This window comes from Zootoca vivipara, chromosome 13 (assembly GCF_963506605.1).
Source record: "Zootoca vivipara chromosome 13, rZooViv1.1, whole genome shotgun sequence".
Taxonomy (NCBI): Eukaryota; Metazoa; Chordata; class Lepidosauria; order Squamata; family Lacertidae; genus Zootoca; species Zootoca vivipara.
Window position 1 is genome coordinate 54,118,751 of NC_083288.1, and position 56,143 is coordinate 54,174,893.

At 47.0% G+C, this 56,143-nt stretch overlaps 2 protein-coding genes across 2 annotated transcripts; both read left to right on the top strand.

Moving 5' to 3' along the window:
- The first annotated feature begins 7,668 nt into the window (after positions 1–7,668).
- On the top strand, positions 7,669–36,972 carry LOC132593077 (zinc finger protein 665-like). The gene is made up of 6 exons (XM_060282015.1): positions 7,669–8,487; positions 8,684–8,765; positions 8,990–9,072; positions 9,545–9,671; positions 11,199–12,110; positions 32,155–36,972. The coding sequence occupies exons 1-6, from the start codon at positions 8,086–8,088 to the stop codon at positions 33,156–33,158; spliced, it is 2,610 nt and encodes an 869-aa protein (XP_060137998.1). The 5' UTR covers positions 7,669–8,085; the 3' UTR covers positions 33,159–36,972.
- On the top strand, positions 34,225–47,907 carry LOC118094452 (zinc finger protein 557-like). Its single transcript, XM_060281409.1, has 5 exons — positions 34,225–34,241; positions 41,203–41,284; positions 41,511–41,596; positions 42,129–42,247; positions 44,652–47,907. The coding sequence occupies exons 1-5, from the start codon at positions 34,225–34,227 to the stop codon at positions 45,812–45,814; spliced, it is 1,467 nt and encodes a 488-aa protein (XP_060137392.1). The 3' UTR covers positions 45,815–47,907.
- The last annotated feature ends 8,236 nt before the right edge of the window (positions 47,908–56,143 follow it).

A 56,143-nucleotide genomic window follows, 5' to 3' on the forward strand; every position in this document is an offset into this window, starting at 1 on the left:
TCTCCCAGCTTGCTTTGCGGGGACTAGGTATAGAGATGCTTGTAATATCACGACAGTGGGCATCTGCAGGTGGAAGACTTCTTGCACTATTTACTATATTGCCCACTATACATTGGACCCAGCAGGCGATTTCTCACCTTACCGTCCATACAGGAAAGATGTCTCTCCCTGGCAGAGAAGGTCCTATGACTTCTTGGCGATGCAAACTTTTCAGTGACTCATAAAGTCGCCCTTTTTGCTTTGGCGGCCAAAAAGATTAGAAAGAAGGCCCTGGACAATATAGCAGTGAACTGTAAGGGAGGCAGAGAGATCTATAGAGACTGTTATTTGTGGTGCGACACCCCTTTTGGTTGTTTTTGTTTTTGATTCAGGTTTGTCATGGTCAATGACTAGTACAATAAAGTTATTTGGATTATAGGTAGGTAGCCGTGTTGGTCTGACGTAGTTGAAACAAAATAAAAAAAATCATTGGATTGGAGAACTGACAATGAGGAGAATCGTAGAATAGTAGCATTTAAATGGACCCTGCTTAAAAACCTCCAATGAAGAAAAGTCCACCACTACTTGAGGTAGTTTGTTCCTCTGTCGAACTTACTGTCAAAAGGGAAAAGAAGGCTAGAGGACCCTCAGGGTTCCTTCCAACTCTCTGATTCCATCATTCCATGATTCTATGTTGATGCAGTCTAAAATAGCTTTGTTGGTGCCATAATAAATAACAATATGAAAGAGGAAAAAAATCTTTTTTAATAAATCCAGTGGCACCTTTGTTGGTGCAACACACTGTTGACTCATAATAAGCTTGTGATCTACAATAAGCCGTAGATCCTTTTTACATGTACATGGGTACCTCAGGTTACAGACTCCAGTAACCCAGAAATAGTACCTCGGGTTAAGAACTTTGCTTCAGGATGAGAACAGAAATCGTGTGGCAGCAGCGGGAGGCCCCATTAGCTAACGTGGTGTCTCAGGTTAAGAACAGTTTCAGGTTAAGAACAGACCTCCAGAACGAATTAAGTTCTTAACCCGAGGTACCATTGTACTACTGGCAAGGCAGGTGTTCCGATATATATATATATATATATATATATATATATATATATATATATATATATATGTGTGTGTGTGTGTGTGTGTGTGTGTGTGTGTGTGTGTGTATGTGTATGTGTATGTATATATATTGGTACCTCTGGTTACGAACTTAATTCATTCCAGAGGTCAGTTCTTAACCTGAAACCATTCTTAACCTGAGGTACACTTTAGCTCAGGGGTCCCCAAACTACGGCCCGGGGGCTGGATGCGGCCCAATTGGCCTCCCAATCCGGCCCGCGGCGACCCCCACCGCTCGCTGCCGCTGCCCGCTCTTAACGGCGCACAGTGCGGCGGCGCTCTTCCAGGTCGGAAAAAAACGCCGAAAATCCTTTGTGCGCATGCGTATGGGCCTCTCCCGACCCAGAAGAGGTCATTTCTGGTGCACTTCCGGGTCGGGGGAGGCCCATACACATGCACACAAACGATTTCCGTCGCTTTTTCCGACCTGGAAGCGTGCCGCCGCGCCAGTAAGCACCCGTGCGCATGCGCACGGGCGCACACTCCCCCGCCCGCCGGGCGATCGGCGCGGTGGGAACCGGCCCAAAGCCCGGTAAGTCTGGGGGCCCCTGCTTTAGCTTAATGGGGCCTCCCGCTGCCGCCACGGCGCAATTTCTGTTCTGTTTGTAACCCGAGGTGTTTGTAACCCGAGGTACCACTGTATATATCAGGCATCCCCAAACTGCGGCCCTCCAGATGTTTTGGCCTACAACTCCCATGATCCCTAGCTAACAGGACCAGTGGTCAGGGATGATGGGAATTGTAGTCCAAAACATCTGGAGGGCCGAAGTTTGGGGATGCCTGGTATATATATATATGCAGGGTGATTGAGCGGGTGGTCACTAAACAACTGCAGGCATATCTGGAGGAAGCAGACCTGGATCTGTTCCAATCGTGATTAAGCCCCATCATGGAACTGAAACCGCTCTGGTTGCACTGCTCAATGATCTCCAATGGGCTATGGACAGAGGTGAGAACTCTTCTGGTTCTGCTGGATCATTCTGGACCATCTAGTGGGGTTGGGAGCTGGGAGCACTGTTATGCAGTGGTTCTGTTCCTTCCTCCTATGTCGTGTCTAGAACGTGCTGAGTGTTTGGACCCCTGAAGGCAGGCCTGTACCAAGAGGTTTCTAATGGTCAAGTGTTTTATTGTGTTTTTAATATCTACCCATCTTCTATATTTGCTGCTGATTATTCCTGCCTATATGCAGAACCTGACATTTGTCCTTACTGAAATTTCTTTATGGCATTAATATGCCATCTTTTTCTCCAGGGAGCTCCAGGTGGTGTCACATGGGTCTTGCCCTTCTCATTTAATCCTGATAATAACCCTGTGAGGTAGGTTAGGCTGCGAAGCTACGCCTGGCCCTCAAGGTCACCCAGTGGGCTTCATGACCAGGCGGGGATTTGAACCCACGTCTCCCAGGTTGTAGTTTGACACTCTAACCACTATTGGGTTGTTGGTTTTATTTTTATTATGCATTTTGTCATGTTATATCTTGATTTTATTCTGTGAACCGCCCTGAGACCCCCGAGTATAGGGTGGTATATATATCCAATAAATGAATGAATATACCACACGGACTCTTTAATGAGACTCTCAGGAAGTGTGCATACATGCATCTGCTTAAAGTTTCGGTGTGATGTTCTGGTATTTGTATTGAAAGTTGTATAGACATGTATCAAAATAATTATGGTAAAAGAGGTTTTAGCAACTAGATCATAATAACCAGGCCTTTAGTTAATTAAACCATCTATGTCCTTTTGGATGCGCTTGTGGGAATGGGGCTTTTTGTTTTATTTTGATTCTTTTATTTTGCATTTATATTTTGTATTTTTATGGTGTGAACTGCTCTGAGATCTTCAGATGAAGGGCCACGGTATACAAATTTAATAATAAAGAAATACTGAAGTATAGTAATAAGCGATAAAGAAAGCCTTAAAAAAGACACAACCAAACTAAAAAACTGGTGCTTAAATCACAAGATGTAAAATAAAGATACAAAAACGAACAGCCACAACCCCCGGAAAACCTGTTAAAGCCAATAGTTTGTTCAGCAGCCTCAGCCTTTCTAGCTGGAGTCTATGGGCCCCTTCAGTCAATCACTCCACGTGGGGAAAATCTTGCAAGTCATGGAGCTGGTCTTCCTGGACTCCCAGCTGTGGCAAGAGTTTGCTGCTAGACCACTGGTCCTTGTCCAGTGAAGAAACAAACCTTGGAATGAAAAGGCAGCTCAGCACATTGGCCAAGAAGGTGCCCAAATAAACCCGGGGTGTTGGTGTGTGTGTGACGCATGAGGCTCCTGCTGGGCTGCTTTGGAGAGGGAGAGAAGGCTTACTTGGTGCACTTGGCTTACCAAGGGTTAAAAGGAACAGAGCTGGATTCCTAGAGAGGACAGGAAATAAAGGTGGGGAAGGGGCAGGTCCTCCAGAGCAAAACCCCCACCCTCCCCAGTCCCTTTCTTGAACTACAAAACTGGGAATCAGGGGCAAAGCAACTGCTTATATACAGTGTTTCTCCTAAAATAAGACGGGCCTTAAAAATAAGCCATGACAGGCTTCTCATGAGTAGAATAAATATAAGACATACCCCAAAAATAAGCCAGGGGGGAGCAGGTCTGGCAAGGAAAGGAAGGCATTTAAGCGCCTTCGGAAGAGCCGGCAAGAGGCAACAGCGCGCTTGCTGGCGACCTTCTTTTCATGCCACTCGCAGTGGCCGTCTCCGCCGCCGCCGCTGTGCTTTGGGGCTTGGCGCGTGCCCACAGCCACCTCCGCAGCCCCTGGGATTACCGTCGCTGCAGCTGCGCTCCTGGGCGCTCTCGGCACTTCCCCCGCGGCCGCCTCACTGTGTTTTGCGGGGGTGGGAGCCGCTTGGGGGAGCACAGCGCAGCGCGAAGAGCCTAGTGAGAGGCAGCTACGGCTGCAGGTGAAGCCCGGGATCTGCGTGGGCGACTGGGGGCGAGCGCCCTGAGCGCTGCGGCGGTGGCGAAGAGGCGCCTGATCAGCTGAGAGGCGGGCTGATCGGGCGGCTCTTCGCTACCGCCACAGCGCTCAGGGCCCTCGCCCCCAGTCGCCCACGCAGGTCCCGGGCTTCACCTGCAGCCGCAGCTGCCTCTCACCAGGCTCTTCGCCCTGCGCTGTGCTCCCCTTAGCGGCTCCCGTGCAGCCGCCTCTTGCCACGGCGGAATCGGGCATCCCAAGGAGCAAACTCCCGAGCCGGAAGGAGCGGCTGGGGGAGTTGGTCCACTTTCCCCGCTCCGTTTGTCTTTTGGTGGCGCGCGCGCCCTTTTCCTCCCTCCTTGCCTTCCTCCGTCTTAGCCCCGCACCGGGTCCGCCTCTCGCCCATGCATACTCTCGCCTACTCATCCCTTGCACACACACACACACACCTGGCGGGAGCAGTCACCAGTCACCAGCCTGGTCCCAGGCCGAAAGGGGGCCGGGCTATAGGCAGGCAAGGGCAGATTTGCACACTGGCGTTTGAATGGAGGAATTGGCCCTCTGAGCCAAAACAAGTCCCAGCAGCCCCTCCGCCGGCTCAGGAATGCGCGCCGTGTGGATGCCATTCCCTAGGGAGAGACAGGCGCTCGCCCGGGGGCGGGGAGGATGGTGACGAAAGGGAGCAAAGGATCCCAAAGCCAAGAGCTTCCGGAGGGATTGGCCCACAAGATCCCTTGGGGAACACTGGGAGGGCACGTGTGCTTCCTCCCTGCTCGGCCGGTAGCGCGGTTGCCAGCTCCCGCTCGAAAAAATAAGACATCCCCTGAAAATAAGCCATGGTGTGTTTTTTGGGAGGAAAAATAAATATAAGACGTGTCTTATTTTAGGAGAAACACGGTACATTCCCATAGCTGCCAAGTTATCCCTTTTTTTAAAGGGAAATTCCCTTATGCTGAATAGGCTTCCTCGTGAGAAAAGGGAAAACTTGGCAGCTATGCATTCCTGAAAGCCTAGGCCACTCCCACTCCCAACATGATTGGCTGTCTAAACTTCCAAGCTGCAAATCATGATTCAGGGTTCAAGGGCCAATGGCAGAGGCCCAAATCCTGACATAGTCTGTGATTGGACATCATGTATTGAATCAGAACACAGGAGCTCAGAATCCTTAGTCCAGACTCAAGCTCAGGTAAGCACAGACCCACTGAATACATAAAAGGCTCCAGCCTCAAGATACACATAGGTAAAGGTAAACGGACCCCTGACTGTTATCGCGGACGACTCTGGGGTTGCAGCGCTCATCTCACTTTATTGGTCGAGGGGGCCAGCGTACAGCTTCTGGGTCGTGGCCAGCATGACCAAGCCGCTTCTGGTGAACCAGAGCAGCGCACGGAAACGCCGTTTACCTTCCCGCCGGAGCGGTACCTACCGTATTTATCTACTTGCACCTGATGTGCTTTTGAACTGCTACCGGTAGGTGGGCAAGAGCTGGGACCGAGCAACGGGAGCTCACCCCGTTGCAGGGATTCGAACCACTGACCTTCTGATTGCCAAGCCCTAGGCTCTGTGGTTTAGTCCACAGCGCCACCCGCACCCCCAATATACACATGACACCCCCCCAAAAAGCATCTTAGAACCTTCCAAGGAAGGAGAGGCCACCACCTCCTTCCAAGGGAGTCCGTTCCTCTTTCCAGCAGGGCTTCTCCTGCCTCGGATTCCTTGGATGGTGGGACCTCCAGGGCTTCTCAGCAGGGCTTTCTGTTCAGTCTCTAAAGATCCCCTGAACACCTGAGCAGCCTCATGTCTGAATGGGCAATCGTGTGCCAACCAGGAGTCTGGATCACACCCCTGTCTGATGGGTGGGTGGTGGGAAGAGCTTTGCTTCTAACTGAAGGACTATAGAGGACTTGCTTGCATCTTGATCTCAGCATCTGAGGAGGAGAGGAGCCCTGCAGGATCAGGCCAATGGGGTCCCCGTATTGAGTCCAGCCTCCTGTTCTTCTGGAAAGCCCACCAGCAGGAAGAGTTTTCACTCTGCACCGCAGGAAGAAGCACTTTCTCCTCTGCTCTCCATCTTCCAACAATCTGTGTCAGGGTTTCACTTTTATTCTTTGTTTATATTTTATGTCCAAATGCTTTCATCTGCTTAATAATTGGGAATTTGTGGGCTTTATGTTTTTGTAGTTATGGTTATCATTATTCCTGTTATTAGGATAGTGCTATTAGAATGCTGTTATAATAGAATCCAGTTCTCCAGAGCAAAGGTACCTCCTTCCAAGGGTTAAAATGAAGTGAGTCAGAGATTCCTAGAGAGGACCGGAAATAAATGCAGTGTGAGGGGGGGGGAGAGCAGGTCCTCCCAAGCAAAAGCCTTCATGTCCTATCCTGCAAGGGGGTGGGTTTTGTCTCCTCTGCAAGGAGAGGGGGGCTGTTTCCTCTGCTCTGGGATCTGGTGAGTCTCTTCTCTCTTCTTGCATAGGGTGCATTGGGGCAGGAGCTGCAGTGGAGGATGCATGCTCGGGTGGGGGGCTGTTCGGCTCATGCAGGGGGAGAACCCCCAAGTCAGGGAGCAGAGGGTCCTCCTCCTGCTAAGAGGTAAAGGACCCCTGGACGGTTAAGTCCAGTCAAAGGCAACTCTGGGGTGCAGCGCTCATCTCGCTTTTCAGGCCAAGGGAGCCGGTGTTTGTCCACAGTTTCCGGGTCATGTGGCCAGCAGGACTAAATAATAATAATAATAATAATAATAATAATAATAATAATAATAATAATAATAATAGCTTTTTTCTGGGGGGATGCATAGGTACACATACCCCTAAACATTTTCTGAATCTAAGTTTGGCCTCATTGAGGGGCAGTATTTCAATATGAGTAGGAAAATGAGAGTACCCCTAAACATTTTTTTTAGAAAAAAGCACTGATAAGAATAACAACTTATTACTTATACCCTGCCCATCTGGCTGGGCCTCCCCAGCCACTCTGGGTGATTCCCAATAGAATATTAAAAACAAAATAAAACACCAAACATTAAAATCTTCCCTATACAGGGCTGCCTTCAGATGTCTTCTGAAAGTCAAATAGTTCTTTATCTCATTGACATCTGAAGGGAGGGTGTTCCACAGGGCAGGCGCCACCACTGAGAAGGCCCTCTGCCTGGTTCCCTGTAACCTCACCTCTCACAGGGAGGGAACCGCTAAAAGGCCCTCAGAGGAGGACCTCAGTGTCCAGGCTGAATGATGGGGTTGGAGACGCTTTTTCTGGCGCTTCTGATGCAATAGGACACCATGACGGAAACCAGAGCACCCAGAAACACTGTTTACCTTCCCGCTGCAGCGGTACCTATTTATCTACTTGCACTGGCGTGCTTTGGAACTGCTAGGTTGCCAGAAGCTGGGACAGAGCAACGGGAGCTCCCTCCATTACGGAGATTCGAACTGCCAACCTTATGATCAGTAAGCTCAAGAGGTTCGGTAAAGCCAGAGCATGAGGCGAGTTCTCAGGAGGTCTGCAACTGTATTATTTATTTGGACCCATACACTTATTGCCACTTTAGGGAGGGGTCCCTGGGTCAGGGAAAAAGTGAGGAGTTTATGGATTATTTAATTTCTATACCTCATTTATATTAGAAATATCTCTAAGCAGTGCACAGGAAACGAAAGCAAGCACAGGCTACGTAAACAAAAATATTGCAAAAATACACAGTTGCATATAAAAATGTATCTATATGATACAAAGTTACTCATATAGATAGATAAATAATGCAAATCAATGAAATTAATAAACCCCATTTATTAACCAGATGGAAACATTGGGACATAAAATGTACACACACCCAAAAAATGAAAACCTGACCTATGCAAAAAAATGAATAAACACTATTAGAATATGGAGGGCAGAGACACATCCACACTTAATAGAGAACTTTCTTAATGCTCCTGACAGTGTGCAAATTTTATAACAGAACAATGAATTTGCTTTGTAGAATTTGCCAGCACCTCTCATTCAGAATTTGACAGGTGAAAAGGGGGATTCCTTACATTCTCTTGGAAGCTTCCCGAGAGCACAGATGGATGAGCAAGACTCAGCTGGCCTTGAAGCAGGAAGAGGCCAGGCCATGGAAACTGGGAGCAGTGGGGGATTCTGGGAAAGCTCCAGGCAGAAGATCCTGGGCGAGGAGGACACCCTTCGCTCAGAGGCGCAGAACCACCAGTTCAGGGAGTTCTGCTACCAGGAGGCCAAAGGACCCCGAGAGGTTTGCAGCCGACTCCACCACTTTTGCCACCAGTGGCTGAAGCCAGAAAGGCACACGAAAGCTGAGATGCTGGACCTGGTGATCTTGGAGCAGTTCCTGGCTGTCCTTCCACCGGAGATGGAGAGCTGGGTGAGGGAATGTGGAGCGGAGACCAGTTCCCAGGCAGTGGCCCTGGCCGAAGGTTTCCTCCTGAGTCAGGCAGAGGAGAGGAAGCAGGTGAGAGAGACTTTCCTCTGGATACTCCCAAGGGGTTCAATAGATAAAGGAGAGCATCCCAAATGCTCTACCAACGGCCCATCCTTTTTTTTTGGAAAAGCATCCAAGGAAGGATATCAGAAACCTCTAAAGTTTTTGCCTCTGCCATTCTTATTCTGATACTCTTCCCCATTCTCTGTTTGGAATCCTATTTCAGGAAAAGGATCTTTTTGCAGAAACGGGTCCTGATTCCTCTGAGGCAGAGAGGACTTCGCTGGACACCAGAGAGAGGCCGCTGGGTAAGGAGGAAGGAGTTTTTCCTCTGTGTGGTCACATTTTGGCGATTCTCAAACTACTCTGGGTTCTTTCAGTATTTTGGGGGAGACACTTGAGGCCAAGAGCCCAATGGAGAGGAGATGTATTTTAACATAACTAAAATATAAAATGAGGACAAACTCCCAAATGCACCTCTGAGAGAAGCATCTTGCTCTCCTGTCTCCCCACTTCCCTTTGTCTCTCGCAGGTGAAAGAAGGATGCTGGCAAGACCTCCTCATCTATCTCTTCATCCTGGTGGAGGGGAAGCAGCGGCTGAGGAACCGGATCAGGTAGGGGGAAGGAGCCTGGGGGGGGGATAGGCTGAGGGGTGGGGCACTAAAATGCACAATTTAAAAATTCCATTTAGACATTATAATAAGCATCCATAGTTAAAATGCGCAGTGAAATAAACCCAATAAAACACCACCACAACAAACAGGCAGAAAACAGCAAAACAATGTGTAGTAAAGGTAAAGGGCCCCTGACCATTAGGTCCAGTCGTGACCGACTCTGGGATTGCAGCGCTCATCTCGCATTATTAGCTGAGGGAGCCGGCGTACAGCTTCCAGGTCATGTGGCCAGCATGACAAAGCCGCTTCTGGCGAACCAGAGCAGTGCACGGAAATGCCGTTTACCTTCCCGTCGGAGCGGTACCTATTTATCTACTTGCACTTTGACGTGCTTTCAAACTGCCAAGTTGGCAGGAGCTGGGACCGAATATTTATGCTGTCTAAGATGACGACCTTTTTACTCTTCTTTCAGGGCTCAGTTTCGTTTGAAGATGTCGCTGTTTGTTTCACGGCTGAGGAGTGGACATTGCTGGATCCTGACCAGAGAGCTCTGCATAAGGAAGTCATGGAGGACAATTGTGGGATCTTGACCTCTCTAGGTATGGTTCCCTCTTGAATCATAATATTTGTTTTGAAATTCCATAAATATATCTATGTGCCAAGCCTCCCATATTTTGATTGATCTCAACAGCACCACCTAGAGCACCTGGGATTCTCACACCCCCACAGCTCCCCTTGAATGGAGGGCTAGGGACTCTTTTGCCTGTGAATATTATATATTTCTCCATTCATGCCTTTTTAAACCATGGTCTGGCTGGTTTGAACTACCATGGACTTTTAAAAATATAGACTTCAGAGTGGTTAGGGAATCATAGAATCATAGAATTGTAGAGTTGGAACTGACCCCAAGGGTCATCTAGCTCAACCCCCTGCAATGCAGGAATCTCATCTAAAGCATCCATGACAGATGGTCTTCCAACCTCTTCTTAAAAACCTCCAAGGAAAGAAAGTCCACAACATCCCGACGGAGACAGTCCCACTGTTCAACAGCTCTTACCCTCAGAAAGTTGTTTCTGATATTTAGTCAGAATCTAATTTCTTGTAACTTCAAGCCATTGGTTTGGATCCTGCCATCCAGAGCAGGAGAAAACAAGCTTGTTCCCTCTTCCATGTGGCAGCCCTTGAGATATCTGAAGATGGCTATCATATCTCAGTCTCCTGTTTTGCAGGCTAAACATATCCAGCTCCTGCAACCGTTCCCCATAAGGCTTGGTTTCTAGACCTTGGATCATCTTGGCTGCCCTCCTCTGCACACATTTCAGCTTGTCAACATCCTTCTAAAATTGTGATGCCCAGAACTGGAAACCCTATTACAGATGTGGTCTGACCAAGCCAGAATAGAGTGGTACTATTACTACCCTTGATCTGGACACTAGGCTTCTGTTGATGCTGCCTAGAAGATCATTTGCCTTTTTTGCTGCTGCATCACACTATTGTCTCATATTAAGCTTGTGGTCAACTAAGATCTCTAGATACTTTTCACATGTACTACCGTAAAGCCAGGTGCCCCCATCTTATATTTGTGCATCTTGTTCTTCCTGACATTTGTCCGTATTGAAATTCATTTTGTTATCTGGGGCCCAGTTCTCCAATCTGTTAAGGTCATTTTGAATTCTGGTTCTGTCTTCTGTCTGGTTCTGTGACATTAACTACCCTTCCCAGTTTGGTGTCATCTGAAAATTGGATGAGCATCTCCTAAATTTCTTCATCCACGTCGTTTTATAAAGGCATTGTACAACAGATTCCAACAATTTTTTTGTTTTTGCTTTTGTCTGCTCTGGTCTGGTTTTTTTGTTGAACAAAGAGATGACAGACAATAGAGATGGCCCAGATACCATGATTGAGTCAAACAAAATAGAAAAGAGACAGTCTTGCCAAATCTCAGGTTTCCATAAATATTGTCCATGCATGCCAGTCAACAAAGGCAGTGAACCCTGAAGAAAGTCCTTCCATCTCACTCCCTTCCGTTCCTCCTCTCTCAAAAGTGTTGATGAACATTGTTCAATAAGGGGGGGAGGGGCTCCATTTCTTCCTATGGCTCTAATCCATTTCTCTCTTCATTGCAGGTGGTGATGGACTGGAAATTAAGAACAAGGGAAACCATGACAAAATCCACACAGAGAAGCCATATCAATATTCGGAGTCTGGAAAGAACTTCAATCAGAGCTCCCGTTCAATTTCCCATGAAAGAAATCTCATTGGGAAGGAACCCTATCAGTGCTTGGAGTCTGTTAAGGGCTTTCATATAAGCACAAGTGTCTGTCGACATCAGAAAATTCACAGTGGGGAGAAACCATATCAGTGCTTGGAATGTGGGAAGGGCTTTGTCTGGAAGATAAGTTTGACTTCCCATCAAAGAATTCATAGAGGGGAGAAACCATATCCGTGCTTGGAATGTGGGAAGAGGTTCAACCAGAGAGCCCATCTCACTTCCCATCAAAAAATTCACACAGGGGAGAAACCGTATGAGTGCCTAGAATGTGGGAAGAGGTTCAGTCAGAGGACCCACCTCAGTTCCCATCAAAGAATCCATACAGGGGAGAAACCGTATCAGTGTCTGGAATGTGGAAAGGGCTTCAGTCAAAGGGCCCACCTCACTATCCATGAAAGAATTCATACAGGGGAGAAACCATATCAGTGTACGGAATGTGGGAAGAGCTTCAGTAAGAGTTCCGTTCTCACTAACCATCAAAGAATCCATACGGGGGAGAAACCATATCATTGTTTGGAATGTGGGAAGTGCTTCAATGAGAAAACTAATCTAATTTCCCATCAAAGAATCCATACAGGAGAGAAACCCTATCAGTGCTTGGAATGTGGGAAGAGCTTCCGTAAGAGTACTTTTCTCACTTCCCATCAAAGAATCCATACGGGGGAGAAACCATATCAGTGTTCGGAATGTGGTAGGAAGTTCAGTCAGAAGGCCCACCTCACTTCACATCGGAGAACTCATCCAGGTGAGAAACCCTATCAGTGCATGGAATATGGGAAGAGCTTCAGTCACAGCATCTCTCTCACTTCCCACAAAGAATTCATACAAGGGAGAAACTATAACTGTCCTTGGAATGTGGAAATACCTTTGAAAGATCAAGCTCACTCCCCATCAAAGAAGTCACAGCGGGGAGAATCATAGGAGGATGGAATCCTAGAGTTGGAAGGGATTCTGATGGTTATCTAGCCGAACCATCTGCAAAGCAGGAATCTCAACTCAAGCATCCACGAAAGATGACCATCCAACCTCTGCTTAAAAACTTTCAATGAAGAAGAGTCTGCCACCTTCTGATGGAATCTGTTCCTCCAGTCCAGGCATCCCCAAACTGCGGCCCTCCAGATGTTTTGGCCTACAACTCCCATGATCCCTAGCTAAGAGGACCAGTGGTCAGGGATGATGGGAATTGTAGTCCAAAACATCTGGAGGTTCAAAGTTTGGGGATGCCTGCTCCAGTCCAATAGATCTTCACTTCAGAAGTTCTGCCTGATGTTTAGTCTCAATCATCTTTCCTGTAACTTGGAGCCATTGGTTGGTGTTCTGTCCTCCGGAGCAGGAGAAATCACATCTTCCATGTGACATCCCTTTAGATATTAGAAGGTGCCTATCCTATCTCCACACACTCTTCTCTGTGATAAAACATCCCCAGCTCCCTCAAGCATTCCTCATGTCTCAGTATTCAAGACCTCCCTTTTTTGTGATAATACTGTGTTTTGTTTTATTTTCCATATAGAAAGTTACATTTTCCATATAGAAAGTTACATTTGTTAATCAACCATTATATTCCAATTCAATAAAACGAGCAACTTCCCGCTTAAGAGAATTGTTCATGCAGCTTCCCTTGTGATTTAAGGTTCAGGTTTCTTACTTCCCTGGGACAGCCCTTGAGATCTCTCAGGTATCATATCTCCTCTTAGGCACCCTGTGGCATTCGAAACCATGTGCTTATGTATACAAAGTTAATTTTTAAATAAATAAGTTGTGTTCCAACACACACTTCATTCTTCACTACTTTAGGGGTGATGTGTTCAGGGAAGAGTTCTCTGGGGTGCCACCAGGAATAAAGGGATAAAGGGGGTGTTTGTTGGAAGACCCAGTCAAGACCCAGCTCACAGCTGTGCCCCCTGAATGCAGTGGGGAGGTGGCGCAGGAGGGTTTGGGCGCTGCCAGAGCCCCTCTGAGCGAAGGCGGTGGCAGCACAACACAGGGAGATCAACTAGACTTCTGCATGAGCAGAGCTCATCTAGAGCTCTTCATCAGAGCAAACCTGGCTACTGTATACAGCAATGAGCGTCTCACCAGACACGGGAGGGCAATGAAAAGCATAATGAAGAAGAGAGACACCTTCCAAGACGCATGGACCTCTTTCTTTAACTTTGTTAATGACCAAAATCAATACCTTGTTATAACAACCGCTCAATATTCTCGGTGGAGAGGTTATGCTAACCCAGAGGTTTCCAGCCTTTTTGAGTCCACGGCTCCCTTGACTAACTACATTCTTTCTGCAGCTCCCCTGTGGGGCTCAGGAGCCGTTATGCCACCCCTTGCCTGCAGAGCTGGCAGCCCCTCACCTTTTCAAACACCCTCCCTTGGAGAGTGTTCCCTCAGCGGCCTCCTCTCCTCGGGAGTCCTCTGGGCAGCTGCTGCCACCCCCCCCCCGGTCTCTGAGCCGCCCCTCTGCCCCAAAGAGAGGTGCCTCCTCACCCTGCCCCACAGGGGCCTGGGGCTTGTCTGTCCATTTCCACCAGCAAGGGCTGGCAGACTGGCTGGCTGGGCTCCCTCGCCCGCTTGAGTGCTTACTCCAAACCTCCTTCAACTCCTGGTAAGGAACCAGCACCCCCTGGCCAGCCCCAGAGGCACCATTCGCCAGGGGAGCTTGTAACCTAGGCTGCTGCAACAAACAGCAGTGCCAGCGACATGAGAGGGAATCGTAGGAGGAAGGGAGGAAGGAAGGAAGGAAGGAAGGAAGGAAGGAAGGAAGGAAGGAAGGCCAGAGTTGCCCGCAGCACCCCTGAGCATCACTCAAGGCACCCCAAGGTGCCACAGCATATGGGTTGAAAACCACTGTGTTAAGTAATATGTTTGAATGTTGAAGGTGTGTGTCTAGAGACAATGGATAAGAGAAACACCGTTAGATGTACTGCTGGACAAGCGTCACGAGTCCAGAGTCCCTCAGCATGCCCCTAGTCATCTCCACAAGAGATCGAAACTTTCCCTCCATGCTTGAGTTTTGTTGCATGGTGTGGCTCGCACACCTCCCCTTCCTCTTCCAGGAGGGTTCTCATGTGGCTCGAGGTAAACTCACCTCCGTTGTCGCCGACTAGAGTTGTAGGTTTCCTCTGAAACTTGTTGCTCTCTGTGGCAAGGTATTTTATAAACATCTCCACTGCTTCACTTTTCTCTTTTAGAAGATACACAACACAGTACCTTGAGGAAACATCCAGAAAAATTAGAATGTACTTATTCTTCCCTAAGGCGGGAACATTAAGCATGCCACACCCATCTGCGCACACTACACTCTGGTGCTTTTCTGTTATACATGAAGGAAAAGAAGCCTTAACACTTTTCTCAGTGACGCAACTGACACACTTTGTTGTGGCTGATGCATTTTGGATTGCCTTCGTCCCTGTAGCAAGCTGCTTGCATTGCAATTCCACAGGGACTTTGATGTCTCTGTGGCCAAACCTTCTGTGCCAGAGTTCTGGATCTGCTTCATCTTTGACAAGCTGAAACATTTGCAGAGCAGGGCGACCAAGATGACCAAGGGTTTGTGCGCTTGTGTGTGCCACATTTGCTGTCTGGGGTTCTGAAAGATTTGCCTCGTAGACTGTTAATCAAATGTGCTTCTGCATACACCTGGCCATCTTTGGTCGCTTGTCATTTCCCCATTCAAAAATGTATAAGGAAACCTTTCCAGCCAAGGTGGACACCCTGGGAATGTTGCAATTCAATTGTGGGACATACAGGGCATAATTCTCCCTTAATTGGGACTTACAGGGGAGAAACATGGCAAACTGAACGCCTTTCTGTCAGCAAGTTGCTTTCAGAAATAATAATGTGGTGATTGATGATAGCCAAGATATTGGCTACTGCATTCAATCTGGATCTAAGAGTGAATCAGAATTGTAGAGTTGGAAGGGACCCCCAGGGATCCTCTAGTCCAGGGGTCAGCAACCTTTTCCAGCCATGGGCCAGTCCACTGTCCCTCAGACCATGATTGGGAGGGGTGGCTAATACCCCAGAGGACAGAATCACACTTCAGAATGACCTTAACAGATTAGACAACTGGGCCAAAGCAAACAAGATGAATTTTAACATGGAGAAATGTAAAGTACTACACTTGGGCAAAAAAAAATTGAAAGGTACAAATACAGGATGGGAGACACCAGGCTTGAGAGCAGTACATGTGAAAAGGATCTAGGAGTCCTGGTAGACCACAAACTTGACATGAGTCAACAGTGTGATGCAGCAGCTAAAAAAGCCAATGCAATTCTGGGCTGCATCAAGTGGAGTATAGCGTCTAGATCAAGGGAAGTAATAGTACCACTGTATTCTGCTCTGGTCAGACCTCACCTGGAGTACTGTGTCCAGTTTTGGGCACCACAGTTCCAGAAGGATACTGACAAGCTGGAACGTGTCCAGAAGAGGGCAACGAAAATGGTCAAAGGCCTGGAAACGATGCCTTATGAGGAACGGTTTCGGGAGCTGGGTATGTTTAGCCTGGAGAAGAGAAGGTTAAGGGGTGATATGATAGCCATGTTCAAATATATAAAAGGATGTCATATAGATGAGGGTGAAAGGTGGTTTTCTGCTGCTCCAGCGAAGCGGACACGGAGCAATGGATTCAAACTACAAGAAAGAAGATTCCACCTAAACATTAGGAAGAACTTCCTGACAGTAAGAACTGTTCGGCAGTGGAATTTGCTACCAAGGAGTGTGGTGGAGTCTCCATCTTTGGAGGTCTTTAAGCAGAGGCTTGACAGGCATATGTCAAGAATGCTTTGATGGTGTTTCCTGTTAGGCAGGGGGTTGGACTGGATGGCCCTTGTGGTCTCTTCCAACTCTATGATTCTATGGACCAGGGGCGAGACCTTGGGGGTCATAGGAGGCAGCTGGATGAAGATGTAGACCCAGTGTGTGGTGGCTGTGAAAAAGGCAAACTTCACGCCAGCGATCGTTAGGAAAGGAGTTGAAAATAAAACTGTAAATACCATGATGCCATCATAGAAATCTACGGTGCGACTGCATTTGGGGCACAGTCTCCAGTTCGGCTCGCCTCTCCTCAAAAATGTTATTTGTAGAGTTGGAAATAGTTTCAGCAAAGAGCCAACGAAATGTCCAAGGGGGGTGGGGGGGGGTGGCCGACTTTCCTATGTAGCGTTTGGGGATGTCTAGTAGAGGAAAGCCGAGTGAGAGGCAACTTGCTGGAATTTGACAGATTTAAGCCTTTTCTCCCGTTGCATAACGGGGCTGCGCTGGCTTGCAAAGGGTTAAAAGGAACTAAGCTGGATTCCTAGAGAGGAGAGAGAAACTACCGGTGGGGGTGGGATGTGAGCCAAAGCCCTTCCCTCCCAAGTGCCTCTACTCTGCAGGTGCTGCCTCGGTGGTCTCTTGGGAATCCGGTGGGTCTCTGTTCTCTTGCATAGGGTGCAATGGGGTGAAGGGGGGTGCATAGGAGGGCCTTCTCAGCTCATGCACGGGGTGGGGGGGGGACCTCCATTCCAGGTAGCAGAGGGTCCTGCTTCTGTTCTGCCCCCTTCCTTCTCTCCTGCAAGCGCAGCCTGGGGGGCTCCTGCTTCTGCAAGAGGAGGGGCGCAGTTGTCTCTCTGCTCTGCCCCTTCTGGGCTCCGGTGAGTCTCTTCTCTCTTCTTGCAAAGGGTGCAAAGGGGGGCAGGGCTGCAAAGGAGGGAGCAGGCAGGGGGAGGGATGCTCAGATCATGCAGCTGGGGGGAACCGCCCCCCAAGTCCGGGGAGCAAGGAGCCCGCTTCCTCTCTGCAAAGCCCGGGAGGGGGCGAGGTCCCAGGGCGCCTGCAACTCTTTTCTCCTTTTGGCCCTTTGGGGAGGGGAGGGAAGGAGGCCCTGCAAAGAAACCCAGTTCAAAGCATTGATCACCAGCAAGGGAGGGGCCGAACAGGAACATTTGGACTTAAAATATACGCAAAAAATAAAAAGGAAAACCTGACCTATGCAATAAAGAAAGTCTGTTGGAAGATGGAAAGCGCTTCTTCCTGCGGTGCAGAGTCAAGCCTATGGAACTCCCTGCCCCAGGATGCAGGGCTGGGACCCGTGCACGGAGGAGGAGGGGCTCTGCTTGGCTTCAGGCGGGAGGGCTGAGCTCTTGTCTCCCCAGCGATGCTCCTGAATCCCAGGGAAAGAGAGGGGCTCTTGCGCCCCAGTCCTGCTGGGGGGCTTCCCATTGAGGCCCCAGTAGGAACAGGAGGGGGGAATCCAGAGGGGCCCCACTGGCCTGATCCTGCAGGGCTCCTCTTCTCATGCTGAGCTCCTCAGTTGAAGTGAAGCTTTCCCCACCACCACCCATGAATCAGACAAGGGTGTTATCCGGACTCCTGGCTGACACTCATGTGCCCATTCAGACATGCAGCAGAGGATCTTTTGAGCGTTGAGCATCACTGGAGGTCTCCCCATCCAAGGAAACCGAGGCTGGAAAGAGGAGCAGGATCCCTTGGAAAGACTCTCTCAGGGTTGCTTGAGTTGAGATTCCTGCATTGCAGGGGGTGGGCTGGATGACCCTCAGGAGACCCTTCCAAATCTACAGTTCTCTGACCCCAGAGCCATCTCAGGACAGCCCACTATAGGAAAGTTTTTAAATGTTTATTTATATTTATTTATATGTTGGAAGCCTCCCAGAGTGGCTGGGGGAACCCAGTCAGATGGGTGGGGTGTAAATAGTATAATAATAATAATAATAATAATAATAATAATAATAATAATAATAATAGTAAAGGAATAGGAGGTCCTATTTTCATTAGAGAAATGTTGGAGGGTATGCAGTCAATCTTCTTTTCAAAGACCTGGACTTTCAACAATCTTTTTGTTTGCCTTGCGTAATTAAATGTAATCCTGCCTTTGCTCTGCTAAGTACTTTGCAGCATGGAATGATGATGATGATAATTCTTCAATAATAATAATAATAATAATAATATGTAATAATTCCTCTGCATTGTTTTCTCTGTGCTCGGCTGAGGTGCCTGTGGCTCAGCTATTTATGCCTGTTGCTTGGCAATTTTGGGCCTACTTCTGCTTACTACATTTAATAATGATAATAATAATAATATTAATAATAATATTTATAGCCTGCCCATCTGAGTAGGTTTCCCCAGCCACTCTGGGCAACTTATTCTGCTGGGCTAAGTCATTACCTAGAAGTCTTTGCACATCTTTCTCTTCCCAGGCTCCTATTGGGGGGTTATTGGTTTTGGTTGTTTTTAGTATGTATTTTGTGTTTTGAATATTGTGATTTTATGATGTGAGCACCCTGAGACCTGTGGCTATAGGGCAGTATACAAATAAAATTAATTTTATTAAATGAATCCTCTGATGCATGAAACCTGCAAAGTGTTGAATTGAGCCTTGTCATAATCCTACATATTTTTATTAATGTATTTGTAAGTTGTCTGTCTGCAGCTATGAATTATTATTTTTTAAGAATCTGAGAAACTGGTTTCTTTGGTGGCAGATAGAAAAATGAAGTATAACTTGTCTTCGCATCCTTGGTAGAACTGTCTCCTTTTAAGGGAAATCTCTTTTATTTACTACGCCGACATTTCTTTCTCCCCTTTCTGCCCTCAGTAGCATCTCCTGCGCTTGAGGGACATTTCTTTTTGTGCCTCTTTTCTCGCCCTCTGGATCTGACTTTCTGCATCTTCCGCCTGAGTTTTAGCTCAAAATATGTCCTTTTATTGCCAGCGGAGCCTCTTTTTCCTTGTCCCCCTTTTTCCAGCCAACTGAATCTGTTTTCTTCCAAGCCTGAGCTTCTCTGTCAGGTTTTGGTTTCCTCCATTTTGTCTCCTGCCTGAAATTCCCTCAGAGGTTTTTCCCTCCATTTCTGCTTCTGCCCGACTCTCTCCTCTCCCTTCTCCTCACAGAACCATCTTTCCCTCACAAAACAGACAACTTTCTGTAGGAATTCATTCTCCTCCTGGGTTATATTTCCTGCCCTGACTCTTCCACCATTTGAGGCAAACCCTCCAACTCTCTAGGACTCCTCTAGATATATTTTCAACCACCACAGGTTATTTCTTGGGTTTTGTGTGAGGGAAACCTTAAATGCTTGGAGACTCAGGGAGACATTGAACGAATAAGAAAGGTTTTATTTACAAAACCAAGTTGGGTCAGGAGTTGTGTCTTTTCAGGAAACAGTGAACTTCTTAATGGCACTAAATCTGAAGATGTAGTAAATGCACAGCTTCTCTTCAACTTCTCTTGCTAAAAATCAATATTTCCACTTCAGGTTCCTAGAAGAGGAGGTGAAATGCTTCCCTCGGTTTCTCTTTCCTCCTTTTCTCAGTGATGAGTTTAATCCTTTGGACGCAGCACAGCTTCCTTCTCTGCTTCAAACTTGGGCTCACTTTCCATCAGTTTCTCTCTCTCTTGGCAATCCCACTCCTCAGGGGTTTCCAAATAGCAACGCATATATGGCTCTGCGGGGGTTAAGCTGTGTAACACTATTATTATTATTATTATTATTATTATTATTATTATTATTATTTTATAACCCACGCTTCCCCTTGAGTTCCCAGGGAAGAAGACATCATTAAACACACTTTTAAAAACCATGTAAAACAAGTTACAGTGACAGAAAGAAACCGAGTTGTTCTTTTCCTGGCTTTTTAGCACTTTCCCACCCAGAGGGACTTTGGCCTCACCCACTTGGCCCTCAGGGGGTTTCCCTGATCAGGATCTGGCCCTCGGAAGAAAGAAAAAGGGACGTTGGAGATGCAAAGTGCTAGAAAACAAGACAGAAGCAGAAATGAAATGTGCCCTGAAATGGGGCTGGGAGGGAGAGCAACTCTTGAGGAGCCCAGGATTAGGACCCTCAATAGAGACTAGTGTCCACATTACAATCAGAATAAATGAATCATTGTTCTGACTTTATTCCTGGATGAACACACTGAAAGGCAGGAGCCTCCAGGCTGATTCATCTCACAGAAACCCCTTCAATTGACTCCACTTTTGGCCTGGTCACTTTCTCCCTAGGAGGGCAAGAGGATTTCTTCTTCTTCTTCTTCCTTTCATTCTTCCAGAAAGCTCAGAGTCTGGCCTGTGATGTAGTCATACTCTGGTTCCTAGCAAGACTCATCCACACTTGCTCAGGGGACCTTCTTCTTCTGCTCACTGTGTGCCAATTTCATAACAAAACAATTATTTCCTTTGCAGTATTTTCCAGCACCTCTAAATCAGACAGACAAAACTTGGCCAAAGAAAAAATCGATTCCTTCCTAAAGATGGATGAGCAAGACTTGGCTGGCCCTGGAGAAGGAAGAGGCCATGCTATGGAACCTGGGAACAGTGGGGGATGCTGGGAAAGCTCTGTGCAGAAGATCCTGGGTGAGGAGAACACCCTTTGCTCAGAGGTCCAGAGCCACCAGTTCAGGCAGTTCTGCTACCAGGAGGCCAAAGGACCCCGAGAGGTTTGCAGCCGACTCTACCACTTTTGCCACCTGTGGCTGAAGCCAGAAAGGCACACGAAAGCTGAGATGCTGGACCTGGTGATCTTGGAGCAGTTCCTGGCTGTCCTTCCCCCGGAGATGGAGAGCTGGGTGAGGGAATGCGGAGCAGAGACCAGTTCCCAGGCGGTGGCCCTGGCCGAAGGGTTCCTCCTGAGTCAGGCAGAGGAGAGGAAGCAGGTGGAGAAGCAGGTGAGAGAGACTCTCCTTTGGATACTCCCAAGGGGCTCCAAAGAGGAGGCAGAAGATCCCTAAATCCCATCCTTTTTTTTTTTTGCAATGACATTGGATACCCCCCAATTTTTGGTCCCAGCCATTCCGTTTCTAACCCTTGTCTACTACATTCTCTATTACAAATTCTTGTTGCTCTTTCAGGAAAAGGATCTTTTTGCAGAAACGGGTCCCGATTCCTCTGAGACAGAGAGGACTTCACTGGACACCAGAGAGAGGCCGCTGGGTAAGGAGGAAGGAGTTTTTCCTCTGTGTGGTCACATTCTGGTGATTCTCAAACTAATCTGGGGGTTCTTTCAGTATTTGGGGGAAGACACTTGGGGCCAAGAGGCCAACGGAGAAGAGATGTATTTTAACATAACTAAAATATGAAATGGGCACAAAGGCAGCTCTGAGAGAAGTATCATGCACTCCTGTCTCCCCACTTCCCTTTGTCTCTCGCAGGTGAAAGAAGGATGCCGGCAAGACCTCCTCATCCATCTCTTCATCCTGGTGGAGGGGAAGCAGCGGCTGAGGAACCGGATCAGGTAAAACAGCAATGTCTAACCGGTTGACCACCATCGACAGGTACATCCCCTGGAGACAGGGGCGTAGCGAGGCGCCGCGACCCCCAGGGTGGCAAATTACCATGCACCCAGGGGGCACGGTGTCGCTACGTAACGGTGTAATGACATCACCGTGACCCTATGCTGACTGCGCACGCGCTGGATCCGCTGCTTGCACAGTCCATTCGGGGGGGCCGCTGTCGTGCCGTGGCTCCACGGAGCGCCGCTTGCGCACGGTGGCCTGTTAAACCGCCATACACCGTGGAGCTGCCACACACCAGCAGCAGCACCCAGAACGGACTGTGCAAGTGCTGGATCTAGCGTGTGCGTAGTCAGCACGACCCCATGCTAGATCCGGTGCTTGCACAGTCCGTTCAGGGTGCCGCTGGCTGTGGTAGCTCCACGGAGCGCCGCTCGCACACGGCGGCCCGTTAAGGGGTGTTGCACAAAAGCAGCACCCCGTAAGGGCCGCCGCGCGCATGCGGCACACCGTGGAGCCGCCGCACCCCGGCACCCCGAACAGACTGCGCATTTGCGGGCGGAGGCAAGGGGCGGGCCAGGGAGGGGGCGCCGAGTGTCACCCTCCAGGGTGGCACCCGGGGTGGCCCACCCCCTACGCCTCCCCTTGCTATGCCCCTGCCTGGAGATTGCTGTCGATTGCGGGATGATTATAGATGACTAGTCATGAAGCCCGTTAAATTAATGGGTGGTAGAACAGACCTGGTGCTCTAGCAACCTCGGGGACATGCGCAGAGCTGACATTGCTCGCCCGCCGCCACTTGTAACGGCCACTGCCGCTTAGAAGTAAGTCCATGCGAGAAGTAAACGGCCTCGCGAGTGCGGCTGCGTGCAGCTATCTCGCGCGTCCTCTGGATTCTCTCACGAGAGCTGCTCCGAACGCCGAGAGGCTGAGCTCCCTTATGCGCCGGCCAACGCGCTCCGTCTCTGCGCTCCAAGTCCCAACGGCTGTCTGGGGGGCACATGCGCAGTAGCGCAATCCCACGGACACAGGGGCTGGACGCAGAGACACTTGCACTTTATTATATAGGATGTGGTAGAAAAAACTATCTCCACCTCCCACACCTCTCTCTCTGTTCCTCCATGGCCGACAATTGTTGAGACATTCGTTGGGTAAACGCTGTGCTTGCTTGTTAGCTTTGGAGTTGTCTGTTAATTCCCCCCCCATAAAACTCAGCAACTGTGCCACCCCCCTAAATAAAGCTAAACAACTATGGGCAATGCTCTCCTGCCTCACTGCTCCTCCTCCATCCAATGAAATGGGTAGACCACTGCCAGTTTTTGTACACTGGGAGTAGATCGCAGTCTCTTTTTTTTTTTTAAATTAATTTTTATTGATTTTGCATATTAACAAAGCAAGGAAATAAACACATAAACAAAAAAAATAACATGTTTTCCTCCTTCTTCCAACCCACCCCCCATGAGGTATTCCCATGGACAGTGCGCAGTCGAAGGTGGTACATCTTGTAGTTGGGTTTGTCCCCACCCCCCTCCTCTCCCCAGAACCCCCCCTGCCACCGAGAGATCCTAGGGATATAAGAAGAGAGCGGGTGGGTGTTCACCCAACTATTTATCTAAACTTGATCAAAAATCACCCAAAAAAAGAAAAAAAGAGAAAAACCACAGGAATAGGGAAAAAAAAAGGAAAAAGAAAAAAGAACAGCTGCAAAAAAAGAAAAAAAAGAAAAAAAAGAACAAATGAAAAAACAAAGAGGAACAATTATTAATTATTCCTTTCTTTTCTTTTTTTTAAAATCATTGTATTATTATGGGCTTCCCCTACCTCCCCCTTTTTCTGATTTTCATCTTTAACTCCATTTTTGCAGTTTTCTTCTCATATTCCCCATTCTATTTTCCAAACTCTCTAAACTTACTTCAATAGTATCCTTATTTCTATTAAATTTATTTTCTAACATCTTTTCCCATTTCCTCCCTCCCCTCCTCCCCCCCAGCACTCCCTCTGCCACCGAGAGCCCCAGAGGAGAGAAAGGGAGAGGCAATGGTTCTTTTTCCAATTGGGATTTCCCTCCCTCCCCACCCTCCCCACCCCAGGAGCCCCCCCTGCCACCAGGAGCTCCCCGTAGATCGCAGTCTCTTGGGAGTTGGTGCCTGAGGTAAAGGGAAGGAGCCTTGTGGGGAGACAGTCATAGGGGTGGGGCAACCAGGGAGATGAGATTCTGAGCCCAAATAAATCTCCCCGCTAAGGGCATTTCTCTCCCTTCCTCACTGCTTCTGTCAAACTGCCCTTAACAAAGGTTCAAAATGCCATAAATTAAGGTTTATGCACTCAGGATAATGAGTAGCCCCTTCACCTTAACTCTGAATGTCACTAGCATTATTCATTATAAATTGTTTTTAGGACATCTGGAGAGTCTTTCCATCCCAGAACAAAACTCAGGGAGAGGAGAGAGGGATTATTCCATTTGGCAAACTGGATGCACAGAGAGAATGATCTGAATAAAACAAGGTGGAGTTCCACCCATTTTCACTAAGATTCATACCATCATTAAAATACACTGAAAGAACTCCATTAAAGCATTATAAGAAGCATCAATAATCAAAATGTGCAGCAGACCAATCCGATTAAAACAATCCAGGCAGGAAGCAAAAGAGCAACGTGCAGGAAATAACCTTTTTGCTGCCTAAGAGGATATTTTTCTTTCAGGCTTCAGTTTCTTTTGAAGATGTCACTGTTTCTTTCACGGCTGAGGAGTGGGCGTTGCTGGATCCTGCCCAGAGAGCTCTGCATCAGGACGTCATGGAGGAGACTTGTAGGACCATGATCTCTCTTGGTAAAGTTCCCTGTTGGGTCATCATATCTGCTTTGGAATTCAATAGATATTTCTCCGTGACAAACCTCCCATATTTTGCTGGATCCCAACATTGCCCCCTAGATCACCTGGGATTCTCACACCCCCACAGCTCACCTTGCATGGAGGGCTAGGGACTGTTTTGTCTGTGGATATTGTTCCTCCGGGAAGAAATATCAACAACCTCAGATATGCAACAGATATCCCATATGGGATGGAAAGACTCTCCAGATGTCCTAAAAACAATTTATAATGAATAATGCTAGTGACATTCAGAGTTAAGGTGAAGGGGCTACTCATTATCCTGAGTGCATAAACCTTAATTTATGGCATTTTGAACCTTTGTTAAGGGCAGTTTGACAGAAGCAGTGAGGAAGGGAGAGAAATGCCCTTAGCGGGGAGATTTATTTGGGCTCAGAATCTCATCTCCCTGGTTGCCCCACCCCTATGACTGTCTCCCCACAAGGCTCCTTCCCTTTACCTCAGGCACCAACTCCCAAGAGACTGCGATCTACGGGGAGCTCCTGGTGGCAGGGGGGGCTCCTGGGGTGGGGAGGGTGGGGAGGGAGGGAAATCCCAATTGGAAAAAGAACCATTGCCTCTCCCTTTCTCTCCTCTGGGGCTCTCGGTGGCAGAGGGAGTGCTGGGGGGGAGGAGGGGAGGGAGGAAATGGGAAAAGATGTTAGAAAATAAATTTAATAGAAATAAGGATACTATTGAAGTAAGTTTAGAGAGTTTGGAAAATAGAATGGGGAATATGAGAAGAAAACTGCAAAAATGCAGTTTTCTTCTCATATTCCCCATTCTATTTTCCAAACTCTCTAAACTTACTTCAATAGTATCCTTATTTCTATTAAATTTATTTTCTAACATCTTTATTTTCTAACATCTTCTAACAACAACCTCAGATATGCAGATGACACAACCTTGATGGCAGAAAGCGAGGAGGAATTAAAGAACCTTTTAATGAGGGTGAAAGAGGAGAGCGCAAAATATGGTCTGAAGCTCAACATCAAAAAACCAAGATCATGGCCACTGGTCCCATCACCTCCTGGCAAATAGAAGGGGAAGAAATGGAGGCAGTGAGAGATTTTACTTTCTTGGGCTCCTTGATCACTGCAGATGGTGACAGCAGTCACGAAATTAAAAGACGCCTGCTTCTTGGGAGAAAAGCAATGACAAACCTAGACAGCATCTTAAAAAGCAGAGACATCACTTTGCCGACAAAGGTCCGTATAGTTAAAGCTATGGTTTTCCCAGTAGTGATGTATGGAAGTGAGAGCTGGACCATAAAGAAGGCTGATCGTCGAAGAATTGATGCTTTTGAATTATGGTGCTGGAGGAGACTCTTGAGAGTCCCATGGACTGCTAGAAGATCAAACCTATCCATTCTTAAGGAAATCAGCCCTGAGTGCTCCCTGGAAGGACAGATCGTGAAGCTGAGGCTCCAATACTTTGGCCACCTCATGAGAAGAGAAGAATTCCTGGAAAAGACCCTGATGTTGGGAAAGATGGAGGGCACTAGGAGAAGGGGACGACAGAGGACGAGATGGTTGGACAGTGTTCTCGAAGCTACGAACATGAGTTTGACCAAACTGCGGGAGGCAGTGCAAGACAGGAGTGCCTGGCGTGCTATGGTCCATGGGGTCACGAAGAGTCGGACACGACTAAACGACTAAACAACAACAACAACAATTGTTCCTCCACTTCTGCCTTTTTGCACAAGGATCAGGATGTGGACAGGCTTTCTGAGTGTTCAGGGAAGTGGAAGTCGCTTCTGTCAGATTTTAGTTTCTGTCCATTCTTTGGTTGAGCAAAGGGACTTTTTATTTTTTAACAAAGTATAATAAGCCCAAGCTCTTTATATCCTTATTCCAGACCCAGAAGAGCGAACCCTCCCAGCTCTCACCTGGGAGCCTCGTCCCCTTTCCTCAGCCCTTCAGCTTCTCTCCATCACCTTCCTTATCCAAGATATGAAAATTCAAAAAAAAACAACACACACACATGTAGTTGATGTTGACAGAAAACTAACAAAAATTAAAAGTAATAGGTAACGCAAGATAAGAAAATGATAAAACATAAAGGGAAGGAGTGTCTTCTGCTTCTCTGTCTGCCAATTATGCATATAACATTCAAAATATTCAAATTATTCATTCCAGAAGAACTTCTGGCTTTCTTGATATCCAGTCTTTTCTCATTCTGCAAGATGGTATTTCTCAATCTTCCCTTCCAGGCCTCTTGGCTTCACCTTTATCCAATCAGAAAGTTCATTGGTTGTTTTCATTAAATTTCCAGTATGGCCATTCTCCACTTCATTATGATGAATTCTCGTCAAGGCTTCTGACAAATCTTAATAATATCATGTTGTTGTTGTTTAGTCGTTTAGTCCTGTCTGACTCTTTGTGACCCCATGGAGCAGAGCACGCCAGGCACTCCTGTCTTGCACTGCCTCCCGTAGTTTGGTCAAACTCATGTTGGTAGCTTCCAGAACACTGTCCAACCATCTCGTCCTCTGTCATCCCCTTCTCCTAGTGCCCTCAATCTTTCCCAACATCAGGGTCTTTTCCAAGGATTCTTCTCTTCTCATGAGGTGGCCAAAGTATTGGAGCCTCAGCTTCACGATCTGTCCTTCCAGGGAGCACTCAGGGCTGATTTCCTTCAGAATGGATAGGTTTGATCTTCTTGCAGTCCATGGGACTCTCAAGAGTCTCTTCCAGCACCATAATTCAAAAGCCTCAATTCTTCGGCGATCAGCCTTCTTTATGGTCCAGCTCTCACTTCCATACATCACTACTGGTAAAACCATAGATTTAACTATACGGACCTTTGTAGGCAAGGTGATGTCTCTGCTTTTTAAGATGCTGTCTAGGTTTGTCATTGCTTTTCTCCCAAGAAGCAGGCGTCTTTTAATTTTGTGACCGCTGTCACCATCTGCAGTGATCAAGGAGCCCAAGAAAGTAAAATCTCTCACTGCCTCCATTTCTTCCCCTTCTATTTGCCAGGAGGTGATGGGACCAGTGGCCATGATCTTGGTTTTTTTGATGTTGAGCTTCAGACCATATTTTGCGCTCTCCTCTTTCACCCTCATTAAGAGGTTCTTTAATGCCTCCTCACTCTCTGCCATCAAAGTTGTGTCATTTGCATATCTGAGGTTGTTGATATTTTTTCTGGCAATCTTAATTCTGGCATGGGATTCATCCAGCCCAGCCTTTCGCATGATGAATTCTGCATATAAGTTAAATAAGCAGGGAGACAATATACAGCATTGTCGTACTCCTTTCCCAATTTTGAACCAATCAATCAGTTGTTCCATATCCAGTTCTAACTGTAGCTTCTTGTCCCCCATAGAGATTTCTCAGGAGACAGATGAGGTGATCAGGCCCTCCCATTTCTTTAAGAACTTGCCATAGTTTGCTGTGGTCGACACAGTCAAATGCTTTTGCGTAGCCTGTGAAGCAGAAGTAGATGTTTTTCTGGAACTCTCTAGCTTTCTCCATAATCCAGCGCATGTTTGCTACTTGGTCTCTGGTTCCTCTGCCCCTTCGAAATCTAGCTTGCACTTCTGGGAGTTCTCGGTCCACATACTGCTTAAGCCTGCCTTGTAGAATTTTAAGCATAACCTTGCTAGCGTGTGAAATGAGTGCAATTGTGCGGTAGTTGGAGCATTCTTTAGCACTGCCCTTCTTTGGGATTGGGATGTAGACTGATCTTCTCCAATCCTCTGGCCATTGCTGAGTTTTCCAAACTTGCTGGCATATTGAGTGTAGCACCTTAACAGCACCATCTTTTAAAATTTTAAATAGTTCAGCTGGAATATCATCACTTCCACTGGCCTTGTTATTAGCAGTGCTTTCTAAGGCCCATTGGACTTCACTCTCCAGGATGTCTGGCACAATCTTTCTGGTATAATTTCTCTGTCTATTCTTGCCACCTCTTCTTGATGTCTTCTGCTTCTGTTAGGTCCTTTCCACTTTTGTCCTTTATTATGGCAATCTTTGCACGAAATGTTCCTTTCATATCTCCAATTTTTTTGAACAGATCTCTGGTTTTTCCCATTCTATTGTTTTCCCCTATTTCTTTGCATTGCTCGTTTAAGAAGGCCCTCTTTTCTCTCCTTGCTCTTTCTTTGGAAATATGCATTCAATTTCCTGTATCTTTCACTATCTCCTTCACATTTTGCTTGCCTCCTCTCCCCTGCTATTTTTAAGGCCTCATTGGACAGCCATTTTGCTTTCTTGCATTTCCTTTTCCTTGGGATGGTTTTCGTTGCTGCCTCCTGTATAATGTTATAGTTCTTCAGGCCCTCTGTCCACCTAATCTAAATCCTCACTTCCACTGTGTATTCATAAGGGATTTGATTCAGATTGTATCTTACTAGCCCAGTGGTTTTTCCTACTTTCTTCAGTTTAAGCTGGAATTTTGCTATAAGAAGCTGATGATCTGAGCCACAGTCAGCTCCAGGTCTTGTTTTTGCTGACTGTATAGAGCTTCTCCATCTTTGGCTGCAGAGAAGATAATCAATCTGATTTCGATGCTGCCCATCTGGTGATGTCCATGTGTAGAGTCGTCTCTTGTGTTGTTGGAAAAGAGTGATTGTGATGACCAGCTTGTTCTCTTGACAGAACTCTATTAGCCTTTGCCCTGCTTTGTTTTGAACTCCAAGGCCAAACTTGCCAGTTGTTCCTTTTATCTCTTAACTCCTTACTTTAGCATTCCAATCCCCTATAATCAGAACAACATCCTTCTTTGGTGTCATTTCTAGAAGATGTTGTAAGTGTTCATAGAATTGTTCAATTTCAGTTTCTTCAGCGCCGGTAGTTAATGCATAAACTTGGATTAAAGTAAAGGGACCCATGACCATTAGGTCCAGTCGTGACCGACTCTGGGGTTGCAGCGCTCATCTCGCATTATTGGCTGAGGAGGCCGGCGTACAGCTTCCAGGTCATGTGGCCAGCACATGGAAACGCCGTTTACCTTCCCGCTGTAGCGGTACCTATTTATCTACTTGCACTTTGACGTGCTTTCAAACTGCTAGGTTGGCAGGAGCTGGGACCGAGCAACGGGAGCTCATCCCGTCGCGGGGATTCGAACCGCTGATCTTCTGATTGGCAAGCCCAAGGCTCTGTGGTTTAACCCACAGCGCCACCCGTGTCCCTAAACTTGGATTACTGTGATGTTAAAAGGTCTGCCTTGGATTCGTATTGAGATCATTATATCATTTTTGAGATTGCATCCCAGTACAGCTTTTGCCACTCTTTTGTTGACTATGAGGGCCACTCCATTTCTTCTATGGGAGTCTTGCCCACAGTAGTAGATATAATGATCATCCGAACTGAATTCTCCCAGTCCCGTCCATTTTAGTTCACTGATGCCCAGGATGTCAATATTTATTCTTGCCATCTCATTTTTTACCACATCCAGCTTACCAAGGTTCATGGATCTTACATTCCAGGTTCCTATGCAATATTTTTCTTTACAGCATTGGACTTTCGCTTCCAGGCACATCCGCAACTGAGCGACCTTTCGTCTTTGGCCCATACACTTCATCAGCTCTGAATCTATTTTGTATTTGTCCTCCACTCTTCTTCAGTATCATGTTATACGCCTTCTGACCTGAGGGGCTTGTCTTCCAGTGTCACAACTTTTATATCCCTGTTGTTTTTGTCCATGGAGTTTTCTAGGCAGGGATACTGGAGTGGCTTGCCAGTTCCTGCTCCAGGTGGATCACATTTAGTAAAAACTCCACTATGACCTGTCCATCTTGGGTGGCCCTGCATGGAATAGCTCATAGGTTCTCTAAATTATTCAAGCCCCTTCGCCACAACAAGGCAGTGATCCATGAAGGAGAATAAAAATATCATAGTTCGTGCCTATTGTGTCTTCGTTAAATCAAACATGAGAGCAGTACATGTGAAAAGGACCTAAGAGTCTTGGTAGACCACAGACTTGACATGAGTCAGCAGTGTGATGCAGCAGCTAAAAAAGCCAATGCAATTCTGGGCTGCATCAATAGGAGTATAGCATCTAGATCAAGGGAAGTAATAGTACCACTGTATTCTGCTCTGGTCAGACCTCACCTGGAGTACTGTGTCCAGTTCAGGGCACCACAGTTCAAGAAGGATACTGACAAGCTGGAACGTGTCCAGAAGAGGGCAACCAAAATGGTCAAAGGCCTGGAAACGATGCCTTATGAGGAACGGCTTAGGGAGCTGGGTATGTTTAGCCTGGAGAAGAGAAGGTTAAGGGGTGATATGTTCAAATATATGAAAGGATGTCATATGGAGGAGGGAGAAAGATTGTTTTCTGCTGCTCCAGAGAAGCGGACACGGAGCAATGGATTCAAACTTCAAGAAAGAAGATTCCACCTAAACATTAGGAAGAACTTCCTGACAGTAAGAGCTGTTCGGCAGTGGAATTTGCTACCAAGGAGTGTGGTGGAGTCTCCTTCTTTGGAGGTCTTTAAGCAGAGGCTTGACAGCCATATGTCAAGAATGCTTTGATGGTGTTTCCTGCTTGGCAGGGGGTTGGACTGGATGGCCCTTGTGGTCTCTTCCAACTCTATGATTCTATGAAACTTCGTTCCATAAAATATGGCCCTTTTTCCAATTGATCATTGCAGTTCAAAGAAAAAGGAAACAAATTCTTTTCATGCCATGCCCTCCAGTCTTTCTCCAAACTGATTTCCAATATATGAGAAGCTTTTCCTTCCTGTGTATTAATTTCCATCTCAGTCCTCAGTCTTTGCCACCTCCAACCATTCATAAATCTCTTCTGGCTTTGGAACAGCTTTCTTTCTTTCTTTCATCCCTTCATACAGTTGTAAAGCTGTGGACTTTTCTTCATCTACTGCTGTCTCAGGTTTTTCTCCCAACAGATTCTGTCCATTCTCTCATCTGCAGTCTCTATCAAACCTCTCCAGCCATTCTGCACATTTCATCTCTTAGCTGCCGGTTTATGACATTGCAAAAATCAAAAGGCATTCAGTGTTATTTCTGCTATAATTTACTAATTATGATCTATTAGTTCTCCCTTGATCATCTCCGCTTCTCTGAACTTTTAAAAAGTTACCATCGGTTTTCAGTCCATTCCGCATAGGAAAAACAATCGAAGAAAGGAGATTTACGAACAGTGTAGCTTACAAGTTAAAGGCAAAGTTTCAGAACTGTATATTCATTTTGATCTTTTGAAATCACCAGTACTTAGTTTTGAGCTTTTTTAAAGATATTTTCCAGCCCCATTTAGAATTCTGTCATTATCCAGCAATTTAATTCTCCCCTGGATTAAATTGGTAATTGGTAGTCAGAGAATCCAATTCATATTCAAATATACCTCTGACCCTGCAGCGGGAGTTGGTTCGATGATTGAGCCGAAAAAATTTCATCCCAGACAAGAACAGGCTTTTTGAATCTGAATTTCCCATAAATATGTCAGTGAATGTCAGTCAGGCAGTGAACTCTGCAGTAAAACTTCCCATCTAACTCCCTTCAGATCTTCCTTTATCACAAATGTTCATGAGCATTGTTCAAAAACTGGGAACTCCATTTCCTTCTTAGGCTCTGATCTGTTCCTCTCTTCGTTGCAGGGGGTGAGGAATCAGAAATTAAGAACATGGGACAACACGACAAAATCCACACAGTGGAGAAGCCATATCAAGATTTGGAGTGTGGAGAGAACTTCAGTCAGAGTTCCCATGCCACTTCCCATCAAAGAAATCCTACTGGGAAGAAACCCTATCCGTGTTTGGAATGTGGAAAGAGCTTCAGTGACAGCAGCAATCTCGCTTCTCATCAAAGAATTCATACAGGGGAGAAACCATTTCAGTGCTTGGAATGTGGAAAGAGCTTCAATCACAGCTCACATCTCAAAGCCCATAAAAGAATTCATACCGGAGAGAAACCATATCAGTGCTTGGAATGTGGGAAGAGCTTCAGTCAGAGCAGCCCTCTCACTTCGCATCTAAGAATTCATACAGGGGAGAAACCATATCAATGTTTGGAGTGTGGAAAGAGCTTCAGTCGGAAGAATAGTCTTACTTCCCATCAGAGAATTCATACAGGGGAGAAACCATATCAGTGCTTGGAATGTGAGAAGTGCTTCACTACAAGAAGTGACTTTCATCAACATAAGAGAATTCATAGTGGGGAGAAACCATATCAGTGCTTGGAATGTGGGAAGAGCTTCAGTCAGAGGGCCAATCTCACATCCCATCAAAGAATTCACAGTGGGGAGAAACCATATCAGTGCTTGGAATGTGGAAAGAGCTTCAGTCGCAGCTCTTATCTCACTTCCCATCGAATAATTCATACATGGGAGAAACCATATCAGTGCTTGGAATGTGGAAAGTTCTTCACTACAAGCAGATACCTCTGTCTACATCAGAGGATTCACAGCGGGGAGAAACCATATCAGTGCTTGGAATGTGGGAAGTTCTTCACTACGAGCAGATACTTCCAACGGCATCAGAGTATTCACAGCGGAGAGAAACCATACCAGTGTGTGGAATGTAGAAAGAGCTTTTCCAGGAAGGACAGTCTTACTTCCCATCAAAGAATTCATACAGGGGAGAAGCCGTATGAGTGCTTAGAATGCACAAAGTGTTTTGCTGCAAGAAAAGAGTTATGGCGACATAAGAGAATTCACAGTGGGGAGAAACCATTTCAATGCCAAGAGTGCGGAAAGAGATTCACCTTGAAGCAAACTCTCACTTCCCACCAAAGAATTCATACAGCAGAGAAACATGAATAGGGCTTGGAATAGAATAGAATACTTTATTGGCCAAGTATCAACCATACTTGGAATTTTGCTTCGACTACATTGCAATGTGAAGAAAAAAACGTACCTCATACAAACAGTATTCCCCTCACAATACAACAGCACAGCGAAAAGATCCCATGCCACCAACTGGCCTCCCTTCCGTCCACAACTACAGATTCAACATTCTGATGGCACAAGGAAAAAAGCTATTCCTGTGCCGAGACGTTTTGTATATAGAGTCCTGTACTGACGTCCGGATGAGAGTAAATCAAACAGGTGATGACCAGGATGCGAAGGGTCTACAGCAATTCTCTCTGCTCTCTTCCTGACTCGAGCGGCATAAAGTGTCTCTATTGGAGGCAAACTAACACCAATTATCCTCTCTGCAGTTCTTACTGCTTGTTGGAGCCTCTTCTTATCCAGCTTAGAGGCTGTACAATACCAGACAGTGATGGAATTACAGAGAACAGTTTCAATAGAATATGGAAAGAGCTTCAGCTGGAAGGAAATCTCACTTCCCATGAAAGAACTCACAGTGGAGAAAATCCTGGAATTATCGAATAGTAGCTTTGGGGGGGATCTTTAGGGTCATCTCTGGAGACCCAGGTGGCGCTGTGGGTTAAACCACTGAGCCTAGGGCTTGCTGATCAGAAGGTCAGCGGTTCGAATCCCTGTGATGGGGTGAGCTCCCGTTGCTTGGTCCCAGCTCCTGCCAACCTAGCAGTTCGAAAGCACGTCAAAATGCAAGTAGATAAATAGGAACCGCTACAGCGGGAAGGTAAACGGCGTTTCCGTGTGCTGCTCTGGTTTGCCAGAAGCGGCTTTGTCATGCTGGCCACATGACCTGGAAGCTATACGCCGGCTCCCTCGGCCAATAATGCGAGATGAGCGCCAACCCCAGAGTCGGTCACGACTGGACCAATGGTCAGGGGTCCCTTTACCTTTACCTTTAGGGTCATCTAGTCTAACCAACTGCAATGCATCTTGATGTTTATTCAGAATCTCTTTCTTGTTATGTTTTTGTGGGGTTACATGGTTCTTCACCTCCTTTTCAATCATGAGAATAACTGTGAGGTAGGTTAGGCTCCCCAAGATCGCTCAGTGAGCTTCATGGCCAAGTAGGTATTTGAACCCACGTCTCCCAGGGTGTAGTCGAATACTCTAGGCCAGGGGGGGGGGGCAACTTCCAAGAGACTGCAATCTACTCACAGAATTAAAAACTGGCAGTGATCTACCCCCATTTTTAGGGGTTCAAGTCGAAGTTGTTGAGCTTTTTTTAGGGAGGGGGAAAGCCCCGTTTTAGGGGTTTCAGAAGGCACACGTTGCTTAGCTTTTGGGGGCAGGGGTGCAACGCTTTTACATTATTTTGGGGTCAAAGAGAACAGCAGCTCACCGAAGGATGAGGGCAAGGGGAGGGGGCCAGCGATCGATCGCGATCTACCAAAACCCCGCGATCGACCTGTTGGACATCCCTGCTCTAGGCAATATACTACACTGGCTCTCCCATGAGACTCTTAGAAATTGTTTGTGCATGTTTGTCTGCTTAGAATTTGGATGCCATATTCTGGTGTTTTTATTTAAAGCTGTATACTCCTCTAGCAAATATAATAGATTTAAGGTAATATTAGCTGGGCGGAGGGACTGTTGATTGGCTGAGAGTTTGGAAGGGTCTTTAAGTAAGTACAACATAACAATCAGGCCTTTGGCTAGTTAAACTTTATCCTTTTAAGTCTCTTTGTGGGAGGAGAATATTGGTGTGTTTCATTTTTGTTTTTATTATGTAATTGGTGTTTTAATTTTCAATTTTAATGCTGGGGACTGCCCTGATATCTTCAAATGAAGGCAGCATACGAATTTAACTAAGGTTAACAACACCTTGGTACTCAAACAACCTGGAACCCAAACACTGCAAACCGAGAAATGAGTGTGAACTTTTTCTGGAAGCTGAATGTGCTCCATTTTGAGTGTTACACTTCGTTTTGAGTGTTACGCTGAGGCCTGTCTGTTTTTGCCATTTATTTTGCATTTTTGTTTTTGCAGCTTTTTTGTTTTGTTTTTGTGTTCAGCTACTGATTGATTGTGTGACTGTAGTACATTGTTTATTGCTTTCATTTTATGAATCAGTGGTCTTGTTAGGCGTTCTTTTTAAAAAGTCTGGAACGGATTATTCCATTTTGCATTAGTTTCTATGGGAAAATGCGCCTTGGTTTTGGAACGCTTTGGTTTTGGAACGGACTTCTGTAACGGATTAAGTTTGAGAACCAAGATACCCCTGTAAATGAAAAATAAGGTTATCATAAACCATAAAGGAAAATTTAAAAATACTCTGGGGTGGCAGCTGGAATGAAGGGGCAGTTTGGTGAAAGACCCAGTCAAGACCCAGTGAAGAGATCCAGGATTTAAAACTTCAAAGCCAAATTGAGTGTGTCTGTGTCAGAATTAAGGGAGAGAAAAACAACAGTGATCTCATTGTGGGAGTTTACTATAGATCCCCAAGCCAAACTGAGGACACAGAAGATGCCTTCCTGGAACAGATGACCAAGCATTCGAAAGGAAGTGAGATAGTAGTAATGGGGGATTTCAACTATCCTGATATTTGTTGGATGTCAAACTCAGCCAAGAACATAAGGTCGAACAGATTCCTCACTGGCCTTGCAGACAATTTCATTGTCCAGAAAGTGGGAGAAGCAACAAGAGGGTCAGCCATTTTAGATCTGGTCCTAACCAATAGTGATGACCTGGTTAGTGGGGAAGAAGTGGCAGGATCATTAGGTGGGAGTGATCATGCTCTTCTGGAGTTTATTATTCAGCAGAAAGGAGCAACCAAGCATACTAAGACTCAAATCCTAGACTTTAAGAAAGCCGACTTCAGAAAACTTAGGGAAACGCTGGGTGAGATCCCATGGACAGAAATACTAAAAGGGAAGGGAGTTCATGATGGTTGGGAGTTTGTTAAAAGGGAGATATTAAAAGCACAACTTCAGGCAATACCAATGAGACGGAAACATGGAAGGTGCCTAAAGAAGCCAGGGTGGCTATCTAAAGAACTTTTAACTGAGTTAAGATTTAAAAGGGATATATACCAAAAATGGAAAAAGGGGGAAATCACCAGAGAGGAATTCAAACAAATAGCCAGCACGTGTAGAGACAAAGTCAGAAAAGCTAAAGCACAGAATGAACTCAGGCTTGCTAGAGAGCTTAAAAGCAACAAAAAGGGCTTTTATGGGTATGTCCGTAGCAAAAGGAAGAACAAGGAAACAGTGGGGTCGTTTAGAGGAGAAGATGGTGAAATGCGAACAGGGGATAGAGAAAGGGCAGAACTCCTCAATGCCTTCTTTGCCTCAGTCTTCTCCAAAAAAGAAAACCCTGAAGAATATGGAGCAGATGATTCAGCAGGGGAAACACAGCCCAGAACAAGTAAGGAGGTAGTACAAGAATACTTGGCTAGTTTAGATGTATTCAAGTCTCCAGGGCCAGATGAACTGCATTCAAGAGTATTAAAAGAACTGGCAGAGGTGATTTCAGAACCACTGGCAATAATCTTTGAAAATTCCTGGAGAACAGGCGAAGTTCCAGCAGCCTGGAGGAGGGCAAATGTTGTCCCTCTATTCAAAAAGGGGGAAAGAGAGGACCCAAACAATTACTGCTCAGTCAGCCTGACATCAATACCAGGAAGGATTCTAGAGCAGATCATTAAGCAAACGGTCTGTGAGCACCTAGAAAGTAACGCTGTGATCACTAAAAGTCAGCATGGGTTTCTGAAAAATAAGTCATGTCAGACTAATCTGACCTCATTTTTTGACAGAATTACAAGCCTGGTAGATGAAGGGAACGCTGTGGATGTAGCCTATCTTGATTTCAGCAAGGCCCTTGACTAGGTGCCCCATGATATTCTTGTAAAGAAGCTGGTAAAATGCGGGCTAGACAATGCTACCATTCAGTGGATTTGTAACTGGCTGACTGACCGAACCCAAAGGGTGCTCATCAATGGCTCCTCCTCATCCTGGAGAGTAGTGACTAGTGGGGTGCCACAGGGTTCTGTCTTGGGCCCAGTCTTATTCAACATCTTTATCAATGACTTTGATGATGGGCTTGAGGGCATCCTGAGCAAGTTTGCAGATGACACCAAATTGGGAGGGGTGGCCAATACCCCAGAGGACAGGATCACACTTCAGAATGACCTTAACAGATTAGACAACTGGGCCAAAGCAAACAAGATGAATTTTAACAAGGAGAAATGTAAAGTACTACACTTGGGCAAAAAAATTGAAAGGCACAAATACAGGATGGTAGACACCTGGCTTGAGAGCAGAACATGTGAAAAGGCTCTAGGAGTCCTGGTAGACCACAAACTTGACATGAGTCAACAGTGTGATGCAGCAGCTAAAAAGGCCAATGCTATTCTGGGCTGCATCAATAGGAGTATAGCATCTAGATCAATGGAAGTAATAGTACCACTGTATTCTGCTCTGGTCAGACCTCACCTGGAGTACTGTGTCCAGTTCTGGGCACCGCAGTTCAAGAAGGATACTGACAAGCTGGAAGGTGTCCAGAAGAGGGCAACCAAAATGGTCACAGGCCTGGAAACGATGCCTTATGAGGAACAGCTTAGGGAGCTGGGTATGTTTAGCCTGGAGAAGAGAAGGTTAAGGGGTGATATGATAGCCATGTTCAAATATATAAAAGGATGTCATATAGAGGAGGGTGAAAGGTTGTTTTCTGCTGCTCCAGAGAAGCGGACACGGAGCAATGGATTCAAACTACAAGAAAGAAGATTCCACCTAAACATTAGGAAGAACTTCCTGACAGTAAGAGCTGTTCGATAGTGGAATTTGCTGCCAAGGAGTGTGGTGGAGTCTCCTTCTTTGGAGGTCTTTATGCAGAGGCTTGACAGCCATATGTCAAGAATGCTTTGATGGTGTTTCCTGCTCGGCAGGGGGTTGGACTGGATGGCCCTTGTGGTCTCTTCCAACTCTATGATTCTGTGATTCTAAGACCCAGCTCACAGCTCTGCCCCTTGAATAGTCTGGGAAGGACCCCCATAGCTCAGGAGCAGGACACCTGCTTGGCATGCGGAAGGGCCCAGGCTCCGTCCCCCCTGGCAGCATCTCAGGGTCAAGTGGGAACATTCCCCATCCTGAACCCTGGAGGGTCAAGGCTGCCAGTCAAGGCGGGGAACTTGGAGCAGCTGGAGGGACCCCCAGGGTCTGTCCTGGCAGGAGGCACCAGCTTATTCCTGCCCCCCATCCGAGGGAGCAGGGGCCCTTTGCCCTGCTAGGGGTGGGTATGCAGAGGGGCCCTCTGTCCCCTGGGGACCAGAGCCAGATCAAAGCCTGTGGAGGCCCCATGGCCGTCGGAATCTCTGGGTCCCCTCGCAAATGGTCTCCGAATCCCTTTCTGATTTTACCAACCAGCACTTGCCACAAACCCAATCAATGGGGCCCAGAGTCTGGTCCCAGCTGTGCCTCTTGGGCCCTCCTGCCCTGCTGGGGTGACTCCTCCGAGGGGAGGAGCAGGGCTGAAGGCAGCATCCTCTGGGCTGGGAGAGGAGTTGGAGCCCCTGGGCGCCCCCCAGCCACACCCTCTTCGCCCCCATCTCCAGGGTCTTCTCGTTCTGGGCCCCCATTTCCTGGGTGGGGGAGGGGAGGACGACGCCCCCCCCCCCGTGTTTCACGAAAGGAGCAATGGCGCGCGCGGGGGGAGCTTTTCCAGCCGAGCTTGGCTGGCCGTCTGCCAGGGATGCTTTCGATGCCCGCCTTGCAGGGGGCTGGACTGGATGGCCCTTGGGGGTCCCCTTGCAGCTCTTTCCAAGGGAGGGAGCAGCTCGGTTCGCCAGAAGGAAGCACCTCCTCCTGGGCTCTGGACACGGAGAGGAGGAGCGGGATGCGCTCGGCAAGGGTTAAAAGGATCGAGCTGGATTCCTAGAGAGGACAGGAAGTGGGGGGCAGGTCCTCCCGAGCCGCTCCCTCCCCCGCCCCTTCCTGGTCTCCTTCGCCAATGCAGAGCTCTGGTGAGTCTCCTCTCTTCTTGCAAGGGGTGCAATGGGGAGAAGGGGGCAGGCGGGTGGGGGGGACCCCAAGCCAGGCAGCCCAGGCTCCTGCCCCCTTCCTCTCTGCCCAGCCCGGGCGGGGGACCAGTCCCATTTCCTGACCCAGGTGGGAGCCGGACCGAAAGGTTTGCACATGAAATAGATCAAGGAAAAGCTGACTTAGTCAACGAGACAGACTGTTGGGAGAGGGGAGGGGGCAGGGCAGAGAAAGCGCTTCTTCCTGCGGTGCAGAGTCAAGCCTATGGAACTCCCTGCCCCAGGAGGCAAGGCTGGGACCAGTGCAGGGAGGAGGAGAGGCTCCTGTGCCCCAGTCCTGCTTGGGGGCTTCCCATTGGGGCTCCAGTGGGAACAGGAAAGGCGACTCCAGAGGGGCCCCAGTGGCCTGATCCTGCAGGGCTCCTCTCCTTCTCATGCTGTTAACCTTTATCCCCAGCCCCAACCCATGACTCAGACAGGGATGCTTTCTAGACCCTTGAGTGACACGTCTGCACCCATTCAGACCTGCAGCGGCTCAGGGGTCCACAGGGTCTTTTGAGACTAAACACACCGTTTAGGTCTATGGGGAGTTAAGCTATGTAATGTTGTTGTTGTTACTATTATTCTTATTATTAAAAGGTAAAGGGACCCCTGACCATTAGGTCCGGTCGTTACCGACTCTGGGGTTGCTCGCTCATCTCGCATTATTGGCCGAGGGAGCCGGCGTACAGCTTCCAGGTCATGTGGCCAGCATGACAAAGCCGCTTCTGGCAAACCAGAGCAGCACACGGAAACGCTGTTTACCTTCCCGCTGTAGCGATTCCTATTTATCTACTTGCATTTTGACGTGCTTTCGAACTGCTAGGTTGGCAGGAGCTGGGACCAAGCAACGGGAGCTCACTCCGTCACAGGGATTCAAACCGCCGACCTTCTGATTAGCAAGCCCTAGGCTCAGTGGTTTAACCACAGCGCCACCTGGGTCCCTCACATTATTATTACTAATGCTATTATTATTAGTTATCCACCCTTCACTCTAGCCTAGTGTCCAAACTACACTCTTTACAAAGGACTCACTTGTCAATCAAAGTTTATGCAAACACTGAAAGGCAGGATCAACCAGGCAAATTCCTCTCACAGAAACCCCTTCATCTGCCTCCACTTTTGGCCTGCTCACTTTCCCCCTAGGAGGGCAAGAGGATTTCTTCTTCTTCCTTTCATTCTTCAAGAAAGCTCAGAGTCCGGCCTGTGATGTAGTCATACTCTGGTTCCTAGCAAGACTCATCCACACTTGCTCAGGGGACCGTCTTCTGCTGCTGACTGTGTGCCAATTTAATAACAAAACAATCTATTTCCTTTGCAGTATTTTCCAGCACCTCTGAATCAGACAGTTAAAACTTGGCCAAAGAAAAACTGGATTCCTTTCTACAGATGGATGAGCAAGACTCAGCTGGCCCTGAAAGAGGAAGAGGCCATGCCATGGAAACTGGAAGAAGTGGGGGATGCTGGGAAAACACTGTGCAGAAGATCCTGGGTGAGGAGAACACCCTTCGCTCAGAGGTCCAGAGCCACCAGTTCAGGCAGTTCTGCTACCAGGAGGCCAAAGGACCCCGTGAGGTTTGCAGCCGACTCTACCACCTTTGCCACCAGTGGCTGAAGCCAGAAAGGCACACAAAAGCTGAGATGCTGGACCTGGTGATCTTGGAGCAGTTCCTGGCTGTCCTTCCCCCGGAGATGGAGAGCTGGGTGAGGGAATGTGGAGCAGAGACCAGTTCCCAGGCAGTGGCCCTGGCTGAAGGTTTTCTCCTGAGTCAGGCAGAGGAGAGGAAGCAGGTGGAGAAGCAGGTGAGAGAGACTTTCCTCTGGATACTCCCAAGGGGCTCCAAACAGGAGGGAGAAGATCCTAAAAAACTCTCCTAGTTGCTCATCCTTTCCCTTTTCTAACCTTTCCTCACATTCCCTCTTACAAATTCTTCCTGTCTCCTTCGCCAATGCAAAATGTTGCTATTTCAGGAGAAGGATCTGCTTGCAGAAACGGGTCCTGATTCCTCTGAGGCAGAGAGGACTTCGCTGGACGCCAGAGAGAGGCCGCTGGGTAAGGAGGAAGGAGTTTTTCCTCTGTGTGGTCACATTCTGGCGATTCTTAAACTACTCTGTGGGTTCTTTCAGTGTTTTGAGGATGATACTTGGGGCCAAGAGGCCAAAGGAGAGGAGATGTATTTTAGCATAACTAAAATATGAAATGGGCACAAAGGCCAGAATGCACCTCTGAGAGAAGCATCATGCACTCCTGTCTCCCCACTTCCCTTTGTCTCTCGCAGGTGAAAGAAGGATGCCGGCAAGACCTCCTCATCCATCTCTTCATCATCCTGGTGGAGGGGAAGCAGTGGCTGAGGAACCGGATCAGGTAGGGGGAAGGAGCCTTGCGGGGAGAGAGGCTGAGGGGTGAGGGAGACAGGGTGTTTCTGAGCCCAAACAAATCTCCCCGCTCCTGATTGCTTCTGTCAAAGCTGCCCTTAACAAAAGCTCAAAATGCCATTAATGAAGGTTTATGCACTGAGGATAAGGAGTAGCCACTTCACTTTAACTCTGAATGTCACTAGTATTATTCATTATAAATAGTCTTTAGGGCATCTGGAGAGTCTTTCCATTCCAGAACAAAACTCAGGGAGAGGAGAGAGGGATTATTCCATTTGGCAAACTGGATGCACAGAGAGAATGATCTGAATAAAACAAGGTGGAGTTCCACCCATTTTCACTAAGATTCATACCCATCATTAAAATACACTGAAATAACTCCATTAAAGCATTATAAGAAGCATCAATAATCAAAATGTGCAGCAGACCAATCCCATTAAAACAACCCAGGCAGGAAGCAAAAGAGCACCGTGCAGGAAATAATCTTTTTGCTCCCTAAGAGAAGGATATTTTTCTTTCAGGCTTCAGTTTCTTTCGAAGATGTTGCTGTTCGCTGAGGAGTGGGCGTTGCTGGATCCTGCCCAGAGAGCTCTGCATCAGGACTTCATGGAGGAGACTTGTAGGACCATGATCTCTCTTGGTAAAGTTCCCTGTTGGGTCATCATATCTGCTTTGGAATTCAATAGATATTTCTCTGGGACAATCCTCCCATATTTTGATGGATCCCAACGTTGCCCCCTAGAGCACCTGGGATTCTCTCAACCCCCCCCCCCACAGCTCACCTAGGCTAGGGACTGTTTTGTCTGTGAATAATGTTCCTCCACTTCTGCCTTTTTGCACAAGGATGTGGACAGGGTTTCTGAGTGTTCAGGGAAGTGGAAGTCACTTCTGTCAGGTTTTAGTTTTTGTCCATTCTTTGGTGGAGCAAAGGGACTTTTTATTTTTTAAAAAAACGATTTTTATTGAAAGTTTCCCACTTGAAATACAATAAAAGCTAAATTATTCTGAAAAAGAAAGGTAAGATTGTTAACAGAAAATAATAATAATTATTATTATTTATACCCCGCCCATCTGGCTGGGTGTCCCAGGCCACTCTGGGCGGCTTCCAACCGAATATTAAAAACAGTACAGCATCAAACATTAAAAACTTCCCTAAACAGGGCCGCCTTCAGTTGTCTTCTAAATGTAAAAAAGTTGCTTATTGCATTTACATCTGCTGGGAGATGTTCCACAGGGCGGGTGCCACTACCAAGAAGGCCCTCTGTCTGGTTCCCTGTAACGTCACTTCTCGCAATGAGGGAACCGCCAGAAGGCCCTCGGTGCTGAATCTCGGTGTCCGGGCTGAATGGTGGGGGTGGAGACGCTGCTTCTTCTTCTTCTTCTTCTTCTTCTTCTTCTTCTTCTTCTTCTTCTTCTTCTTCTTCTTCTTCTAACAGAAAAAAGAAAAAGAAAGGAAAGGAAGAGAGAGAGAAATACAGTATAATAAGTCCAAGCTCTTTATATCCTTATTCCAGACCCAGAAGAGCGAACCCTCCCAGCTCTCACCTGGGAGCCTCGTCCCCTTTCCTCAGCCCTTCAGCTTCTCTCCATCACCTTCCTGCGTGTATCCTCCTTTCTCCAAGATAGGAAACTTCAAAAAATAAAACATACATGTAGATGAAATTGTCAAACAAATAACAAATATTAAAAGTCATAGGGAAAAAAAGATATGAAACAAGATAACATATAAAGGAGAGGAGCGTCTTCTGCTTCTCTGTCTGTGAATTATGTATATAACAATTATTCAAAATATTCCAATTATGCATTCCAGAACAACTTCTGGCTTTATTGATATCCAGTCTTTTCTCATGCTGCAAGATGGTATTTCTCAATCTTCCCTTCTAGGCCTTTCGGCTTCACCTTTATCCAATCATAAAGTTCATGGGTTATTCTCATTAAATTTCCAGTATGGCATTTCTCCACTTCATTATGATGAATTCTCGCCGAGGGTTCTGACAAATCTTAATAATATCATAGTTCCTACTTATTTGCCTATTGTGTCTTCGTTTAATCAAACAATGCCATAAAATATGGTCCTATTTACAATTGATCATTGCAGTTCCCTCCAGTCTTTTTCCAAACCAATTTCCAACAGATGAGAGATTTTTTCTGCCTGTGTATTTATTTCCAGCTCAGTCCTCAGTCTTTGCCACCTTCAATCATCCGTAAATCTCTTCCGGCTTCAGAACAGCTTTCTTTCTTTCTTTCTTTCTTTCTTTCTTTCTTTCTTTCTTTCATTCCTTCATACAGTTGTAAAGTTGTGGACTTTTCTTCATCTACTGCTATCTCAGGGTTTTCCAACAGATTCTGTCCATTCTCTCATCTGCAGTCTCTCTCATACCTCTCCAGCCATTCTGCACATCTCATCTCTTACCTGCTGGTTATGGCATATCAAAAATCCAAAGGCATTCAGTGTTATTTTTGTTATGATTTACTAATTATGTTCTGTTAGTACTCCTCCTTTGATCATCTCTGCTTCTCTGCACTTATAAAAAGTTACCATCGGTTTTTATTCTGTTCCGCATAGGAAAAACAGAGAACGGGGATTTACGAACAGTGTAGCTTAGAAGTTAAAGGCAAAGTTTCAGAACTATATATTCATTTTAATCTTTTGAAATTAGTTAGTTTTAAGTTTTTTTAGATATTTTCCAGGCCCATTTAGGATTCTGTCATTACCCAGCACTTTAATTCTTCCCTGGATGCTAGGTAATTGGTAGACCGAGAATACAGTTCATATTCAAATAGACTTCTGAGCTTGCAGATGGAGTTGGTTCGATGATTGAGGCAAAGAAATTTCATCCCAGACAAGAACAGGATTTTTGAACCTGAATTTCCTATAAATATGTCAGTGAATGTCAGTCAGCAAAGGAAGTGAACCCTACAGTAAGACGTCCCATCTAACTCCCTTCAGATCTTCCTTTATCACAAATTTTCATGAGCATTATTCAAAAACTGGGAATTCTATTTCTTTCTTAGGCTCTGATCTATTCCTCTCTTCGTTGCAGGTGGTGATGAATTAGAAATTAAGAAAAAGGAACAACATGACAAAATCCTCACAGTGGAGAAGCCACATCAAGATTTGGAGTGTGGAGAGAACTTCAGTCAGAGCTCCCATGCCACTTCCCATCAAAGAAATCCAATTGGGAAGAAACCCTATCCGTGTTTGGAATGTGAAAAGAGCTTCAATCACAGCTCACATTTCAAAGCACATAAAAGAATTCATACTGGGGAGAAACCATATCAGTGCTTGGAATGTGAGAAGTTATTTACTACAAGAAGTGACTTCCATCGTCATAAGAGAGTTCACAGTGGGGAGAAACCATATCAGTGCTTGGAATGTGGGAAGAGCTTCAGTCGGAGGTCCCATCTCACTTCCCATCAAAGAATTCATACAGGGGAGAAACCATATCAGTGCTTGGAATGTAAGAAGTTCTTTACTACAAGAAGTAACTTCCATGATCATAAGAGAATTCACAGTGGGGAAAAACCATATCAGTGCGTGGAATGTGGGAAGAGCTTCACTTGGAGGAAAAGTCTTACTATCCATCAAAGAATTCATATAGGAGAGAAACCATATCAGTGCTTGGAATGTGAAAAGTTATTTACTACAAGAAGTGGCTTCCATCGACATAAGAGAGTTCACAGTGGGGCGAAACCATATTGGTGCTTGGAATGTGGGAAGAGCTTCAGTCAGAGGGCCAATCTCACTTCCCATCAAATAATTCATACTTGGAGGAACCATATTAGTGCTTCGAATGCACAAAGTGCTTTGCTGCATGAAAAGCGTTATGGCGACATAAGAAAATTCACCCTGGGGAGAAACCACTCCCAAGGTGCCAAGAGTGTGGAAAGAGGAACTTCTGGTTCACCGCCAGCGCCAATCGGCGGGGTTTGCCTCGAGTTTCGAGGAAACCCAGCTCCGCGAGGTGGGAAGAGCCGCGAGAGCGACGCGGCCCCCCGAAAGAGCCCCAGATCGAGCGGTCTGGGGATGAAGAAGTCGGCAGAGCCCCTTTGGCGACTCCTTTACACCCCGGTAAGCTTGAAAAAGAGCCCCGGAGCAGGTAGAGTGGCAGTCACAGGGCCATTTTTTCGAGTGCCATCGTTATCCTCGCGGGGTGAAGCTTCGTGCCAACGGCGGAGAGCGGTGGATTCTTTTAAAAGAAAATAATTTTAAACATTGGACACTGTGAGTAAAAGATATGTAATTTGTTTCTGAATTGAAAGAATTGGCACGGGAGAAGAGCTTAAAGAGGAAGTCGGCTCTCTCCCCATTGAGAGAACTGTATGCAGTAACCTGACTGCTGGATAAAAGGTGAAAGGAAGTTATCAATTTGTCAAGAATTTGACTCTTAAACTCTTCTCTGAAACAGGACTGGAGGAGAAGTGTGAAATATCTTAAATCCCCTGCAAGACTTTCACATCTTATAAAGGAAGTTCCAGGATCCAGGTTCCCAGAGGGATCAGTGAATGGTTTTTAAATATTGCTACAATAAAAATTGGATTATTATATTAAGTTTTGACTTTATTAATTAAAAAGTAAATTTGAAGAGGTGACTAAGACTTTGGATAAAGACTTTGAAAAATTAACTAAAAGAAGTTAAATGTAAATGAAATGCAGATTGGACATAAAAATGGAGTTTGAGGTTTGGAAATATGATCTGCCATTTCCGGCTTTGTAATCTGCTGTTTTTCCCCACGGGATTTGACATAGCAATAATGGCTGCAGACTCAACATCAGAAGATCAGGACTGGCAAAAGATTCTTATGGAACTTTTGGAGATTAAACAAGACTTAGCCATGAGCAACATGCAGCTAAGAAGCTATTTGGAAATTGATATTGAAAATGCAGAGAGTCAAGATGATAAACCACCAACCTTGGTCAAAGAAGAGAAAGAAGAACATGTTCCACAAGTGGAGATGTGGAACCGGCGTTGGATCACAATCAAGGATTTCTCAAGGGACAACCAGAGGGGTCTGTTGTCCTTCTAGTGAGAGAGGGAGGGCAAAGCACCCTCTGGGAGATTGGGAAGGAAGTTGGGAGGTGTTGGGATATAGGTGGAGAAGTGAGGAAACAGCTGAAGTGGGGTTTTAAAATTTGGTGGAGGTCCTGGGAAAGGGTGGGAGCGGGTTAAAAGATATACATGTGTGATTTTTTGCTGGATTAACTGGGAAGGTCTGATACTGGTATGAAACTTGGAATTCGCTGAAAAGTTTGGGAAATCTGGGCCCGGGGGAAGGGCGGACAAATTATTTTTAATTGTTCAAATGTTGTTCGTTTTAATGAGCAAATATAATAATGGTGATTCATTGTTGGCAAAAACTGTAAGTTATGGGGAGAAATAATTGGATTTTGGGGTTTTATGATAAGAAAATAAATTTGAGGTTTTTAGATTAAAATATAAATTGGAAGTATGGTAGAAGATTTAAGATAATAATGTGAAAACTGCTGAAAGAATATGATAAATAGGGACCCAATGTGGGAGGAATCGAGGAAGTCCACAAAGTGAAGAAAAAGATATGATTAGTAGATCTTTTTTCTCCCCCTTTTCCCCCTACTTTGTAGTTTGTATTTTTGTTTGTCTTGTTTTGTTGTTTTTGTGACTGTATTGTTTTCTTTTTTATGTGGAAAATAATTTTAAAAGATTTTTTTTAAAAAAAGAGTGTGGAAAGAGATTCCCCTTGAAGCAAACTCAATTCCATCAAAGAATTCATGTGACGGAGAAAACCGAATAGTTCTTGGAATGTGGAAAGAACTTCAGCTGGAAGGAAATATCACTTCCCATGAAAGAACTCAATAGTAGCTGTCAGAGGTTGTTGCGACTACTCTAGAGTAACAACTTTCCACATGCTTGTCTTTTAACAGTCCTTATTGGTGCACTCTATTTACAGTGTAACGGGGTGTTGGAAACATGTCTGCTCATTCCGATCCAGAATCCGGCACTGCCCCCCTTCATGACTTCCCCCAACATAATAGCCTCGGGACAGTGAATCTCCTCCCCTTTCTCCTCCTCCGTAATTCCGGAACCGGGGGAAAAGGTCTATGCTCCGTGCTTTCCCTTTCCCCCCTTTCCGCCTCTCTCTCTTCCCTCCTGTGGAGCCGGGGCTCTCCCATGCTGCCAGAGACCTGGCACTCTCTCTCCTCTTCCTGACTAGCCTCTTCAGAGCCCGCGCTTCCATCGCTGCTTGGGGAGGAGCTACTCCTGATGCAAGGGGGAGGTTCTCTATACTCTCTTCCCCTTACATCCACCCCCCTCCAGCCCCCCCCCCCCCGAGGAGATGGGCAGCTGCGGAGATGAGTGGAATCCCAAAAACTCCGTGGCATCCGAGCTGGTGGGGGTGAAAACGTGCTCCCAGCCGGAGCCCTGCGAGGATACTGGAGGTGAGGACTGAAACCCTAGGAAATCCGTCTCGTCCGATCCCGTGGGAGTGAACACCTGTTCCCAGTCCGTGATTGGGGTTTCTGCGCTGGAGGGAGTGCCAAACTCTTACTCTTCTCCCCGATCCTGAAACCTTGTTTCCCATTCCCACAGCGATCCCTGCGGCTCTTCTTCCCCTGAGGAGTCTCCCCCCTCCCCTGCAGGTGCCTCTGAGGCCTCCCTCCCGATGTGCCATGATTTTGGCCTGTGCGGAAACAGTGCATGGAATTTCTCCACTAGGTATTCCTCCTGCACCGCGTGAGCTGGCACCCAGGCATTTTGGGTGGCCAGAGTGTCCTCCCAGGCCATGAGGTACTCCAGACCCCCCTCCCCCATCGTGAGTCCAGGATTTCAGTGGCCACATTCAGATTCTGCGGCTCCCTGTCCCTCTGAATGTCTGTCAGTGGTGTGGTGCTCTCCCTGAACCTGATGCTTTCCCTGTAGGGGGATAGCAACGACCTGTGAAACACTGGGTGTATCCTCATGGAGTCTGGGAGTTCCAACCTGAACGCTACCGGATTGATCTGATGCGTGACGGTGAATGGCCCCAAGCGTCTGGGCCCCAACTTCTTGCACCTTCCCATTACTGGAAGCCCTTCCGCGGATAGCCACACCTTGTCCCCCACCCTGATGACCTCTCCCAGTCGCCGGTGGCGGTCCGCTCCCTTCTTGTAGGCTTCCTTAGCCCTATATAAATGCTCCTTAAGTTGCTGGTGCACTGTCTCCATTTCCTCCGCCCAGTCCTCTGCTTCGGGCCCCTCCTCCTCTTCCCACTCCCTCCCCGGGAATGCTCTGAGGTCTTGCCCGTAATTGGCCTTAAAGGGCGATACCCCTGTGGAGACGTGCACTGCGTTGTTGTAGGCAAACTCTGCCAGTGGCAGACGATCTAACCAGTCCGTCTGCCGCTGGCTGACAGAACACCTCAAGTACTGTTGCAGTATGGCGTTGGCTCTCTCTGCCTAGCCATTGGTCTGGGGGTGTTGTGCCGTGGAGAGGCTGACCTCCATGTGCAACATGCTCATGAGTTTGCGCCAGAACCTGGAAGTAAACTGCCTCCCCCTGTCTGATATCACCCTTAATGGTAAGCCGTGCAGTCTGAATATGTGGTCCACGAACAGCTTTGCCGTGTCCTCCGCTGAGACAGCCCTTGCGCACGGTACGAAGTGGCACATCTTGGTTAGGAGGTCCACCACCACCAGCACTGCTGTCTTGCCCCTTGAAGAGGGCAAATCAGTGACGAAGTCTACAGACACCACATCCCAGGGACTATTGGGCGTGGGCAACGGCTCCAGCAGTCCTGCCGGCGCTGCCCTGTCCCCTTTCGCCCTCTGACAGGTGTCACAGCCTCTGACATAGTCTCTGACGTCCTCCCGCACCCCAGGCCACCAGAAGTGCCTCATGACTAATTGTGTGGTTTTGTCCCTTCCAAAGTGGCCCGCTGTCAGATTGTCATGCATCTGTCGGAGGACCTTACCTCTCAGAGAGGTGGTGGGTAGGTACAGGGCCCCCTGGTAAAAGAGCAACCCCCCTTTTTCCGCAAAGCCCTTGTCAGTCCCCCTCCCCTCCCTCAGGTCTTGGAAGATGCGCTTGGCGAACTCGTCGTCTGCCGTCAGTTTGATCAGTTCTGCATCACTCACCACCACTCTCCCACGCGTCCAGGCTGATTGGAGAAAGATGTGTTGGGGCGTCGGTGGCTGTTCTTCCTCCATGTACTCAGGTTTGTGGGACAGAGCGTCCGCCCTGATGTTCTGCTCTCACGGTATGTAGTGGATGGAGAAGTTGAAATGGGAGAAGAACTCCGCCCACCGTATCTGCCACTGGTTGAGCACTCTGGCCGTCCTCCAAAACTCCAAGTTCTTATGGTCCGTGCACACTTGAATGGGGTGCTTAGTGCCCACCAGGAAGTGTCTCCAGTGTTTGAAGGCGGCATGTATGGCCAGCAGCTTCCTGTCGAAGTCCGTGTAATTGTGTTCTGCTTGGTTCAGCTTTCTGGAGAAAAACGCACACGGTCGCCATTCCCTGTTGGCATCCAGTTGCAGTAAAATTGCGCCGATCGCTTTGTCATAAGCATCCGTTTCAATGCGTAGTGGTGCGTTTTGTACCACGTGAAACAGGTGCTGTTCTGAGGCAAACACCTTCTTCAGGCACTCAAACGCTGCTTGCGCCTCCGCTGTCCACCTGAACTTTTGCTTGCCTCTTAAGCGGTCTGTGATGGGTGCCGTTACGTGGGAGAAGTTCTTGATGAACTTCCTGTAGAAGTTGGCAAAGCCCAAGAGGCGCTGGGCGTCCTTGCGTGTCCTGGGGCTGTGCCAGTCTAGGATGGCCTGCACCTTGTCCTTGTCCATTGCCAACCCTTTGTCCGATAGTTTGTAGCCCAAGAACTCCACCTCTGTGGTGTGAAACTTTCACTTCTCCAATTTCACATACAGGTGGTTGTCCTTGAGGCGCTCTAAGACTTCTCTGATGTCTCTTACATGCTGCTGAGGGGTGTCAGAATAGATGAGGATATCATCCAAAAAGACGACGCAGTTCTTGAAGAGCAAGGACCCCAGGATGTGGTGCATGAAGGCTTGGAAGCAGGCGGAGCCCCCCTTTAGGCCAAAGAGCATCACCAAATATTCAAACGCACCTAGCGGCGTATACATCGTGGTCTTCCATTCATCCCCTTCCCTGATCTGGATCAGGTTGTACGCCCTTCGCAGGTCGAGCTTGGTGAAAATCTTGCCTCGTTGCACTGCTGCCAGCAGATCGTCCACCCTGGGCATAGGGAAGGCCACTGGTTCTGTCAAACTGTTCAGCCTTCTAAAGTCCACTACAAGCCTCCTCTGGGGCGTGTCTCTCTTGTCTACCCAGAACACTGGACTGCCCCCTGCTGCTTTGCTCTCCCGTATGAATCCTCTCTTGAGGTTCTTGTCGATGAACGCACGCAGGTCTACCAGCTCCTGATCCAACATGGAATACAACTTCCCAGGCGGTAGCGTGGCCCCTGGCAGTAGGTTGATCTGACAGTCAAATGGCCTGTGCGGGAGCAGGTGGTCCGATTCCGTTTTGCTGAAAACCTCCTGCAGGTCCCAGTAGGGCTTGGGGATGGTGACGCCACCTTGCACCTGCATTGTTGCCACCGTGGCTAAAGGTGGTCCCTCTCCCTGTCGCCGTTGCAGGAACTGTTCTATGCAGTATTCGGAGCCAAACGTGAGGGACCTCTGGTGCCAGCTTATAGAAGGGTTGTGGCGTGCCAGCCAGCTCATGCCCAGAACTATGGGTGGGTCGGACAGGGTGGTGACGTTGAACGCCAGTGTCTTGGAATGCCTCCCCACTGTCATCCGCATGGGGGGCGTCTGATGAGTGATGGCCCCTCCCACCAACTCCCTGCCATCAATGGTGGAGACTTGCAAGGGGAAATCCAGCTGCAGGAGTTGAATCTGGTGAGCCTCCGCAAAAGTCCTATCAAAGAAATTCGCTGACGCCCCCGAATCGATGAGGGCCAGTACGTTTAGAGGGTAGCCATTGGGCAGTGTTAAAGTCACTTCCACCACCACTCCTGAGCTGGGGTGTGTGGGCTGGCCGTGCTCTGGCAGTTGCAGGAGGGCGGTTGGGGGTTGCCTTATTGAGGTTGTGCCTGGCTGCTGCCCCGTGTCTCCTGCAGCCAGGTTCCCCCGTTTCCCTGGGGCTGAGCGGTATCCGCTGGTTCTGGGACCACTATTCCCGCCTTTCCTTGCCACTCCTTGTGCCGGGGACATTTGCAGACCTGGTGGTCAGGGCCGTTGCAGAGAAAGCAGTTGCCTCCGCTTCTCTCCTTCCGTTTTGGCGCCATTGGGTTTTGAAAGTCGCGTGCGCGCGCTCCATCGATCTGCATGGGCTCTGGGGCTGTGAGGGGGTTGGGAGGAGCTGCAGCTGCAGCAGGCTTCTCCTGGAAGCGTGGGAACCAAGGACGCGTCGAGCGCGCTGCCTGCCTGTCGTTCCATCTGGACTCTTGCCTCACCCCCACCGCTAAAGCTGCTTTACTCAGTTCATCCATAGATTTCGCCCTCGGACCTCTAATTGTCATCTCATCTGTCCTCCCAGTTGAACGACATGGCCCAGGGAGAGAGGGGAAAATAGGGGAAGTGAACAACTGGCTTCGCAAATGGTGCAAACAGGAACGGTTTGGATTCTTAGATCACGGTCTGCAGTTTCTTGAAGATGGACTTCTGGCAAGTGATAGGCTGCACCTCACAAAAGTTGGGAGGAATGTTTTTGCCATGAAACTCAAAAACCTCATCAGGAGGGCTTTAAACTGACAGTAGCTTTGGGAGGGATCTTGAGGGTCATCTAGTCTATCCAACTGCAATGCATCTCCTTGATGTTTAGTCAGAATCTCTTTCTTGTTATGTTCTTGTGGGGTTACATGGTTCTTCACCTCCTTTTCAATCATGAGAATACTGTGAGGTAGTTGAAACAAAATAAAAAAAATCCTTCCAGTAGCACCTTAGAGACCAACTAAGTTTGTCATTGGTCTGAGCTTTTGTGTGCATGCACACTTCTTCAGATACACTGAAACAGAAGTCACCAGACCCTTATATATAGTGAGAGAGTAGAGAGGGGTATTACCCAGAAGGGTGGTGGGAATGGGTGATTGGCTGATAGGTGTGGTAAACCTGTTGACGACTGTTAATGACTGCAATTGGTCTTACAGGAAAAAGCAAGGGGCGAGGTGGCTAAAAATAGCTTTAATCATGTGCTGTATAATGAGGTAAGAATCCAATGTCTATTCAGACCACGTTTTAAGTTTGGTTTTAAATTTGGTAATGAGTTGCAATTCAGCAAATTCTCTTTCCAGTCTATTTCTGAAATTCTTTTGTAATAAGACAGCTATTTTGAGATCTTGTATAGAATGTCTTGGGAGATTGAAGTGTTCTCCTACTGGTTTCTCTGTCTTGTGATTCCTGATATCAGATTTATGTCCATACTGTGTGGTAGATTATGCTCTGTAAGGCCACTCAGTGAGCTTCATGGCGAAGTCGGGATTTGAGGCCAGCGTGTGGTGAGATGGAGGGAGGCTTGAGGGAGCTGGGCTGGGGAGAGGTCTGTGCAATGTAGCTGGAAGAGGGCAGGCGGGTTTAGCATGGCTTTCCCAATGGGGAAGGGGGCGGCTGCCGGAGACGAAGGGAGGCCCGAGGAGGAGCCACGAAGGAAGACTTTGACAGGGGAGAGAGGGAAAGAATGGAAGGGAGAATCAGAACGGAAGGAGAAAGAGTTAGCAGAGGGGGGCAGGGAAGGAGAATCACGGAGCAAGGAAGGAAGCTACTCAGAAGGGAAAGAGTTAACAGAGGGAGAGAAAGAGAGAGAGAAGGAAGCTGGCTCCTCAGATCTGTGCAAAATAATACAGTGGTACCTTGGTTCTCAAACTTAATCTGTTCCAGAAGTCTGTTCCAAAACCAAAGTGTTCCAAAACCAAGGTGCGCTTACCCATAGAAAGTAATGCGAAATGGATTAGCCCGTTCCAGACTTTTGAAAACAACCCCTAAAACAGCAATTTAACATGAATTTTACTCTCTAACGAGACCATTGATGCATAAAATGAAAGCAATAATCAATGTACTGTACTATAAAATAAATAAAACAGTATAGTAGATGAGTTTATTTTTTATTTATTAATTAATTATTACAGTCGAGGAGCAGCTCTTAGAAGTAAAATAAAATATAAAATAAAAATAAAACGGATCCCTTTGAAAAAACAGTTTCCGGGAGCATAACATATAAAAGTTGCTTTGAACAAGATTTAAAAGAATTTTTTAAAATTATATAACAATGCTAAAAGTTTAACCCTTAAAATAGTGGCTGCAGAAAGCTGAGCCTAGCTCGCTCGGGGTGCCATTGAGGAAAAAAATCAGACGGGCTGGGAAGAAAGTCTGTGTCTGCATATTTGGGCACAGAATCTGGCGACCACCCTGGTTATTTTCAGGTCTTTGCCTAGCAAGAGCAGGTTGTATAATTGCTTTTCCGGGAGGCTTGCTAAGCTCACCAGTATGGGGTCCAGGATCTCCCTTCGAGCTTCTTCATATAGGGGGGACCTGAAGAACAAATGCTCAGGGCTTCCTATTTTCCCTAATGGGCATACGCAGAGTCTTTGGGCGTATGGGATTTTTTTGTGAAGCCCCTCCAGCACAGGCGTGGGAAATGCCGTGCTTCTGGCAAGTGTAAAAGCCCTTCTTGTGTTTTTTGACAGGAGAAAGGAGAGGTAAGGTGCTGGGGCGGCTGTGTATCTCTCGATTTCTCCAGTTCTGTATTTAGGGCATCTTGAACAGTCCTGTTGTCTTTCGATATCAATGAGTCGTTGTCTGACCATTGCTTTAGCTTGCCTTAGATTATAGTAGATGATAAAAAAATTTTTAAAAAATTTCTTACCTGCACTGATGATAATCATTGTTTGGTTGTGAGGCTCTTATCCATTTCCACAATCAATCAGTCAATCAATCAGTAGCTGAACTGGGTTCCACACAGTCACAAAAATAAATTGTCTGAAAAAGTCTCAAAAAACGCAAAATAAATAGCAAAAAACAAAAGCACCAAATATAAGCTCCAAATATCACCTCAATACACTTCAATAGGAAACAGAAGGCTTGAATTACATGGGGGGACGCAACTTAGCAGCGCAACAGGAAACACAGGGAGACTCAAAACGGAGCACATTCGGCTTCCAAAAAAAGTTCGAAAACCAGAACACCTACTTCCGGTTTTGCAGCATTCGAGTTCTAAGTTGTTTGTGAACTAAGCTGTTCGAAAACCAAGGTACCACTGTATAAAAATATAGTTCAACTTTTCTCACTTGCTGAGTTACTTGCCCATCTAGTAACTATTTGGATCTGTCATGATGATATCCAGACATAACTACTGTATCTGTGAAATAAAGATCCAATTAACTAACTAACTAACTAACTAACTAACTAACTTGAGTGGCTTTGGAGGGTGGTAGATCACTGCCAGTTTTTGATGCTTGTTGGTAGATCGCAGCCAACTTTAGGTTGGACATTCCTGCTCTCTAGGCAATATACTACACTGGCTCCCCCATGAGACGTAGAAATTGTTCATGCATGTTTATCTGCTTAAAATTTGGGTGCCATATTCTTGTGTCATATTTAAAGCTGTATACTTCTCTAGCAAAGTAATTAATGTCACAATAGTAAGTCAAGTTCAATATTATGATAGATTTAAGGCAATGTTAGCTGGGGGGGGAGTTTTAAATTCTGGTGGTACGTGGTGATTGGCTGAGAGTTTGGAAGGGTGTTTAAGTAAGTACAACATAACTATCAGGCCTTTGGCTAATGGAACTTTATCCTTTTAAGTGTCTTTAGTGATGTATGGAAGTGAGAGCTGGACCATAAAGAAGGCTGATCGCCAAAGAATTGATGCTTTTGAATTATGGTGCTGGAGGAGACTCTTGAGAGTCCCATGGACTGCAAGAAGATCAAACCTATCCATTCTGAAGGAAATCAGCCCTGAGTGCTCACTGGAAGGACAGATCGTGAAGCTGAGGCTCCAAGACTTTGGCCACCTCATGAGAAGAGAAGACTCCCTGGAAAAGACCCTGATGTTGGGAAAGATTGAGGGCACTAGGAGAAGGGGACGACAGAGGACGAGATGGTTGGACAGTGTTCTCGAAGCTCCGAACATGAGTTTGACCAAACTGCGGGAGGCAGTGGAAGACAGGAGTGCCTGGCGTGCTCTGGTTCAGGGGGTCACAAAGAGTCGGACACGACTAAAGGATAAAACAACAACAACAATGGGAGGGGGGATATTGGTGTGTTTCATTTTTGTTTTTATTATGGATTTGGTGTTTTCATTTTGAATTTTAATGCTGGGGACTGCCCTGATATCTTCAAAGGAAGGCAGTATACAAATTTAATAAATGAAAAATAAGGTAGTGATAAACCATAAAGGAAAATGTAAAAATACTCTGGGGTGGCAGCTGGAATGAAGGGGCTCTTTGGTGGAAGACCCGGTCCAGACCCAGCTCCCAGCTCCGTCCCTTGAATCCTCTGGGAAGGGCCACCATAGCTCAGGGCCTGAGGGTACCTGCTTGGCATGCAGAAGGGCCCGGT

Coding starts and splice junctions, on each gene's coding strand:
- LOC132593077 (XM_060282015.1), top strand. CDS start 8,086: ATGGATGAGCAAGACTCAGCTGGCCTTGAAGCAGGAAGAGGCCAGGCC. Junction 8,766..8,989: donor CACCAGAGAGAGGCCGCTGG/GTAAGGAGGAAG, acceptor TGTCTCTCGCAG/GTGAAAGAAGGATGCTGGCA. Junction 9,073..9,544: donor CGGCTGAGGAACCGGATCAG/GTAGGGGGAAGG, acceptor CTCTTCTTTCAG/GGCTCAGTTTCGTTTGAAGA.
- LOC118094452 (XM_060281409.1), top strand. Junction 41,285..41,510: donor CGCCAGAGAGAGGCCGCTGG/GTAAGGAGGAAG, acceptor TGTCTCTCGCAG/GTGAAAGAAGGATGCCGGCA. Junction 42,248..44,651: donor TAGGACCATGATCTCTCTTG/GTAAAGTTCCCT, acceptor TCTTCGTTGCAG/GTGGTGATGAATTAGAAATT.